The 72,089-nt window shown below is 34.7% G+C and overlaps 4 protein-coding genes across 10 annotated transcripts in view; 2 read left to right on the top strand and 2 right to left on the bottom strand.

Annotated features, from left to right (window-relative positions):
- The window catches only part of LOC132610004 (uncharacterized), an 8,019-nt gene extending 5,122 nt beyond the window's left edge, over positions 1 to 2,897 (top strand). Inside the window, exons 4-5 of one of the 3 annotated variants that reach the window (XM_060324244.1) lie at positions 1,672 to 1,724; positions 2,650 to 2,897. In XM_060324244.1, the coding sequence (XP_060180227.1) occupies positions 1,672 to 1,676 (5 nt within the window). In that variant the 3' untranslated portion in view covers positions 1,677 to 1,724; positions 2,650 to 2,897. Of the gene's footprint in view, positions 1 to 1,671 lie in introns of all 3 variants that reach the window. The other 2 variants (XM_060324242.1, XM_060324243.1) reach the window with 2 other exon arrangements.
- LOC132610003 (uncharacterized) lies at positions 2,707 to 8,058 on the top strand. Of its 3 annotated transcripts, XM_060324241.1 has the most exons (4): positions 2,707 to 2,736; positions 3,437 to 4,882; positions 6,833 to 6,885; positions 7,811 to 8,058. In XM_060324241.1, the coding sequence occupies exons 2-3, from the start codon at positions 3,439 to 3,441 to the stop codon at positions 6,835 to 6,837; spliced, it is 1,449 nt and encodes a 482-aa protein (XP_060180224.1). In that variant the 5' UTR covers positions 2,707 to 2,736; positions 3,437 to 3,438; the 3' UTR covers positions 6,838 to 6,885; positions 7,811 to 8,058. The 3 variants fall into 3 exon arrangements, with proteins under 3 accessions (XP_060180224.1, XP_060180221.1, XP_060180222.1); XM_060324238.1 differs by lacking the exon at positions 6,833 to 6,885; XM_060324239.1 differs by having other exon boundaries at positions 6,833 to 8,058.
- A 6,672-nt stretch (positions 8,059 to 14,730) lies between these two features.
- Positions 14,731 to 29,186, bottom strand: LOC132609448 (uncharacterized). 2 transcript variants are annotated; one of them, XM_060323426.1, is made up of 26 exons: positions 28,897 to 29,186; positions 28,370 to 28,573; positions 21,195 to 21,412; positions 20,846 to 20,951; positions 20,636 to 20,737; positions 20,447 to 20,506; positions 20,226 to 20,304; positions 19,962 to 20,109; positions 19,275 to 19,398; positions 18,973 to 19,153; positions 18,671 to 18,699; positions 18,344 to 18,492; positions 17,989 to 18,091; positions 17,777 to 17,872; positions 17,651 to 17,706; positions 17,444 to 17,567; positions 17,209 to 17,271; positions 17,054 to 17,113; positions 16,810 to 16,971; positions 16,613 to 16,686; positions 16,428 to 16,521; positions 16,197 to 16,333; positions 16,038 to 16,118; positions 15,798 to 15,903; positions 14,999 to 15,091; positions 14,731 to 14,918 (listed from the first exon to the last, which is right to left on the bottom strand). In XM_060323426.1, exons 2-25 carry the CDS (start codon positions 28,541 to 28,543, stop codon positions 15,020 to 15,022), a joined length of 2,598 nt encoding a protein of 865 aa, XP_060179409.1. In that variant the 5' UTR covers positions 28,544 to 28,573; positions 28,897 to 29,186; the 3' UTR covers positions 14,731 to 14,918; positions 14,999 to 15,019. The 2 variants fall into 2 exon arrangements, with proteins under 2 accessions (XP_060179409.1, XP_060179408.1); XM_060323425.1 differs by having other exon boundaries at positions 14,731 to 15,091.
- Positions 29,187 to 53,625: 24,439 nt separating this feature from the next.
- LOC132609450 (uncharacterized) lies at positions 53,626 to 65,385 on the bottom strand. 2 transcript variants are annotated; one of them, XM_060323427.1, is made up of 24 exons: positions 65,209 to 65,385; positions 61,912 to 62,129; positions 61,588 to 61,693; positions 61,403 to 61,504; positions 61,237 to 61,290; positions 61,011 to 61,089; positions 60,220 to 60,367; positions 58,345 to 58,468; positions 58,084 to 58,264; positions 57,861 to 57,889; positions 57,573 to 57,721; positions 57,089 to 57,191; positions 56,891 to 56,986; positions 56,766 to 56,821; positions 56,581 to 56,686; positions 56,397 to 56,459; positions 56,223 to 56,282; positions 55,979 to 56,140; positions 55,363 to 55,436; positions 55,180 to 55,273; positions 54,928 to 55,064; positions 54,752 to 54,832; positions 54,522 to 54,627; positions 53,626 to 53,941 (listed from the first exon to the last, which is right to left on the bottom strand). In XM_060323427.1, exons 1-24 carry the CDS (start codon positions 65,380 to 65,382, stop codon positions 53,873 to 53,875), a joined length of 2,571 nt encoding a protein of 856 aa, XP_060179410.1. In that variant the 5' UTR covers positions 65,383 to 65,385; the 3' UTR covers positions 53,626 to 53,872. The 2 variants fall into 2 exon arrangements, with proteins under 2 accessions (XP_060179410.1, XP_060179411.1); XM_060323428.1 differs by having other exon boundaries at positions 56,781 to 56,821.
- Positions 65,386 to 72,089: the final 6,704 nt, after the last annotated feature.

The raw sequence follows: 72,089 nt of genomic DNA, 5'->3' as shown, positions 1-72,089 counted from the left end.
TTCGAGGACGAATGTTCTAAAGGGGGGAAGAATGTTACATCCTATATTTTCATACATTGGGACGTTTTAAACTAAAAGTGACAAGTTAAAGACAAGACTATCTTAAGATACGAAGTAGAAATTTTAACTTCCGGTTTCGTTTCGAATCACAATTTGTCTACAATTTTCGTTTGGCATGGAAGTGTTAATGGAAAATTGGGATTAAACTAATCACACTTGGATTAATAAGTGGGATTGGGAAGACAAAACAAAAAAAAAAACAGCCCACTTTTAGGCCATGCTTGGCCGTGCATTTCAATGCCTTGGTCAAGGAATCTTGACCCAAAATTAGTGTGATCCACATGTCCAAGGCATGGAGGGGACAAAGAGACAAAAAAAATCTGTCCACTCCACACTTTCACAACTCATTACAACATTCCAAAGTGTAGAACACTTAGAGAGAGAAAGAGAGACTCACGGCTAGAGCTAGCCGAAAATGGTGAAGAAAAATTGATCCAAAAATTTCAGTTTCTCAAGCAATTTAACTCCATTGAAGGTATATTAACGTGTAGCATCCATTGATATAGCAAGAACAAGTGTTAAAAAAAAAATCCAAGAAGTGAAAGTGAAGGCTAGCCGATTGAAGTGTAGTTACAAGGTAAGAGTTGATAATTTTTTTTCATGTGTTGTATGACGATTTGAATGTATAGTTCATGCATGTTGTTGTTGGATTGTTGTTGTAGTTGAAGTAAAGAGTTAGCCGTGAGTGAGGTGAAGTCATGATTGATTTCATTTTGCATGTATTGTTGATGAATTGAATATGTATCAACATAGGCAAATGAACAAAGATTTGTAGAAGTTTGGTTGTGATGTTGTATGTTGGATATGGGACTGTTTTTTTTTTTCTTGAAATGAAAATGAGCCGTGAGTTGAAGGTTCTAATGAAGTCATGCTTTATCTTCTTGAACATGTATTGGAAATGGATTGAATGTATTGTAGTTGGATAAACGGATGAAAATCACGAAATTGTGGGAAGGGTGTTGTAGCCGTGTAAAAAGGGACTGTTTTAGGGGAGATTTAGGGACTGTTTTGTGTCACATTTGGATTGTTGTTGTTATGGACATTGTGGTGCATTGTATGCATGTTGAATATGTGAATTGAGGTGTTAAAGAAATGAATTATGATGAAGTGTATAGGCAGTCCAAAACTGTGGACAGTTTTGATGTTAGAAGTGAATTTGTGTGTGTTGAATGTTGATTCTTGTTGCAAACGTTTAGTGAAAGTAAAGTGCATTGATTCAAGCTGAAACTGAAATGATGGTGGGCTGTTATAAGAATGGAAATGATGCTAAAACAGTTCCAAAAATCATGAAAGTAATGTCATTAAACGTGTTGTTGTTGTTGCAAGTTAAAACTGGAAAATTGCTAAGTGAGAATGGAAATGCTATGTGTGTTGTTTAGCCATGTGTATGAAACAGTTTTGAATGGTGTATGGACTGCCCAAGTTCCCTAAGTCATGTTTAAACAAGTCTTGATTAATATATGAAAGAACGATTAGCAATGTTAGCTTGTAACGCTAGTTGGTTTGAATGCGAACGAAACGTCGTTTAATTGTTAGAAAGGAATTGTGAGTGTCACAATACGTATTGAATGCCCTTGTAGACTAATTGTAGTTCTTCACATCTTGATATAGGATAAGTGTTTTTGGGCAGCAAGTACAAGTTAGAATACAACTAAACGCAAAAGGTATGTAAAGCCTATTCCTTCTTCTTTTGGCATGTCCTAGACGTAAGTGTGAAACGATATGAACCTTGGGGTAGATTCTATTCTCTAGTTTCATGTATGACTTATGATTCTATATTTCATTAAGGTTATTGTCATGTGCCTACAATATGATTGACTAATGAATAATGCATGAAAGTTCCTATACTTAAAGAATTACACAACTAGAGACATACTTGACTTTCAAAAGCTATACCATGTTGAAGCGATATACGTACATGAAATCTGAAACGTTTCTTGTAATAGTTTGTATGAGACTTAAGATGAACTGAATATGAATATTATTTTTACACTTTAGAGCTGGTTAGTTGCTTATCCACTGAGTCTCAAAAAGATGAATTGCATATATGTGGTTGCTATTTATTCTGCTCGTGCTTACCGCTATATCCTTCACTGAGTCCCGGGCCAGGACACGTTCTCGTGCGCATATTTACTATATTAATCACCGAGTCCCTCACTAGAGGGCCGGGACACGTTATATATCTATGTATATGATGATATGATGACATGATGATATGGAGATGGTGGCCAGGAGGGCATATTCCCTATTACCGAGTCCCTTATTAAAGGGCCGGGACACGTCTATGTTTATGTTTATGATGCTATGATTTTAATTACCGAGTCCCTCATTAAAGGGCCGGGACACGTTATATATGTTATATACAGAATGATTTTGCAACTTTGATTACAAAACTCTATAACGATATTGATATGAGAATGATACAGATAAAATATGTCCAAAGGCAAGTTTTATGAATCTCTGATTGCTGCATTGGGTCCTACATACTTTGTCTCCTTATGAGTCTATTACTACATTTCATGCTTTACATGCTCAGTACATATTCCGTACTGACCCCCTTTCTTCGGGGGGCTGCGTTCATGCCCGCAGGTACAGACGCTCGTTTCGGAGATCCGCCAGCTTAGGACACTATTTCAGCTCTTTTGGACTGCTCCTTTGTTCCGGAGCTAGCTTGTGGTATAACTCCCTTATGTTGTATTCGTAGGTGTTTATTTGGGTATGGCGGGGCCCTGTCCCGCCACATAATACGGTCATTACTCTTAGAGGTCTGTGGACATCGGTGTGGGTCTGTTTGTAGTTGTTGATGCGTTTTATGTCTATGACTTATGTTTGGGGCGTACCCATTCGTAATGGCAGCCTTGTCGGCTCGCACATGTATATGTTGTTCTGTTGGCCCTGTGTGGCCTTTGTTGGAATTTACTGTGTACAGGGTTATTTTGGATAAGTCCGAAAAACAAAGGAAACTCTGCCGAAATTTTCTTTGAAAATCTTATAAATTTGAAACACCGCCTTGTCGGCTTCTGTTATATACCTGGATGTGTTTGATATAATCTAAGGCAGCGTTTGATATTTGTGTCAGTATAAGTCATCTGTTTGCCGCCCGGATTTGTGATTGTGTTCGGGTGCCCAATTCGGGCACTTGTCACGGCCCACGGGGTTGGGTCGTGACAGAAGTGGTATCAGAGCGGTCCTTCCTCGGAGTGTCTACAGACTGTGTCTAGTAGAGTCTTGTTTATCGGTGTGTTGTGCACCACATCTATAAACAGGAAGCTACAGGACATTTAGGGCGTTTCCTTTCTTGAAATCTTAGATCGTGCGATAGAGCTGTGCTATTAGGATGACTCTGTTCTGATCAGTTGTTGTGTTTTTCTTTCAGTGATGCCTCCGAAAAAGGCAACGGCTGCCCAGAAGAAAAAGGGCGTGGTAGGAGAGACCAGTCGGGCTCAGAAGGGTACTCGGACCCTTGCTCAGATGATGCGTGATATTGCGTCCCGGCCAGCAGACTCTGCTATGTCTTCATCATCAGAGGAGTCTGGAGCAGCATCACCATTAGCTCCAGAGGCTCCAGCTCCCGCGCCTCCAGCTCCTCAGCCAGGGGCGGAGGATAGGACATTGAGGGAGGCCGTACAGTTGTTGACTACTTTGGTAGCGGGACAGGTTCGCAGACGCGGGCAGAGAGATGATGATGATGATGACAGGCGTGATAGCCTAAGGGTTCGTGACTTTTTGACATGCCGTCCCCCAGAGTTTTACGGATCTAAGCCCGAGGAGGACCCCCACGACTTCATTCGGGGAGTGCGGCGCTCATTGGATTTGGTCAGGGCTTCAGAGACCGAGTCCGTTGAGTTAGCCTCACACAGATTACGAGATGTTGCTGCCAATTGGTATGAGTCTTGGGAGCTGTCCAGAGGTGAGGGGGCTTCCCCAGCTACTTGGGATGAGTTTGTGACTGCTTTTCTCCGCCACTTTCTGCCCCCGGAGTTACGGCGGGCACGGGTTGATAAATTTTTACAGTTGCGGCAGAACGGCCGGAGTGTTCGCGAGTATAACCTGGAGTTTGATTCTTTGGCTCGATATGCCCCTGCTATAGTAGCGGATATGGCTGACCGTATGCACCGGTATGTGATAGGATTGGACCGCTACTTGATTGACGGTTGCATGGCGATGGCGTCACAGACAGATATGGATATCGCCCGGTTACAGGCCCATGCCCAGGGTATGGAGGACCGATACAGGGCCGATTATGCTGGTAGAGATCAATCGGGCAGAGATCGTGATAGGAGACCGCCCAAGCGGGCCAGGTCAGCTGGGTATTCTGGTGAGTTTCGGGGCGGGCAGCCCCAACAACAGCATAATAGCTACCCTTCTCAGCCGGCACGGAGTGAACCTCCACGATTCACTGGTAGGAGGTTTGATAGCACAGGGTATTCAGAAGCTGGTCAAAGCTCCATGACTTCAGGTTTCCAGATGCACAAGGATTCAGGCCAGACGAGGCCATCTATACCACAGTGCCCTCAATGTGGCAGGCGCCATCTGGGGGAATGCCGCCGCATTACTGGTGCTTGTTTCTCTTGCGGCCGTCAAGGCCATACCATGAGGGAGTGTCGATTTGGGGGTGGTGCAGATGGTGCAGCTCAGCCTACGGGGTCAGTTGCTGGTTCTTCTTCTTCAGTTGCCATGCGTCCTATGGGACAAGGTATTCCGACACCAGCAGGCCGTGGCAGAGGCCGTGGAGGGGCTTCTAGTTCTGGCGGTCCTTCAAACCGCTTATATGCTTTAGCTAGCAGACAGGATCAGGAAGCGTCGCCGAATGTTGTTACAGGTATATTATCGATTTCCTCCCAAGATGTATATGCATTGATAGATCCAAGCTCCACACTGTCATATATTTTTCCCTTTGTTGTTAAAAAAAAAAAATAGGGATAAATTATGTCGAGTTTATAGTAAAAAGGAGTAGTAGTATGATTAAGATGAGAATACAGAGGAAAATGAATTGTGACGGATGCAAATGTATTGGTAAGACAGGCTGTGAGGTTGTGAAGGATAAGATTGACTAGGAAGGGTGAAAGGTTAAGTATGCTTAGGCAACACTAATGTAACATTCGAGGACGAATGTTCTAAAGGGGGGAAGAATGTTACATCCTATATTTTCATACATTGGGACGTTTTAAACTAAAAGTGACAAGTTAAAGACAAGACTATCTTAAGATACGAAGTAGAAATTTTAACTTCCGGTTTCGTTTCGAATCACAATTTGTCTACAATTTTCGTTTGGCATGGAAGTGTTAATGGAAAATTGGGATTAAACTAATCACACTTGGATTAATAAGTGGGATTGGGAAGACAAAACAAAAAAAAAAACAGCCCACTTTTAGGCCATGCTTGGCCGTGCATTTCAATGCCTTGGTCAAGGAATCTTGACCCAAAATTAGTGTGATCCACATGTCCAAGGCATGGAGGGGACAAAGAGACAAAAAAAATCTGTCCACTCCACACTTTCACAACTCATTACAACATTCCAAAGTGTAGAACACTTAGAGAGAGAAAGAGAGACTCACGGCTAGAGCTAGCCGAAAATGGTGAAGAAAAATTGATCCAAAAATTTCAGTTTCTCAAGCAATTTAACTCCATTGAAGGTATATTAACGTGTAGCATCCATTGATATAGCAAGAACAAGTGTTAAAAAAAAAATCCAAGAAGTGAAAGTGAAGGCTAGCCGATTGAAGTGTAGTTACAAGGTAAGAGTTGATAATTTTTTTTCATGTGTTGTATGACGATTTGAATGTATAGTTCATGCATGTTGTTGTTGGATTGTTGTTGTAGTTGAAGTAAAGAGTTAGCCGTGAGTGAGGTGAAGTCATGATTGATTTCATTTTGCATGTATTGTTGATGAATTGAATATGTATCAACATAGGCAAATGAACAAAGATTTGTAGAAGTTTGGTTGTGATGTTGTATGTTGGATATGGGACTGTTTTTTTTTTTCTTGAAATGAAAATGAGCCGTGAGTTGAAGGTTCTAATGAAGTCATGCTTTATCTTCTTGAACATGTATTGGAAATGGATTGAATGTATTGTAGTTGGATAAACGGATGAAAATCACGAAATTGTGGGAAGGGTGTTGTAGCCGTGTAAAAAGGGACTGTTTTAGGGGAGATTTAGGGACTGTTTTGTGTCACATTTGGATTGTTGTTGTTATGGACATTGTGGTGCATTGTATGCATGTTGAATATGTGAATTGAGGTGTTAAAGAAATGAATTATGATGAAGTGTATAGGCAGTCCAAAACTGTGGACAGTTTTGATGTTAGAAGTGAATTTGTGTGTGTTGAATGTTGATTCTTGTTGCAAACGTTTAGTGAAAGTAAAGTGCATTGATTCAAGCTGAAACTGAAATGATGGTGGGCTGTTATAAGAATGGAAATGATGCTAAAACAGTTCCAAAAATCATGAAAGTAATGTCATTAAACGTGTTGTTGTTGTTGCAAGTTAAAACTGGAAAATTGCTAAGTGAGAATGGAAATGCTATGTGTGTTGTTTAGCCATGTGTATGAAACAGTTTTGAATGGTGTATGGACTGCCCAAGTTCCCTAAGTCATGTTTAAACAAGTCTTGATTAATATATGAAAGAACGATTAGCAATGTTAGCTTGTAACGCTAGTTGGTTTGAATGCGAACGAAACGTCGTTTAATTGTTAGAAAGGAATTGTGAGTGTCACAATACGTATTGAATGCCCTTGTAGACTAATTGTAGTTCTTCACATCTTGATATAGGATAAGTGTTTTTGGGCAGCAAGTACAAGTTAGAATACAACTAAACGCAAAAGGTATGTAAAGCCTATTCCTTCTTCTTTTGGCATGTCCTAGACGTAAGTGTGAAACGATATGAACCTTGGGGTAGATTCTATTCTCTAGTTTCATGTATGACTTATGATTCTATATTTCATTAAGGTTATTGTCATGTGCCTACAATATGATTGACTAATGAATAATGCATGAAAGTTCCTATACTTAAAGAATTACACAACTAGAGACATACTTGACTTTCAAAAGCTATACCATGTTGAAGCGATATACGTACATGAAATCTGAAACGTTTCTTGTAATAGTTTGTATGAGACTTAAGATGAACTGAATATGAATATTATTTTTACACTTTAGAGCTGGTTAGTTGCTTATCCACTGAGTCTCAAAAAGATGAATTGCATATATGTGGTTGCTATTTATTCTGCTCGTGCTTACCGCTATATCCTTCACTGAGTCCCGGGCCAGGACACGTTCTCGTGCGCATATTTACTATATTAATCACCGAGTCCCTCACTAGAGGGCCGGGACACGTTATATATCTATGTATATGATGATATGATGACATGATGATATGGAGATGGTGGCCAGGAGGGCATATTCCCTATTACCGAGTCCCTTATTAAAGGGCCGGGACACGTCTATGTTTATGTTTATGATGCTATGATTTTAATTACCGAGTCCCTCATTAAAGGGCCGGGACACGTTATATATGTTATATACAGAATGATTTTGCAACTTTGATTACAAAACTCTATAACGATATTGATATGAGAATGATACAGATAAAATATGTCCAAAGGCAAGTTTTATGAATCTCTGATTGCTGCATTGGGTCCTACATACTTTGTCTCCTTATGAGTCTATTACTACATTTCATGCTTTACATGCTCAGTACATATTCCGTACTGACCCCCTTTCTTCGGGGGGCTGCGTTCATGCCCGCAGGTACAGACGCTCGTTTCGGAGATCCGCCAGCTTAGGACACTATTTCAGCTCTTTTGGACTGCTCCTTTGTTCCGGAGCTAGCTTGTGGTATAACTCCCTTATGTTGTATTCGTAGGTGTTTATTTGGGTATGGCGGGGCCCTGTCCCGCCACATAATACGGTCATTACTCTTAGAGGTCTGTGGACATCGGTGTGGGTCTGTTTGTAGTTGTTGATGCGTTTTATGTCTATGACTTATGTTTGGGGCGTACCCATTCGTAATGGCAGCCTTGTCGGCTCGCACATGTATATGTTGTTCTGTTGGCCCTGTGTGGCCTTTGTTGGAATTTACTGTGTACAGGGTTATTTTGGATAAGTCCGAAAAACAAAGGAAACTCTGCCGAAATTTTCTTTGAAAATCTTATAAATTTGAAACACCGCCTTGTCGGCTTCTGTTATATACCTGGATGTGTTTGATATAATCTAAGGCAGCGTTTGATATTTGTGTCAGTATAAGTCATCTGTTTGCCGCCCGGATTTGTGATTGTGTTCGGGTGCCCAATTCGGGCACTTGTCACGGCCCACGGGGTTGGGTCGTGACATTGGTATCCTAAGATGACACTTATTATGGGACAATTTTTTTTGGCTAAAGTGATACTTATTATGGGACGGAAGGAATATAACATTAGTACCGGATCTAACTTCTTTTTGTTTTAGTAGGATGCCGCGGGATCTAAGTTGGCCAACCGAAGTAGATTTGTCGTGAAAATGGCCAAAACTGTCAATTCTAGTAAGCACTTTTAGTAAGACCATGCATTAAAATAAGTAGGCTGTACTTAAATTGATCAAAACAGAAAATTAAAGCCCATCCTATGCGGTCCTTTAGGTGTGGAAGGGAGAAGAAAATTTTCATCTTGAGAAACGAAATGACCCATAGTCAAATTAATAGATGAAGGTACAGTGGTCCTAGAATTAGACCAATATGTTATTATCAGTTCTGCTATCTTAAATTTTGAGTAGAGTTCAAGAGCACAATAATGTGTACAAAGTGAACACATTAAACAAACAAGAGCACAATAATGTGTAAAAAAGTGAACTCATTAAACAAACAAGAGCACAAAAATGTGTACAAAGTGAACACATTAAACAAACAAAAGAAAAATGATTACTATTGCACATTTGGAAAGTTACCCAAGTTACCAGAATATAGTTGGAGAATAATTCAGTATACTCACCATTTGCACTTTTTATCACCTCGTGATGTTTTCAAAAATGGGAATGACTTGATGTTGATCTGAGTCAGGGCCACAGTCTGTATTTTCTTTACAATCAATTAATGAAGGCCTCAAGTTGTGGAAAATAGCTTCTCTTTTACTCTAACTTGTGTATATGTTTCACACTAATCTTACTTTGCTTTGACGTTTCAGTAATAAAAACAATAAAACAACCATAAATGTCGTGACATGTCGCGAAACGAGTGAGTCAAGTGATATAGGAGAGGAAAAGTACGAGGACTACGATGAGGAAACGATGCTGCCTGAGGGTCTCATAGAAGAGGTAGGACAACTTGAAAATGAGCAAAAGCCGAACTTGGATGAAACAGAAGCAATCAACCTAGGAGATGAAGAGAATCTCAAAGAAACTAGGATAAGTAATACCATGTACTTTTGTTCTTTCAGTGAATTGAGGGACTGATATTTTATACATCTGCTGGAGTTGTTCCCCGCCCCCCCCCCCCCCCCCCCCCCAAACCACATTTTTATTTCATTTGTAATTAAAGTTGGTTTGATTTGTTTGTTTAATTGTCCCCTCCCCCCTTACAATTTCATTTTCATTTGTAATTAATACTATATTTCAAAAGGTATGAAACTTCATGTTTTCTTGGTTTTTGCTATTTTCCCTTCATCACTGACTACTCTCATATAAAGGCATGACAATATTTTTTCTCTTTGGTTTATTATTGCTATTATTTTATATTTTTTAATGTTTCAGGTCTTATGTAGTGCAATTTCATCGCTTGCAACTGTGCCTTTAAGTGAATGGTACTACTTTAATTTAACAGTATTCTCATTTGTAAGGCATGTATACTCATATCCGCCTTCTTGGTTTTCAGTAGTTTACGTCCATACTTTATTTGAATTTTTTGCTTACTTCTATCAATCATGTAAATTGAATATTTGTTAATCTTCTTCATTTTCGTATTCTTAACAGTTCAACATTGTCTTATTGTGCACAATAGAATAGTACCTAAGTAATGTATAATTATGGCAGGCGAACCAAAAGTTCAAGAGTTTTTCCTGTTCTCCTGCGAGATTGAAAACGTTGAGACTCGACAAGATCAATCGCTTCGCTTTTCCAAATATTTCATGGGAATTTATTTGATTTTAGTATTTGCATTTTGAAGAGTTTTGATTAAAGCAAGAGAAACCTTGATCCTTCCTTGGGTGTTCCTTAAGTTTTTCTTTCACTTTCCCCCCCTTTTGCTTCTCGCTTAATATATGAATCACGGCGAGAAAAAAAGCTGCACTATTTTTGCTTCAAGAAATCCTTAGGGACAACTAGCTAGGAGTAATGTTTCAAGCCAAGTGAGACGACTTTGATTTTGAAAATTCTGCAATATCTGTCTGGGTGGACTCCTGTATATTGTACTTCTTCTGCCTTTAGACTATTTCCCAAGGTAGAGAAGTTGCAGATATGTGGTATGGAAGAGAACTTCAGAAGTAGTAACAAGAACAACCTCTTCCATGATTTTTCATCTGGATTTTACCTTGATCCACTACCTTTGTTCCTTCCTCGTGCTGATGCTTTTCAACAAAACATTAAGAGTTTAGCTTTTAGCAAAAAAAAAAAAAAAATGCGGTGGAAGGATTTTATCATTATCGGTTATAAGTTGCCTAAACTCGAGGCTCTTAAATTAGCATATGTTTCCAGCAAAGGCAATGACTGAAAGTATTTGAGAAGGATTCCCTCGCTTGAAGTTTTGCTACTGAAAGGCTTGGCCTTTCTTACTGGAGAGCCTATGGCGATCACTTTCCATTGGGAACTCCGCCAAGCGGATTCAATAGGACGTTGAAGATAATCACGCAAGTTCTTTGGAGGTCCGTATCAGTTAGGCCTGTTAGGTGTTTTTTCTTTTACTTGATTTACATTTTAGAATTGTTACTGTGTATTCGTGTCTGATTTATGAGCTTGATAACTATTTGTGACTACCATAAGGCATGAATTTAGCTCCTCAATTTACCTCCTTATATTTTTGTAATGTGTGTTTGCTTAATTGAGTCTTCAATCTATCTTGCCAAGGAAGAGGAAAAAGTATATCCCATGGCCCTACAGAAGTTGCACGAACTTATTAAAAGCTTCACAAAAACTGATGGAAAAGTTATGCTCTAATAGAAAGATATCATATCTACTAGGTTTAGGACATGCAAGAATGACAAACTAGCATAGATATTCAACAAGTTATTTTCTAGAATATATTTAGAACATCAAGCAATAGATATTTGTCAATGTTGTACTACAGTAGATGTACTCTTTTTATTTTAATATCATGAATTGTTTTATTAGTAGTTTTGGTTAAGTGGGCACTTTCAAGATCTGATAATGATAAAAAAACTCTCCTTCTTCCTGTTAGCAGATCATCCTTTTGACAAATTAAAGAGAGAAAAGAGACTTGGTCTTGTCTTTCTCTTTGTTTATTTGAGAAAAGAGTGCTTTTCCTATTTTTTATTTGAGAAATTGCTCAACTACCAAATTTGAGAGTTCTGCCATTTTATGAATTGGCCTTTGGGTGCAGATCTTGCAGAAAGAAGTTATTGCATAAAACACATACGAGAGCACTATACAACAATCAATGCAAATTACTGATGTATTTTGTTGTAGTTCTATTAAAAAGGTTGAATCCTCGAGAGCTATTATGGAGAAACCTTGCAATATAACAAGCGAAGGTGATCTTGGGGCATTGACAATATTGGAAGCTGAACTCCTAGACCTAGCATGCACTATTGAAGATATAGTTGACTCGAGATCAAATCAAGTTTTCCTGGCAGAAACCGCAGAGGAATGAATTAGTGCTTTGTGACTAAATTTCCTCTTGGAACAAGTAGTAGAATGCATTGATTCCACCATGAAGCATCGGATGGCAATAGGGGGCAGGTACAACAACATCCTAAATCTGAAAGCACAAAATTTGTCTCCTGCCTATGTATATGTACATGCTATAGAGCCCGAGAATATGATGATTGGCCATGAAAATGAATTCGAGATGATGTAGGATCAACTTGGTCGAGGAGAAAGGGAACGGGAGGCATCAGCAAGACAACTTTGGCTAATAAAACCTACAGCGATCCATTAATTTGGCCTCACTTTGACAGTCATGCAAAAGCTATTGTTTCACAAGAGTATTGTGCGAGAAATGTACTCTTAGGCCTTTTCTTCTATAAGTGATGAACCTTATGATGAGCTAGATGATGGCAACTAGCAGATCGACTGCAAAAGCTTCTAAAAGGCAATACATACTTGGTAGTCATAGTGACATATGGACTAAGGAGCTTGTGATATAAAACAATGTTTCCCAGTATGTAATAATGGAAGCCGAATTCTCTTGACTACTCTGAATATAGAAATGGCTTAATATGCTTGGGAAATAAATTTCATTAAACTGCTGCGGATTGCCGCTAGCAATTGTTGTGATCATGGTTATCAAAACTTTATTGTGATCATCTTTGAGCTTCTTTTGTTACCTAATTTTATTACTTAAGTTAAAGAGGAAGAAAAGAAAAGGGAGATTGACTTTTAAAAATATAAAGAGTATGAAAGAAAAAACATTTTAAAAAGGAAGAAAAAGAGGAAAAAGGTATTATTTCTAAAATTTGTATATTAAAGGATGATTTGTAACATAATGAGGTGAATCATAACCGCGCGAAGCGCGGGCAAGTTACCTAGTATTATACTACAAGTGAGAAGCTTTTATCTTCAAAGTTAGATTACAATTTTGTCCTTATATTAAATCAAAATGTAGTAAATAAAATAATTAAATAGTAATATCTAAATTACATGAAGGTTAATTACACGTTCAGGAGCATCAATAAATTACATCAATCAACATTACATGTCAGCCTTTTCATTGCTATACATAATTAGGAGAATTGGAAAGAATGCATTGAACATTTAAATTTAGATTAATTAATTATGATGAATTGCTAAACGTTTCAGTTTGAAATCAAGGAGTGGTATTCAACCGAAGAGTCCTATTTAATCTCATTATTATTCCGCAGTCTTTTCTTCTTCACTAATAATATTATAAATACTCACCTTAGTGGGGCTAAAAGAAAGGATCCGGGCTAAAAGAAAGGATCCCGCAACAAGACTTTCAAGCATTTTGTTCATGTAGGGCTTTCATCTTTTCTCTTTTTGTGTTTTTGGTGCATAAGTTTTGGGTTGTTGCGGAATTTTCATAGTCTTGGTTGATTCAGGTGGCTCAAAATTTGTGTTGCAATTATGGTTTTGGGTTGTTGTGGAATTTTCAAAGTCTTGGTTGAGTCAGGTGACTCAAAATTTGTGTTGCAAATATGGTAATGTAATTATTCTCCACTGTTATATGATATAAATTGTAATTTTAATTTTATTGTATTTGATTTTTGATGTGTATGCTTATATTTAATTTGTACCGATTTTTTTAATGAAATTCAGTTGATGATATTGCACGGATGGTCATGTGAGCAAGATTTTGCTCTCGATTATAAATCAGAATTGAGTTTCTAATATGTGGGAAAATATTTTGTTTTTCCTTTTAAAAATTTTGGCCAAATATTTGATTGATAGTATGAACTCCTCTAAGAAAGATTAACAAAAGAGCAAGAAAAAGCGATTTGAGTTGTTGAGATTATTTGTTTGCAATTTTCTTATTTAATGTTAATTTTATTCTATTTCACGTGATTGTCAAATATCCAAGAAAACTAAAATTGATAATTTATTTATTATCATTACTGTTGAACTTATTCGTTGGATTTAAATGCATATAATAGTATACTCTTCAATTGTGAGCTTAAATTTTCTCACTTTTTAATCATATCATTACTAAGTGTAGTGAAAACATGATTACTATCGAAATATCAAATTGAAACACAATTTAAAGAATAGGAACGTCTAAAAAATGTAAATGCCTCATCTTCCGCATGTTGTTTATGTTTCTTCAAATAGGTCATCCTGGAATAAATAGTCGTAGCTGATCACGAAATCATAGTAAAGTATATATGTATAAAATGTGTTTATACAATTGGAAATTCAGTTGGACCCACTTTTATTGATATAAGAAGCATGGTTATTAATTCAAATGGAACGAGTAAGATATGTGATGATTATTAATTCACTTGGGCTAAGATTCAATTAGTCAGTAGGGACAACAATTGACTTATGTTGTCCTTATAAGTCCAAAAATTAGTTTAGTTCTTGTATAGTGACACTAAATTTTTTGCATATCCTCAAGTTACTTAAAAACAAATTCCAATAAATAGGTAAAGTGCATATAGATTGGAAAAGTAAAATGCTGGGTAGGTTTACAAAGAGCAGACCCTCAAATTTAATTTTACCTTTTAGAAAATGTACTATACTGGTGTAATTCCGTTTAACTACACATGTTTTAGCATAAACTTCTCTTATAATTTGATATATAACTCTGGCTCAAATACCAGTTTTTACGGTATAATTGTGATTAATCTTTTTTTATACACATTTTGTCATAATTGATATGGGATATACGTGCAACGCACGTGCCCGAAAACTAGTTATTCTAAATGTATCAAATTATTTTTGACATCTATTTAGTGGTAAAAAATTAAGGCTGTTAGATTATAACAATTTATAAAAATATTATCTTAACTGTCAATAAATGTTTCTTATACAATATTTATTAAAATTTAATGAATATAGTTATTACATATCTCTAACGGTGGAAACTAACATGTGATTAAGTGAATAATCAAGATCCATGCAATATGGTCTGTATGCCATCTACACAAAAAGATGAAAGAATTTGAATAAACGTGTATAAAATTTCATTAGAAAAACTTAAGGCCTCTGGTAAAGATTTGGCATTAGGCCGCAGATTCCTTTGAGCCGCCCCTGCAAAAATCTATAAGAAAATCACTGCCGCTTTCAAATATAGACCCCGAGTAGGACCTAAACAATGAACTTTTCTCTTCGACAACATACAATCAAACTCAAATGAAATGGCTAATAAGTAGAAGGCACGCCATTGTAAGGATCACCAAATGCTGCGACATTGCCCGGCCTTGAGAATACAATCTACAAAAATTGGAGCACCCTTAAGTAGTTTTACTTGTCTAATTCTGGTAAACAATTTCAAGAATTCTAGTAAAGAATGAGAATAAACATTTTGTAAAGCCTGTGAGTTAGCTAAGTTTTTTCTTCTTCTGGGATGTGAAGTTTGACACTGTCAATCTCATTGTCAATCATAATCACTTGCTCTTAGATAAAGTAGTAGCATTATTTGGAAACCATCTTTAAAGTGAAGATCAAGGTCCATTTGGTATGAACTAAAATGTTTTAGTCCATTTCACAGTGCTTTGAGTGTCTTCAACCAACATCAAAGAAGGTAAAAGAACTTGTATCCTTGTGCCAGAGAAGTCATTTTCATTACAACTCCTTGCCATTCTATTGCTACTTATCCAACAAACATATAAACAATAATTTCACTCTTAGCTGCTTGCAAGTATCAGCTTAGCGGCATACACATACATGGGGGTGGAACTAGAGGGGCAGAAGGGGGTTCATTCACTGGAACATCATACTATATATACAAGCTCCTTTTTTTTTTTTTTTTTTTTTTTTTAGCATATATAGTAGATGATGAACCCCTTGGTGAAAATCTTGTGTTTGCCATTGAGAGCACACCATCTCTTCTCATCAGTTTTTTTATGTCCAATCAAACAAAAGAAAATGACATAAATAGTTATTTTGCCCTACGATTTTCAAAGGTAAAATAATGTACCTGATAATCTCCTAGCGTGCACGTTTTGAATCCTGCAGCGCAGTAGTCAAAGTAGTACTCCCATGTCCTAAAGAACTTGTCATCGAATCCCAATGCATGAATTTGGCTAGTCACGAAGTTAACAAAGCTCCACTATTAGAGTCTAGAAATGATCTATAACTTTTAGAACAAGCTACAAATTGATTCTCAAACAAGTTAGACACAATATAGAGGCCTATTGATTAATCTTCATCATGTTACCTTTGTTTTTCCAGGAAGTTTTTCCGCCAGCATCTGAGTGTTTGGTAGTAATGGATTCCTATATCTTCTAGGTGCTCAACACTGCATTTGTGTCATTTGTCAAATGGTCTTTAAAGAGATAGTATGCTAGAGCGAAATCACAAATGAACTCTTTGTTACCATAGTCTGGATGCAGCAGCCATAGCTGATGTTACTCGACTTAGTGAAGGCAAGCATCCGCCTGGGAATATATACTCTTTTATGAAGTCCGAGCTCTGCCTGTATTCGTCATACCTCTCGTCTGGTATTGAAATGAACTAAGGAAAGCTAACAGCTTGTGAAAAGCAGCACATCGAAACAAGGGCGACAGAAAAGTGAAGGGAATTGAAGAACAAAAGTTTAATTCATTACCTGCAGGACAAGAAGCCCATCTTCTGCCAGTGCAGATTCACAGCAAGTAAAGAATTCCTCCATAAACTCATGACCAACAGCTTCTAACATCTCACTGAAAATGATTATTGGTACAATTATCACACTGGCTTGACTTGTAATAAGTATTACGAAATGACCTAATTTAGCTGAAAGCAACAACTTACCATGATATAATCCTGTCATATCTGGACATATTTGGCAACTGGCGATAGTCACATAGGAGAAACGTTATATGATCCTGTGAATACATTTCAATTGAATTTAGTTAGTACTAATTAAAATTGTCCGAAATTGGCTTCAAGTGTTAGTAGTTCATAAAGGATGTTCTTCTGTGAATCTCAAGGATAAACGAGTTATATACCTGAAGGCCTGCTTGCTTAACACTTAACTGTGCATACTTCAGTTGCTGCTCGGAGAGAGTGATACCGGTATATTTACATCCTGTTCGCTTAACAATTTCAACAGCCAAACTTCCCCAACCACATCCAATCTCTAAAATGTGATGTTCCTTGCTAACTTTTGCCTAAATAGATTAGATTCGGCATCAGGTTAGGCTTAAAAATTATGTAGAAATGAAGGATTATTTACTTTGTTTGATGACTTACTTTTTCAATGAGAAGAGAAATCTTCCTCTCCTGTGCAACTTTCAAGTTTTCCTCTTCACTCTACAATTATAAAAGAAAAACAAATCACCAAAAGAATGAGATTAAAGAGCATGAAAATGTAATTTACATCAAATATTTGAAATTTGAGCTCTTACCTTAAAAATTGCACATGAATATGTCATTGTCTCATCCAGAAAGAGCGAGAAGAGTTCATTACTCTGGAGGAAAAATAAATAAATAAATATACTTATCAATCTACACTTGAAACCGTAAGCCTACTTAAGATGAGAAAGTTACAGGAAAACAACAGGAAGTGATTAACAGTACTGTAACGACAGGCAAAAATCCACACACACTGAGAATTTCAATGTTAGTATACAAGTTATTTACCAGGTCATAGTGACGAGAGATATTCCGACGAGCCTGAGTCAGCGTGTTTTGATTTGAAACATGTCGAATGAAATATTTTGCAGATGACACTGCAGCTGTAAAAAGCATAGGGGTCCACCAGCCTCTGGAGAGCAGATGTAAGGAAAAATGTTTAAACATATGAACAGAAGTTGCAATGTCCTGATTTCAGTTTCTATAAACTATTACCTTTTTTTACTAGACCTTGTGACAGATGCTTTCAAATCTCTGTTGTTAACAAAAATCTGTAAAAGAATTCAGGATGCCGAGTACCAACAAAAAGCTATTGACAAAGAAATAGAGTCATCTCCTCACCATGAAAAGATTAAGAAGACCTTCGTTCTTATCAACAAATGAGAAGTCCCCTTGAATAAAAGCATCAGCAAGGCCTAAGTCGCCTTGAGTTGCAACCTGCAAGTGATTCGTTTATGTCAAAGAACTTGATCATATCGGAGAATCCTTCGACTTTTTCTTTTTAATGACTTGATTATTTGTATGAGAGGAAAAAAAAAAAGAACTCCAATTACCTTCCAGTAAAATTGTGGCCTATGAACTCTAAGAGAAACTTTGAGAGAGCTTTTCTTCTCCGTTCCTTCGAAGGTGAACATTGTACCCCCTTCTTCTAAAAAGCTGAGCGTAGAAAATATATAGTTCAAAAACAATGTATGCGCGATTCATTTACGTTTTCAAGTACATAAGAGAATAGCAAGTAACAGGAAATTTTAAGCAAATGAGATTCGTTGAAACATACTTCCTCAATAAAATAGTTTTGGCATCTTAACATGTTATAAGATGAGGAAATTGGGTGGATAGAAAAAACTTGCTGTTAAATATAACCATTTTTCGATTAAAACTATACAACGTGAAACTATTATAACTCACATTATGCATCCTGTTGCAATGAAACTCTTGAGAAATCTAGTAACGAGGAGGCGTGCTCCTGTTTCTGGCCAGGTAGGTACCATGTGTTTGTGATTGTTCAGGACACTGAAGTTTCTCTTAAGCAAACCGTGTGCAGCAATAGCACCTGCCTGAGAAGGAGCAGAACTATAATATTATCCACACATTGTGTTTTGCTCACGGATTTCATTCTTCCTTTTGCAGAAAACTGAATATATATACTCCTATTATTTTCTTGTTCTCTTAGGAACATGTCTAATGTTTCAAGTTAAAATCTGTTGATCTTGTTATTAGCAGAAATAGTACTACCTTTAGTCCATCCTCATGGAAGCCATAGCCTGAAAATATTGCAATAAATAAAACATCAATAAGCTGTGAAAGCCAAAGTGGCTACAAAATTTGTACACTAATGGAAGCAAATATTCAGGATTCAGGATAATCTCGGGAAGCAGATTAAAAAGTATAAGCTGTATTGCGATGGGCCAATGACATCAGTGAGTGTGTGCTATCTTTTAAATTTGCGTAGAAGGAACTATTGAAGTGTAACATAAGTATAAGCACTATATCAAGTTACAAGGAACTCTGTAGTCTGTATGGAAAAGGATTTGTACCTTGATATGCTCCACAAAACCAGATTCCTCTCTTTCCTTGGATTTGATCCAGCTCAGATGAAGCTATTGATGCAGCAACTGAGGGTACTGGGTGGCCGGTGGTCCACTTAAGCAACGTATGCTCTGGTGTATGAGGAGGATTAAGAGTTACACAATAAGGTCTCTCTGTCTCACCTAGGTTCTGTTGTTTTTATACATTTCAAAGATCAGAGGAAAGTTAACAAGAGAAAAAGACTTCCTCATTGAAGAACATTAGAATAGTTCTGAAGCACTGAATCAAAGATCAGATTTACATGGCACACCTGGAGTATATTGAGCCAATATGTCACGCATGCTCTATTGTACATGGTTCCAAGAAAATTCCATGAGCTCCATGCAGCTGGGTTGCGAGGCAGGAAAGTTTGGTCACAATGAAGGAAAATATCACTGTCGCAAAGGAATAGGAAATGAGCGAGCATGTTGACATTATAAATCTTTGTAAAACTATGGCAAAAAATACCAACTACTTTCAAACCAAAGAAAATAAGATGCATTCTCTTCAGCATAATATTCTGCTCTTCACGCAATGTTCATGAGATAGAATTCGAGAAAATGATCAAAATGACCCTTAATGCATAGGAGTTGGACCCTTAACAGAAATAGTCCATAATGTATGCCGAAAGTGGACACTTTTGATCTTAATCCCCTAAAATTAATGGTACAAGTTAGAACAATCACAAATACCTTTTTTGATTATGTATCTACAACAAGAACTCAATCTGTAATCTTGAATAATCTCATTGTAATACTATTTCTTAACATGGACATATATTTATGTCCATTCTATGAGGAATAAACCATGTATACCATCAGTATCAGCCTAAAGGATGAACTTTTCGGAAAAGAAAGTAAAAAAGAATGACAAAATCAAGTTCAAATTTCTTAAAGAAGAGGCAACGAATGAGTAAATCAAGTTAAAAAGCTGTTTAAATTATAGGCGTTTAAAGTACCTATAAACATATTGGAATGCGCCCAGTATTCTTGTTTCATCGTATGTTGCCTCTTTGCCTAACATTCTCAGAGTATCTGGAGCATGTGCAGCCATTATGCATCCATCAAAAATTTCTTTGGAACCATCAGTGCAAGCTACAGTACAACCTGCAAGCACTCTTTCTTTTACAGTTAGAATCATGAGTATTTCCTAACTATGTGATGGTAAAAACATAGCTGATAAAAGTTTTTTTCTTAGGTAAAATGCTAAAACTAAACCAGACCTTCTTCATTTGTTGATACAGAATTGACTTCACAACCCGTTCTTAGTTGGCAGCCTCTCTTCTCCAACTCCTCCTTAACCTGCTTTTTATACCCATCAAATAAATCAGAATGATGGTAGAAGCTTAACAAATCATTCAAGAACCCAAATTGTTACTAGCTTGCAGTTTTTTTCCCGTGAAATCAGATAAATTTTGAAGTACTGTTAGAATTAAGATACCACCTTGTTTACATATGTATGTGATCTCCATCTAACAGTGAGCCATTGAGGGCGACCAACGAGCTGTAAAGAAAGAACAAAAGCATTCTTAAGAACAAGGACGACAAAATGATATATAGAAGTATCCAGATACAGTATTCTGTGGACCATATTTACACAAAATATGCTTACAGAACAGTATGAGAATTCTACCTGCAGAAGATGGTGGTTCCGACAGAATGAAAGGATGGAATAAGCAGAAAAGCCCATTACTCCGTCCGAGGGGCAGGACCAAATTGAAGCACATATTGGAACCTATGGAACATATGTGTGAATAGGTTGTAGCACGATTAATCTTTTGTATGAACAAAATTGCCTATACATGTGATGAAATCAAGAACTATGACATATCAGCAGTCTCACCAGATAAGCTTTCTGAAATAACTCTGAATAGCCATGTGATTCAATAAATTGTCTTAATGTTTCGTTCCGACCAATGTCAGGATTGTTGTCGAGTTCCTTAAGGTAACTGCATTGCAGTAGAAGAAGAATATTCATGAGAAAGTAAACTTCATTGAAAAAAACATCTCTTTCCTACAGAAAGTGTGGGAAAACAGAATGATTTATTCCATTTCCATCAAATGCATGATCTTCAAATTAACAAAGAAGACTTAGCAAATCAAAAATTTATCAAATTATAACAAATCAACATGAAAAGGAATTGATTGCTGATAAGAAGTCACATATGTAAGGATAAATAAGTTATTGGTACCTTATGACATCCTGCTTGAACCTGATAATTTCTCTAATCATTTGCCAAAAGTATGGATTCAAGATATTTTTTTTCTGTGCAAAGAGACCTGAGAGTCCATTTCGGCTACCCCATTCGCAACCATGGCCTTTGTCCAAGCTGACTGAAAATGACATATCGGAGATCTCCATATCAACTCCAAGACTCTCAAAAAATTCCATCATGTTTGGATAAGTTACCTGTCTTATACACCATTTCAACATCCATTAGAGCTCACCTAAAATGATATAGAGTTAAAGCAACTCTAGCTATGAACATTTCCAATTGAATGCAGACATTGAAGTATTCATAAATTCAAATTGAGTTTAATGCTGATTGAATACATTTTTAGCTTTCTTCGAATCCTTATACACATCAATATGCTTCATAACCAACCATAAAGAGAGATTTTTTGTCACTGAACAAAACTGAAATGGTGATACATTTTGGCAAAGATTCATCAATCAGCAAAGGCATGCTGGCTAGCTATTTAGACTAATCTTCAACCCCTCATTGGACCAAACTTCCTTTGCTTCTGTAGACAAATGAATCTTAGGCTTAACTCAACACCAAAAGTTACTTCATGAGGCGAGAATTGCCTAAGACCATATAAGGAGTCCAATTGCATAATTCCACAAGACGTGGGACTTCCAACACCCCTGAATGCTAAGGCCTGCTAACTAGAACGGGGACAACATAATACGGGTGCCTAACATCGGGTAAACCAAGAATCGAGATGGGTCTTGCTCTGATACCAAGTAAAAAAATTAATTTTGTGTCTAACATAACTCAAAAGCTAGCTCATGATATGAAGATAATCCATGACCATATAAAGCGTCCAGGTGCACCACTCCTTACCAACATGGGACTTCCAACACTTCCCCATTCTACTTCTCAAAATCCAACACCCCAACCTAACCCTTTATTACTCTTTCTTTTTCTAATTTTTTTTTTTTAAAAAAAAATTGAAGACTTTTTCAACTCTGCTTGTGTGAAGTTCACATCGCCTGTCACACATTTTGATAAGAGTTCAAGTTCTATATACTGACAGTATAACAAATATTTACACTATCAGGCTACTTATTAGGTAATTACATGCAAATTTATTGATAAGCATTAATTAGTATATGGTAAAAATGTAACTTACCTACTATGATAGGTTAAAAAATCCTTACACCGATCAATATATATAACTTAAAGCCTTTTGGTTAAAAATGAGAGTTGTGATAGGTTGTCGTCAGTGTAAAATTATTTAATTTATGAATGCATACGTTGAGACGCGTTATACTACTACTCAAGTTATTGGAATGAAAGGGTCGAAATGGAGCGAAATAGTGAGATTTATATAATCAACGCCAACTAACTTGGTATTATTTAAAATTTTGACTTCTCAAGGGTCAAATTAAGTGAATTTCGACTTAACACTCTGGAACTTTTATTTTGACGTTTTGATACGGAGAAAATTGCTACGTATACAGCTTTTATATAAGTTAGATGGATCTATTGTATTTTAAAAACTAAATTAATCTAGTCAAGTTTGGGTCTAAAGTTAATAGCCTGTTTGGCCGAGCTTATTTTTTCTCCAAAAGTACTTATTTTTTCAATAAGTACTTATTTGAAAAAAAGTGAGGTGTTTGGCTAAGCTTTTGGGAGAAAATATAAGTGCTTCTGGGGAGTAGCAGAAGCAGTTTTTCAAAAGCTAAAAAAATAGTTTTTGCCCAAAAACACTTTTTTGAAAAGCACTTTTGAGAAAAATACATATAGAATCATTTTTTAAAAGCTTGACCAAACACTAATTGCTGCTCAAAAGTGCTTTTTAAATTAATTGGCTAAACATAAACTGCTTTTCGCTAAAAGTATTTTTTGAAAAGTACTTTTTTTTAAAAGTACTTTTTAAAATAAGCTAATTTTAGAAGTTTGGTCAAACATGCTATAAGTCTACAAGTAATATGCCGCAAGACTACTATTGCAAAAGAATAATTCTGTTTTTTAAAAGAAAAAAAAAAACTGATTCCCTTATAACAAGTCCTTACCCTAACATCTTATAAAAAACTAGAACAAATCATTCGAAACCAATTACTAATTCACAAATAAAAAAAAATAGGCGAATAGAAACAACAATAAAATCAAAGCGTTTTCCCACCTAAAGTAGTAATGCTTTGATTTTATTGTTGTTCATAAGGTTAAATTTGATTGAAACAACAATAAAACCAAAGTGTTTTCCCACCTAAAAGTAGTAACTCTTTGGTTTTATTCTTGTTCTATGGAAAATATTTTTGGACACAACCCAATCCGTAAGATAAAATGAGAAGATTAAAGTAAATTATTTTTAAATATAAAAAATATCATTTTTAGAACAGGTAAATAAAGCAATATTGTCACATGAAATGATACAACACCAGTTTTTTTTTTTTTTAAATTATGTTTTACGCTTTTTTTATTTTATTTTAAATTTTTTAAAGGAAAATTTACAACCCATAACTACCTCTAAGACTTATTTATTAGTAATAGCTATCTTTTTTATTAATTATTTTTGGTAGCTTAATTATTTATCAAATTATCATCTATAACTTGTTTTTGTAACTGCAGTGTATTTCGTTAAAAATAAGGTACTTCTCTCTCACTTACCTACAATCTCTTTTTTTTTTCAAATATTTTTCTCTCACATCTTCAATTCACAACCGTATTTTACTCCCATTATTCTTCACCATAATTAGCACGATTTCTTCTTCTTCCTTATCAGTTACCCAAACTCTACAGGTAACTAATTTTCGTTATGTTATTTGTTGTATTTTTCTTCAACTGTTCATAAATTTCATTATTTTTACCTTCACTTTTCATTCAATTTTTTTTTATATCTTCAGTCATTGTTAGAGTATCTTCAACAAGCTCTAACTTTCCATTTTAATGGTGGATATTGATACTCCGAGCAAAAATACACCAGCGGCAATAAGAAAAGTGGTGGAGGATCTCCAGCCAATGGCCGAAGTTCAGCCAAAACAATTTGTTTGCTAAATCTCCATGGATAGGCCGAAATAAGAGGAAAATTCTTCTTATGTTTGCTAATTATGTGGTGTTGTTTATCTTATGAGTGATGAAGAATAGTATTGATTATAGCAATATGATATTATAGCATCATTTAGGAGCAAGAGAATAGGTTGTTATTGTAGAAACACCATTGATGAGAATTGTGGAGCTTCATGCCCACCAAGTGTTTAATAAAATGTTTAAGTATATTTCAGTGTATTTCTGTGTATCAACAAACAATATATCTAATTTTTCAGTATATTTCAGTGTATTATTTCGCTATATTTAAATGTATTTATCTTTTTTTTTTTTTTTTTTGGTGTAGAGCCTATTTTTACTCTACTTTGTTTTCACGATTTTTCTATTTCACTGTATTTCAATGTATTTCTGCATTTTATATTTCTAATTTATGAAATAGTTTCTGATATATTTCATTGTATTCCATTATATATACGAATACTACAACTTTATATTTCTTACACAATCAACCATATTTCATTGTATTCCAGCGTATATTTTTCTATATTTGGAAGCTTTCAGATCTTTAGTGGTTTTTGAATTCAAAAAGTTTTGATTGTGATAAAAGTTGAGAGAGATTCGTGAGCCGTTATGGAATGCGTGAATTATGGTTGATTTCATTTAATTTACCATTTAAAAAGAAAAAGAAGAATCTGTTCAAAAAATATAGCCTATTTTTAGTCAACTCGATTTTGTGTTTCCGTGTATTTCACTATATTTCAAAAAATCTGTTCCATAAATAACTCCTAATTTCACTGGAGCGTGTTTACTGTTAATTATATTTCTCCATATTTCAAAAAAATAGAAATACACGCGTTTTTTAAAGAAAAGTAGCTACACTTGGTAATTTTACATTTTATAGTTATATCTAGTTAGAAATCAATAAAAGATAGTTATTTATGTAAATTTCACTTTTTAAAATGAATGATACCAACCCACCAAAGTGGGATTGACAAGTAATAGACACCGTGACAAACGACAGTCCGACAAGTATCCAGTTGCAATATTTTTGTTTAATTATATCGTCATACTACTCATTGGGCCTAAATTCCCTTTTGGACCACATAACGATTGCTCTGTTTCTTCTCCTGCACCTTTCAATAAATTCAATATGATAAAATAGTTTTAAATTTTTAATTATAAAAATAGTAGTAGTATTTTTCAATTCTAATAAAGAAAAAATTGTTCTTTGAGAGTTATGAAAGTGATTGCGTTGTCATATGTTTCCAGACTATCTTGGTTTGAGAATCTTATATCGGTCTTTATTTGTTAGTTTAGGTAAATACGTCCAAAAATTAACTTTTAGTCTCAAGCCTAAATGACAATTATAGTACAAACATCTAACTAGGAATTAATTAAAATGGTTTTTTTTCTCTTAAAAATATTATTAGTATTAATATCACTTTGGAAACACATGCAGATAGTGACCTTGAGTTGCTATTCTTCTTTTGTTTCTCCTTTCTCTATTTTGACTTGCGACACTATTAGGCTCATTTTTAAATTGTCAAATTATGGCGAGTAAATGATTTTTTAATTTAAAATTTCAATTGAATGAGTGATTGTACGTAATAATAAACAATGACACCTTATACACAATTGAGAATCGATTCACACAATTGACTATCAAACACACTTTTCCAAGTATAAGCTAGTTGAAATCAGAAGGCCTTGCTAATAAGGAATCTAGTAATTGAAGATTAAATTTAGGTACTAGTAGCTCAAAATGAATTTAGAGTAGAGATTCGCTAATTGACGTCTTTGAATAGTTATAAATTTTTCTTCATTTTTTTATTTAATGTTATTTTGAGTTTATATACAATATATATTACATTAGTCGAATAACATTTTTAAAAGATATTAAAAAATACTCACGTTCACACGTATATATTTTCAGGGTGGAAAATCGAAAGAGTTGGTGGGAACCATGCAATGCTAATATTGGATTTTATATTTTGAAAATTTTACACTACATTACAGCCTAACAAAGTTCACTGTAAAAAATAACTTTAGCCCTTATTTTAAACTTATTTTATCTAGCGCGCAGTATAAATAATGTATGATTACTGTACAACTAATGTGTATATATTTTTATTAACACTTATAATTATATACTTGATATATAATTGAGTATCATATGATTTTTTTTTATTTTTTTTTAGTTGGCCAATGGACTAAAAATGTTAAGATTCCTTTTATATTTGCAGGGAGACAATGACAAATTAAAGTAATGTCATGGAAAGACAGGGCAACCCCTCTCAATTTTGAAATCTACGAATGATTCACAAGCGAACACGTTATAGGATTTGAGCCCGCAAGAAATAAAATTCGTATCATAGGACATGATTCTTCCATTATTTGTGAAATTTTACAAATTGTTGATTAGCTTCATCATTTTATCTGTAATTGTTATCTAAGTGCTTAGAAAAATATTCTTAATACAGTTTGGTAGTTTATAGGCTATTTCATTTATCGTTTTTATATTCTTACGTCGAATACTTAGATTCGTTCACATGAAATCAAATAAAATTTTGGAAGTTAGGTTGTCGAAATATTTTTTTCTACTTCAAGTTAATTGAAATTTGATTATTAGGTAATCTAGATAGTACTTTTCATCTTAATTAAGCTTACACTTTGCTGTAAAACCGCATTTCAACATGTTGAACCATAATATTGACTTCCTTTAACAACTTGTGAACCTATTGCCTGTGTCCCAAACTCATTCTATCGATTGTTTGGACAACAATGGGTTGAAGTTAAGAAAAAGAATTATACTAGTTGAAGTTGAAAAAAAGTATTTGACGGCATTTGTGTTTGGATTAATAACTTGGAAAATAAATTGAAATATTTTGTGAGTGAAAATTAATATTTTCACTTGAAATATACTCCTTGATTTCAAACTTAAAATTCTCTATTTTAAATTAAAGTTGAAATAGTGAACTAAATTATAAAATAAGCACTTATTTGATTTTTTTTTCAAATATTCCAAATATTATTTATGGACAAACGTCCACGTCCCACTACATAACAAGAGCTTCGTAATGTGAAAATTATGTGAACAATTGTCTATCATGATAAATGATGGATTGTTCTCCATTTTGTTTTAAAAAAAAAACATGGAACTTATATCTCTGACTAGTTTCTCTATTTAGATCTGCCTTATCTTCTGATCTTGTCTCCTTCGTACATTATAGAAAAAAGAATTCTAGAAAGCTCACCTTTTACACTAGATACCCATGTGAACAAAAAATATACTCCCTCTGTTACAAAAAGATTAACACTTTTCGGTTTTGGACAGTTAAATTTTTTAATTTTGACCGTGTGATTTAGTAGGCGTTTGGCTATGAATTTTGAAACCAGCGTTTGGACATGAATTTTCAGTCATGGTTTAAAACCATAGTTTCAAATATAAAATTTAACTCATAAATTTATGTTTTGTAAAAAAAACCATAAGTTGGTAGATATTTTTAATAATTATCCCCATCAATCATTTACCAATCTTATTAACTTTCACCAAATTTTATTTATGTCTACCAACCTTTTAATTTTGTAAAAAAAGACCCATAGTTTAATTTTATTTATTGAATCAAAATTTGATCAATTGATGTTGTATTTTTAGAAAGGTCTTCTAGTATTAATTTTGAGCCGATTGTTATTTAGCGTATTGATTTTGTTATGAACTATGACTTGCTCATTTGGTAAGATTGTATAAAAATTGAGAATTTTTTAATAATTTTCACAACTTATGGGGTTTTTATATCTATAAGAGAAAACACTCCTTAAATATCCAAATAGCATGGTTTCAAACCATGTCTAAACGGGCCCTTAATATAGAATCTTTTTTCGAAATAAAATTTGCATATTTAAAAACTATAAGTGACCATAATTAATAATTTAAAATATTTAAAAGATGTGTAAAAAAATTACGGTGAAAAAATAATTCGTTTGACTCTCAAAAAGTGAAAAGTGTTAATCTTTTTAGGAAGGAAGAAATAGATTTTATTATTTTTGAAGTAAATCAAAATTAGTTGGAAGAATACTAAACTCCAGCAGGCAAACAAAAATAAAATCATAGATTTTATATCTCCCTGCAAGTAAACCACAAATGTACGTACCCGATTGAAAACCATAAAGCCAAGGTCAAGATCGACGCCATTAATGGTGACAGTCCTAGCATGTCCACCAAGATAATGTTCCTTCTCATAAACCACAACTTTAACACCAGCTTTTGCCAATTCATATGCACAAACCAGTCCACTTATCCCTGCCCCCACTACTGCTACTTTCATTTTTTTGTCACTTTGGCTTCAATATTACAACTGCAATAACCATGATGAAAAGAGGAAAGGTTGAATAAGAGACAAAAGCTTAAAGATTCTTGTTACATTTCATTTTACATGACGATGTTTGATTAGGCATAACGTTTAAGAAAGAGAAGAAAATTGTATTCAAAGAAGCAAATCAGCACCAAGACTTATTATCTTCTAGTACTAGCAAAGTTAAGTCTTCCGCAAACTTTTGCACATCCCCATATAAAAGTTTAATTATAGTACACTTAGTATTAGTCATTATAATTGAAAAATGTAGAATGCATAGCCATACTATTAGTGAATATTATAGTGTCAAGTGATAATTGACTTACCTTAATGATATTGGAGGCTTTGAAGTGTTGAAGCAGAGAATAATTAAAACGCAGGGAGAAAGGAAATGAAGGGATATATAGTACTACTGGTATTCTCCTTTATTTGTGGAAAATATTTAGCAGACTTATGAGCCAATGTCACAGTACTGATGAGCTATTCTGTCTCAGTTGGTGCTAATTAAGCAGAACTGCAAAGCCAGCGAGGATTGGTTGGCTCAGTACAAAAAGACGCACCTAGTTGATGAAAAGGAAAACAGATTGGGAGTTATTCTGTCTTACTAGTTAAGCCTTCTCATATAGGAGTATATATTTAGATAAGGTCATGGGTCTTCTGTGTACTTTTCTTTTTTCCTTTTAAGTATAACATATGGTATCAAGAATTCATTGGCTAGATTTAAATCACCATTTTTCCACTGAAAAATATTCCGTGGCATTCAATGGAAAAAACCTAAATAGTATTGTTTTCACATCGAAAAAGTAGGAAGTTTCCCAGTGTTTTAGTGGGAACCTGTGTCCCACCATGCGTATTACCAGTGAACTAATTCGGTGGGAATGAGGTGAAAAATCATATTTTATAGCACAAATTTTTTACTATCGGTGAGAAAAAACTTTATTTCTAATAGTGTCTTTTCATCGGTTCAAGTCTTAGTAAATAAAACTGGTGGGAGACAACAAGTATTTTATAAAATTAATTGTGGTATGTACATTACGATTATAAATAAAAAGAAAATGTACTCCTTACTGGAATTTTCTTCATTCCGAGTCGAACCTAAGGGAAGAAAAAAAGTCCCTCCAAATAGTTGCCCCACTTGCCAGTGGCACACAGTAAATATGCCTTTGAATTTTAAAAAATAGTTCATTTATACCCTTCGTTATACTATTGAGTCAATTATGCTTTTGTCGTTATACTTTGAGTTTAAATATAACCTTCATTTATACTTTGAGTCCAAATATACCCTTCCTCCGTTTAAATTGTCCAAGGTGGACATGAGTTATGATGGCACTAACAGCTCGGTGAGGTGGACACCACATGGCATGCCACTACCACCCCAACCCATTTACACCTCTCTTCCCCTTCTTCTTCCACCGCTACCATCTCCTCCCTTCCACAACCTTTGCAACCATTAGCACCACCACTTTTTAAGATCTTTAAAAAAGGAAACCAAAAATTCCATGCTATTAACTGAAATTAATACTACTACTTAAAAAACTATGGGAGCTGACACTACTAATACTATTCCAAGATTTGTCAAGATCCATGCTATTCTAGGAACTCAATTTCAGCTAAAAAAACACACCTATTTGTCAAGACACTTTCTCTCCACCGACACCCCCTTCCCGGTCATATGCCCAATTCAATTCCTGTAATCTTAATTATCAACCAAATAATTATTACAATAATATTAATTACAAAGCCTTTTTAAAAAATGGCCCATCTTCTTCACATTATTCCCACCACTTTTCTTCACATTCTTGCAACTCTGTTTTCAGTAATTAATTTTTGATTTTGTAGTCTAAGAATGTGGTTTCGCTTGGTGGTATGGTGGTGCCAATGGCTGCAAAGGTTATGGAGTGGAGGAGATGGTAGTGGTGAAAGAAGAAGGGGAAGAGAGGGGTAAATGGGTTGGGGGTGATGAGGTGGCATGTCATGTGGTGTCCACCTCACCGAGTTGTTAATGCCACATCATATCTCATGTCTACCTTGGATAATTTTAACAGAGAAAGAATATATTTGAACTCAAAGTATAAAAGAAGAGTATATTTGGATTTAAAGTATAACGGCAAGGGTATAATTGGCCCAATAGTATAATGAAGGGTATGAATGACTAAAAAAAATACTACTCCCTCTCTCCCTTTATCTCAATTTGTGTGATGTAGTTTGTCTGGCCATGAAATTTAAGAAACAAACGAAGACTTTTGAATCTTGTGATCTAAAACAAGCTAAAGGTAAATAGTGTAAGAGGATGGATGTCCATGTTGGTGGCCATCCCTCTTTCTGTTATGTTTTCTAATTTTTCAAGTTAATTTCATCTACCATGCCTATAAAAGGCCTTGCAGATGAGATGTGTAAAGCTTACTTGAAGAAGGAAGAATAATAAGAAAAGTTGTTCCTCTTTCTCTACCTTTCTTGTTTATATTTTACTACACTACTTTTATTTTATAACTGCTGTTTTTTTGTATAATAGTCTCCTTAATTAAATATATATTTAGAATTGTAAACCGGTAAAAATTTACTCGCACCTGACAACTACTTGTTTATTTCTCCTTTCCAGAATTAGTTAACTTAAGATTAGAAGATGCTTGTCAGGAAATATGTTAAGGTACACCTATCTTGATTCAGTTTTTATGAAGACGACTAAGATAGAAGAACGTGTTTATGAAGAAGAAGACGACGAGCCCGTTTGGATTGACTTATAAGTTGCTTATAAGCTGTTTTCAGCTTTTTTAGTGTTTGGCTGGCCAGCTTAAAGTCATTTTGTGCTTAAAATAAGCTCAAAAAAAATAATTTGGTCCATTTGACTTAGCTTATCTAAAACAGCTTATAAGTTGAAAACAGCTTATAAGCCAAAAAAATAAGTTAGATTACCCAACTTATTTTTTTTAGCTTATAAGCTGCAAACATCTTATAGGCATAAGCCCATCCAAACAGGCTCTAAGATAGAAGAATGTGTTTATGAAGAAGCGTAAAAGTGGAATAATTGCATTGAAGAAAGACACAAATTAAATAATTGCATTTGGAATAATTTTTCTTTTAATCGCACATGAATACCAAAAATGCATCCGCACACTTGGAAGTTTCATATTGTTGAGTGAATTTTCAGGACTATATCAAAGTCGTCCTTTGATATTTTTAGTATAATGTAAATTAATCTTGAAGAAGAACAAAATCTGTACTTAAGCAACTTTTAAATTGTGAATACTGTCCGTTTGGAAACGTTTATTCTAAAATTTAAATTATTTTAACAGTTTTTTGAAAAAGTAAGTGCATTTGTTCTACCTAGCATAACTAACCACCACAAACACAAATATAAATTATATATATATATAGTATACTAACATCTTAACTTTGCTAAATTTGTAAGCTTCAGAATTTGTACGGACAACTTGAGTTTTAAAATTAGCAACACATGCATTTTGAAAAGTCATTAATTTCGAGTTTGTCCAACTTGACCGAATAATAGAGGAAGATGACACCTAAAAAAAGGAGGTGAAAAGAAAACACAACTTTTGAACCACATATTTGTCTGTCTTTTTGCAAGGGACTTTAAGAGCAACGTGGCTTAATGAAAACCTATCATGACACTTGATAAATTAGAGCTCCAAGTACCGAATCACGAACAAGGAAAAGTCCAATTTTGTCTGCTTTATCCTTTTTTGTCTTTTTGTTTTTTTCACCTTGTGTCTGCTATGGCACCGATTAAATTCGAATTTGCTTGGAAAAGATTCATATTAAAAGTAAAGTGTTTTTTATAAAGATAATTTCATAAAACTCGAGATTTCTGATTAAGTTACCATTTGATCATAGATTCCCAAAAAATAAAAATAAAAATTTGATTTGAGTGAAGTTTTTCAAGTTTTAAAAATATGTTTGATCATAGTTTTTCAAAACATATTTTACTTTTTGTTTTGAAAAACATGAAACATTACTTGTATCATAAGTTCTAAAAACTATCAAGAATACTCAATCATACAAAACATACATACTTTCTAATCTCAAATTATGTAGGACATGATATTTTAATAACAACTGCTAATAGGGCACTTACTAGCTACTACATTGCAAATTACAATACAAATATTCATTTTTATCTTCGCAACGGATTTCTATAATTGGCAAAACAATTTTCCCTAGGGTTTCTTCTTCTACTGTTTGGGCCACTTTAGCTCGCTCACTTTATAAAAGAGACTGTGTTAATTATGGAAATATAGTAGATACGATTTTAATAGAGGAACATAATAGATTTAATTAGTTGGGTCATAAATAGAGGGGGCTTTTTATAAAGTACAAAAGTTTGAGGTTGTTTTTAAAAGTTTTGAAAATGCCAAAACATAGATCTTTGTCCAAAAATAGGTTTGAGCGATAATTTGGGATTTGAAGATTTGTCAAAATTTTATGGCTAAACAAAAATTTGAAAACAAATCTTCAAAATATGCTCCCAAAATCTATGGCAAACGGGCTAAGTGTAATAGTTATGTGTTCAACTGAACCAATAACTTTTAGCCTAAACCTAGATTTTCAATGTGTTTGTAAATTACGTATATATACATATTAAGGAGAAATATTTACGAAACGTGACGATAATTTTCTATTTACAAAACATAACATTACAAACCCTATAACAAACATACTTTTTTTAAAAAAATATATATATATTTTTAAATTTTTTTTCGCTCAAAAATTTATGTATGAAAGTTGTATGAAATGTGTATATCTCGTTCAAGGCTTAAAAAGTTCGCTCAAAATTTAGTGTATGAAAACTGTATGAATACTGTATGAAATGTATATATCTCGTTCAAGGCTTAAAAAATCACCTCAAAATTTTATATATGAAATTTGTATCTCGCTCAAGACTTAGAATTTCGCTTACATTTTCGTGTATAAAGTTCATGTTAGATTTCTCTAAAATTAATACAACTACAACAACATTGTATACAACTTTGATACAACATTCAAGACTTAAAATAATCGCTTAATTTTTGTGTATGAAACGTGTATATCTTGCTCAAGGCTTAAAAAAATCGCTCAAATTTTGTGTATGAAAAACGTATGAAATGTGTATATCACGATCAAGGCTTAAACATTACGTTCAAAATTTTATGTATGAGAATGGTATGAAATGTGTATATCTCGCTCAAGACTTAAAATTTCATTCACATTTTGTATATGAAAAACTATATAAAAAATATCTATACACTTGCTTATTTTCTATTGGTTTCTATCACAATGATGGGAGATTCTTTTTGTGTACTGTACAGGTGTGTTCCAAATTCTAATCTAAGGGCTGAGGTTTATCCAACACATCAAGTTGGATTATTTTGATCACCAGCTCGTGTGAAGTCATGTGCACTGGACTTGGGCTGATAACTCTTCTGTGAACAACTTGGGCCATTTCCATCATCTGCATCAGCTGGCCCAACTTTCGTATTTGCACCAGTTGGCCCAATTGTTCTATCTGCACGCATAATCTGAATTGTAGGGTCAAAATCAATTTTGTCCTCTTTGTTTACACTTAGCATTTTCCCCCTCATCTTCTTCACTTTCTCATTCGAATCAGAGGAAGAGGAACAAGAATCCTTGCTAAATTCAACATATCTTAGGAGATTGTGACCCAAAAATTTAATTGACGGTGTGAGATTTTATGCCTAGACTGAACAATTGGACCACGGAGTAACATAGGATGAGTGAAATTAGATAGCGCAACATCAAAAATAGATTTGATTTTAATAGCAAGTAAACAATGAAGAGTTTTCCATGCGCATATATAATTTTTCAAGAAAATATTAGACTTTATATTTGTTCTTTGTCCTGTTTGATTACAATGTCTTTGAATATATTTATTAAAGAATAAATTATAATATATACTCCAAAACTGGGGCGGATCCACAATGTCTGGTGGGGGTTCCTAGGAACCCACTAGCGTTGCCCCGACCCTATATTTATATTGTGAAATCCATTGAAAAATATATTCCACTAGGAACCCACAACATGTTTCGTTGTTGGTTCAACGGTAAAGAAGGTGTTGGCTAAAGCTCTGCTCCTGTAAAGGGTTCGAAACCGTTGGGCGCTTTTAACTGAAGCCCCAAATCTGAGGCGCTTCATTATTCTTCCTCATTTTTTTTTTTTTTTGGTTTCCTCTTATATTTTAATACAATCTCTCATAATTTTTTCTAACTATTTCACGACCCTTCGAAATGGTTAGAAATAAATTATGAGAAATATATACATAAGGTACTGTTTCTTTTTTTGGTTATTGTTGCATATCTATTTGAGATTGCCGGGAAATGGAAACCCATAAAATTTTCAATCTTGGATGAGATAATTACACTCAGTATCAATTGGGGTACCAATGCTATCAAATTTAGCCCATATTTGAGTTCCTTGCCCACAGTAGCCCATCTTCAGTTTAAACAAAAATTACTTGTCAAAAAATGACCCAACCTTCTCTCTCTTCTCCCTTCTCTCTACCTCCAGTGCTGCCACCCACCACTGCACATCGCCGTCGGCGCCGAAGAAGTCCTTCTCTCTCGCTCTCTCTCCTCCCCAAACCCTAGATCTAGCTCGCGGCGGTGGCCATTACACATCGCAGCCGCCGCCATGGAAATCCTTCTCTCTCGCTCTCTCTCCTCCCCAAAACCCTAGATCTAGTTCGCGGCGGTGGCTAAAAATGCCGGCGAAACCCTAGATCTAGTTCGCCTCTCTCTCTCCCGCCTCCTACTGCTACCGAAACCCTAGATCTATTCCGCTGACGTTGTGTTTGGTCCAAGTTGTTTGGCCGGAGATGGAGCAGTGGCGACAGCGTTGTGGTTGTTGTATATAGATGTATAATATTGTATATGAGCGTACAATATTGTATATGGGTGTATAATACTATGGGTGTATAATATTGTATAACATTGTATAGGATTGTATATGGGTGTATATAGATATATGTTATAATATTGTATATGGGTGTATATGGATATATGCTATAATATTGTATATCATTGTATATGGATATATGTTATAATATTGTATATGGGTGTCTATGGATATATGTTATAATATTGTATATGGGTGTGTATACGTGTATATGTATATAAGTGTGGGTTAAAGCTTTGTAATGTAAGTTTTGGCCTATTTTTTGTTTTTTGCAATGTAAGTGAGCAAATTGTATATTTATGAAATTTCCCCATCTTGGATCCACCTCTGCTCCAATAGTTAATGTTGTGTCTTAAATATGTAAAATAGCAGTTAGCAACAAAGAAAATATATAAAAGAAGTGCTTGTTTAACCAAGATGGCCTCTTTATCATTTCCTTTCCAAAAAGAAAGAAATAAAAAGAAAATAAGATACTGAATGCTCTGAGTCTATTCAACAGACGTCCTGTTTTTTATCTCGTCTTTTTCTTTCTTTTTGCCAGAGAGATAACATTAGAAGGTACAACTGTTGAGGCAAGGAATTTCAATTGAGTCCCTTTTGCCAAAAATTAAACTGCATAAATACGACGAATCCAATTATTTTTGCATATACATTATTGAAATCCGTTAACATAAGGGGAGATTTCAATATATCGACAAATGGGATTAAAAAAACCATGTAGGCTTGGTGGAAAATATAAGATATCATAAGTTAACCTGAACACAATTGTTATTGGAAAAAAAAAATGCTAACCGCTTGCTAATGGCGTTCTTTAGGCTGGTCAGACTGCAAAATTTATTAGCTTCACGATAATTAAATTCACAATCAAAATTATCAGTATCTGCTTTTCTTATTTCAAATATAGTAAATTCCTTGAATAACTAAGTGTTTACTGAAAAGAGTTAGACTGAATACAGTATGAGAGAATCACAGAAGTATGAGCCAATGACACATATGGCTTGATTATGTTTTTCTTGCTATTTTGAGGAACTAATTTATTTGCCAAATGGAAGTTCCAATGCTCCAAATAAAGAAACTCTAATAAGCTGAAGGCACACCATTGTAAGGATCATCAAAAACTGCAACATTGCCTGACCTTGAGAATACAATCTACAAGAATATAAGCACCCTTTGAGATGTTTTAATTCCTTCTCAAATTTGGCAAGACAATTTCAAGATTTCTCTTAAAAAATGGAATAAATGCATGCATTTACGGTTGAACACATAATTTGATAAATAAAAATGTGTAAACTGCTTATTGCTATGAAAGCAGACAGATCGAAATTTCCTACACAAGTTGTACAATTGCATGTTTATTTTTAATTTCTAATTTCTAACTTGCAATTTGCTTGTAGTATATTTAACAATTTTATAGAATAATAATAATAATAAAAAAAAAAATTACCATCCTATTATCCATATACTCAAAAGAGGCAAGTCAAGTCTAGAAGGTTTTCATTGGATGCCGCTGGAACAGTACTGGCAACCCAAACGTGTGGTCCTCTACAACATTTACACTACTAAAAAAACAGGAATTTTCGATCAAAAATTTCGACCACACGAGATCAAAAAAGCCTTTATTTCGATCAATTTTTCGACCACACACGTAGGTCGCTAACAGGTCGGTCGAAATTGTTTTTCGACCACACGTGGTCGAAATCACATTCTACTGAAATTAAGGAAAAAACTATTTTCAACCACATGTGGTCGAAAAAATTATTTTTATATTAAATTAAATTTAAATTTTTTGATTACATATGGTCGAAAACATTATTTATATGTATAAAAAGAAATTTACTTTCACAATTTCGACCACATGTGGTCGAAATTGTAAATTGGGCCCAGATTTTCGACTACATGTGGTCGAAATCTGGCAATAATATTGCTAAATTTCGACCACATGTGGTCGAAATTGTGAAATATCTGGGCTGATTTTCGACCATCTGTGGTCGAAAATCTGGAATATTTTTTCCAGTATTTGCCTGCTTTTGGCAGCTCACCTGCCAATTTCCAAATAACCAGATTCATCAACCTAAACAGCCATCCAATTCATCAACAATGAAATACAACAACCCTAAACAATGTTCAAACACTTGAATACTTAAACATTGTCCATTCAAACACTTATAAACAATCAAATTCAAACACTTAAACATCATAACTACATTCACACACTTAAACATCATAAATTACATTCAAACACTTAAACATCTTAAACTTAAAAGTACTTCTAATTCGAATTAAAACTACATTCAAACCCTTAAACATAATATACATATCCATAATATACAAAGGAAAGAAGCACATGAATGATAAGGGGAATGGTCAACAGTTAATCTTAACACAAGGTGTTAATGCAGGAAAACAACTGGTAACAGCAGCTGTACCAGGTAGGAAAAGAAATGTTGATAATCCTGTGAATGATACTATATCAGAGGTGCCGGTGGTTGCTGCAGTTGTTCAGAAACAGCTGAATGTGATCAATTCACCCAATTCTTTTTCAAGAGGTGGATAAAACACCTGTTACAACACCAACAAAATCAGCAAATATAAATCAGCAAAGGGTCCAAGTGCTAATGTTCACATACAGCAGCAACTGAAAACAGGTTCCAAGGACAGATCTAAAGCATTTTAAGCACATCTTAAGATCTCCTTGACTGGTCATGATCCGTGTACTATACCCATATTAATTGGAGTATAGTCTTAATATACTTGAAAAATGATTTGAAAGTGAGTAATTAATGTTAAGGGTAAAACAAGAAAAAAAAATTGTATTTCTCTTAATATGCTAAAGTGGATAAGTATAAGTGAATTTTTTTTTAATATAGTGGACAAGTAAAAGTGAACGGAAGGATAATCATTATTTCTCTATTCTTTAAGAACTCAATGAGACACCTGACCGTTAAATTACACTATAGGTCACTCAAAGGACATTTATATATATGCTTCCTTTTACCTTTTAAAACAAGTAAAAATGACCTAATGATATAAAACTTACTTACAAGGTCGGACGGTGTATGTAAGTTAAACTCATTAACTTTATTCAACTCCTACCAAATTAGGAAAAAGTAAAATTAGTAGATTTCTCAACTTGTCTTTCCTTCATGTGGAGTTTTTTTTTTTTTTTTTGGCGCGGGGGGTGGGGGGTGGGGGGTGGGGTGGGGTTGTGGTTTGGAGAACAAAAGAGAAAACGAAAATTGTATTCAAAGAAGCAAATAAGTTTCAAGACTTAATATTTAGTTGTATTGGCAGAACTTTTCCACACAATAGGTATGTTTTTAATCACTGTTATTTTCATGTGTAAAACTTAGGCTTCAAACTTACAAATTAACTGCAATAACAATTATGCAAAGAAGAAGGTTGAAGAGAAGGAAGTTTAAAAGATACTTACTTGTTAGGCTTCATTTTATATGACAATGTTTGATTAGGCACAAAAAAAAAAAAAAAAATTACTTAATTAGTTTAGTATATAGCAAAAGTATATTAGCATAATAAACAGTTTAAAGTTTTACAAATTAAAGAAAGGTCTATTTTTTTTTCTTAAACGGATTAAAAAAAGAAGGAATGTGATCTAAAACATAACAAAAGGAAATAGTAATCAAGCTGAAATTGATCTTGGGCTAACTCAATCTCAAAAATTAGTTCAAGAAGTGAAAATTACCTAAAACAATATATGAAAACAACGTCTTCCACCAATATAATATTGTGAAACACTTAAAAGTAAGTAATTTTTATTTTTACTACTTTTCAAGAACTGAATGAGACAATAGAACATAAAAAAGAGAAATGGAGTTGAAGAGACTGAAATACAGGAAGAAAGGAAATAATAGAGTTGTGGAAAATCCCAGTGTTGTTATTTAAAGGGAAAGCTGGCGACAAATGTTTGGACACTATAAATACAAGAGTTTAAAACTAGTGGGAACAGGGCAGACGCCGTAAATAATTAGAGGCAAAACTAACATTTAAATTTAATAGGTTTAATTTTTTAGAGTTAAGTTCATAATTGGGAGATTGAGACGAGTAGGTAATCTGATTATCAGTTTATGGAAATTAAATTCGTTAAAATATTTATTAACTCTGTTGACATTTGTCTAGCAAATAGCAACATGCATCTAGATTTGATTGAAATACTGAAGAGCTACTTATAGGGAGGGAGTTAGCCTAGTAACTAGTAAGGCTTAATTAGGACGGCTAGTTGTATGAAGTTACGTATGTACTACCTCAGAGTCTAATGAACCGTCTGTTTGATCAAATTACCAAATATAAATTAGATTCCTTATCATATTAATATTATTTTACTCCTCTCGGACTCGGAACGTTGATTTATATACGTCTTGCATGTAAATCGAAAATGTATATCATGCTTAATTCTGTTATTCTCTTGTACTCTATTGTGTGGACTTTTTCCACTTACCAATTAAAAGTTATTCAAGGAATTTACTATTGTTGAAATAGGAAAAGGAGGAGCCCGACACTTTTGTAACCCAAAAAAAAAAAATTTGAAACCCAACTAACCCATTAAAAAAAAAAAACCAAACTAGGCTTCACGCCTGTGCGTGAAACCCTTCCCTAAAAACCACCGACCCACCACATGCATTATCTTCTCTTTCATTTCCTCCATCTTCACCCTTTCAACACATACATTTTTGCACTTCCAAAAACATGTCTCAAAGTTTTGAAACTTCAATGTTTGCTATACAACCCGATATTTGCGAATGCAGTTATTACTATAAACTAAAAACATCAAAGACCCAAGATAATCCGGGTCGCCGTTTTTGGTGTTGTAAAGTGCCCGAAGTAAGTGTTTTTACATTTTTTAGTGTTTTTTTTTCCACGTTATCCATATATTTTACTTTGAAAAACTGATTTTCTTGTAATGCTTATAGGATATGGGCGGTTGCAAATACTTTCGGTGGGAAGATAGCATTCACGTGGATAAAACGGTGGCGGCAAAGTTTAAAAATCCAGTTTTGGATAGAGATACCGCGACTTCACGTATCTCTAGAAATACCGCTAAGTTGGACTCGAAATTTAAGCTTCTGGAAGATGAAGAAAAAATTGAAGGTTTGGAGGTGTTGCTCACCGATTTCGAAAAAAAAATGAAATTTGCTGAAAGCTAAACTTAGAGAAGCTCAACACGAGAAAATAGCTTTGAAAGAAAAACTTAAATTATGGAAGATTATTTGTGCTATCCTGTTGTTGTTCATTATTTATATGTATTTTGTTTATTAAGTTTAATATATCTATGGATTATGTTTTTTTACTAGTTGTACCTTTTCCCCTATAATGTAATCCGCACCCTTTATGTACTAATTTATTTGTGTTTATTTGTGAAATTGTCAATTAATAATAGACTTTAACAATAAACATTGAAGAATTAAAAACATGTCAAACTAATTCAAATTTATGACTTCATCATAAAATAAAAATACAAATTAACAACCTTAGTCTGAAACTTAAATGACCCATAATCTAAGACAGTGAGCCTAAATAAACCCTAATCGTCATCAGAATAGAAGTCCTCAATATCGTCCTCAGAACGATATTGACGGTCTCTTAACACACATCTTTTTTCAGGAGATGTTAGTTCTTTACCGGTTGATGATGCTTGTTCTTCAGCCAACTTTAGCATGTAAAATCTACAACGTCTTGCCAGCATTCTGTTGTTTTCTTTTCTAATACTTTGTACGGCCATCTCGCAAGTTGCTGGACCTACTCGAGGCATGGTTAGTGAGTACCTTGTTGGGATTGGAGCGTTGAGATTTTCCAAGTCACGAACAAGACGTTCTGATTCGGCAATCCGATGTGACCATTCTCGGCGTAAACCGCAATAATATTCTCGCGGATCTGAATATTTCACACTGCATAAATCATCATTACGCTCTACAAGAAGGTGCGGATTTAGCTCGTCTAGTTTGAAATCACTAGTATCACTCAAAAAACGGCTATGATTTGAACTCTCATCATCACTGCTATTTGGTTCTTTTGGAAGGAGTAAAGACCAAGCTTAGTTTCTACTACTCGACATTGAATATGGTGTAGTCTAATAACAAAAGAAAGGGCTACTTATATAGTTGCAAACCCCTAAGTACCCTCGGGGGGAGGGGGTCACTACCTACTTACCTTATTATAAGAAAAATATTAATCTTCATCGGACATTTCACAGTCCGAATCCCACTTGGATCTAAATCTTGTGCTACCATGCATACCATATTCTACCCTATGGTAACATATTTGCATTCGATTGTTCCCTTCGCGAAAACGATTAAGAGAAAAATTATACTCTTGTGGAGTTCCGCGAGGCATTGACATAGCACATTTTTTTGGGCGTTTAAGCCCTATTGAAGCTAACTTTTGCTCCAGTGCTTCAGCCTCCCTAACACGCCAATTCTACTTATCTCTCATTGTTTTACTGTATTCTTGATTGAATCTTTTGTTAGGGTTATTTGAGTAATGAAAATCATCATCATGTAATTCCCATGTCCTACCCATTGCTTCAAATATTTTTGCTGGGGTAATGTAGTAGAATCAAGATTTCCAAATTGGTTGTAGAATGTCATAATAACTCGTTTTAAAGTGAATACTAGTTGTTTGTCAATTATGTTATATATAGTACTGCATTTTTTGACCGTTTATTTGAATTAAATTCATATTACGCAATGTTCTTGTGCGCAATAGGACATGATTTGACAACACATCATGCATGCCAATTTCAGCTATGACACGTAAAAGACCGATTTGACAACACAATGCTGCATTTTTGACCGTTTATTTGAATTAAATTCATAATTTGACAACACATTATGCATGTCAATTTTAGCTTTTTTTATGACACCTAAATGACCGATTTGACAATACAATGCTGCATTTTTTACCGTTTATTTGAATTAAATTCATATTATGCAATGTTCTTGTGCGCAATAGGACATGATTTGACAACACATCATGCATGTTAATTTCAGTTTTTTTATGACACCTAAAGGACCGATTTGACAACACAATGCTGCATTTTTGACCGTTTATTTGAATTAAATTCATATTACGCAATGTTCTTGTACGCAATAGGGGTGAATATGAATCTATTTAAGAAGAATGTTGGACGAGGTAAAAACTCATCCATTTCATAAGTTTAAGTCTCTTAAGTCATTCAAAAAAACCTGTCTTAAGTCATACAAAAATGGCTCAAGATATTCCACCAGTTAAGGTTTCAATACATTGGGATGGTATTATCCTTGATGACAATAGTACAGTTCGTTACAATAAAAGACCAAACGTTCATGTTAAATGTCCACTTGAAATATCTTATGAATCACTAGTCACTTACATATATGAAAAAATGAAGGTTAGTACAGATGAGTATGAAATCTCTATAACAGGCAGATATCCACAATCAATTTCCAATGGTATAGTGCTTTATGGTAGGCATTATATCAATGATGATGATTCTTTAAGGGATTATTTGAATGCGCTGGAAGAATTAAAACATTTAGTCGCCCTTAATGTTCTGGAGATGTATGTTGAAAAGATACCCAGAGAGGTCCCACAAGAATAGCCCAGTCAAGCTAACACGTATGGAGATTTTAGTTCTTACGGGGGTATTTTGAGTGGCCAGGTGCCGCTGGAAAATCTTACCCAACAATTAAATCAAACTTGGTAAATATGCATTCTTATATTATTATTTTGTGCAGTAGCACGTGTTTATTGTATGTATTGGTAAATAACCATTTTTAAATCTTTGTAGGGGTTATAAGTCATCTCATTTTAGTGGAGCAACTCATTATTATCAGAACTCTCAGTTCAGTGGAGCTGATTATTACAATAATTCTCAGTTCAGTGGAGCTGATTATTATAATAACTCCCAGTTCGGTGCAACTGATTATTATCAAAACTCGCCAGTGGTACCAAATATGGATGAAAGGCAGTCCTCTCAGTTTGGTTTATATATATATATATATATATATGTGTGTGTGTGTGTGTGTGTGTGTGTGAATTTGGAATTTAACATATGCTTTTTATCGTGTAGGAGGAGGCCTTTCTTAGATGACGCTGATTGTCCAAGTTATGTGGATACATCAGAGAGTGATGGCGATGAACCAGCTAATAATGCAGAGGTAACCGATGATGAATATAGTGAATGGGATGAAGAAGATACGCATTGTAGTCCCCAAAAGCAACCAGAACCAACTCACCAACACGTACCACCTCCGATGGCTGAAAACCCAATTCCTGACAGCTCAATACAATGGCATTCTGACTATATTCCATATCTTGACAGTCTCCAAGGTCGTGAGGATGCATTTGTCTTCATAAGAGATGATTATCAAAGTCACCAAAAAACGTGAAAATCCCATGACTGATGAATGCGTCATTGCAAAGGGAATGCAGTCAGTTCACATCAAAAAAGATGTTGCAACGGGCTGTCAGAATATATTGTATAAAGGATATGAGGGAGTTTAAGGTTGATGAATCAAACAAATCGGTATGGAGGCTGATTTGTAAGCGACCTACTCAAGGCTGTCGGTGGTTGCTTCGGGGAATTGCTAGGCCGGATGGTCTGTGGGAAATCACAAAATTCCACCCGAAGCACACTTGTGATATGGGACAAAGTCGAGCAGATCATTTTAATCTAGATATAAACATGATTGCTCATGTGTTACTTAAACACATTGAGGAAACTCCAAGGTAATTTATCTGACCGTTTACATTATATATCTTATAGTAATTAAAATATCATTGTTAAATGTCGTTTGTTTAAACTTATGCAGGATGCTTATCCAAACTTGTATTAGCATGGTCCACTCAAAATATGGTAAAATCATAAGCAAGAGAAAGGGATTTCTCGGGAGTAGACGTGCTTTTGAAATAATCTTTGGAACTTGGGAATCCTCTTTTCAGGCGTTGCCGGGGTATATGGCAGCTCTATAACATGCTAATCCTGGCACTGTTGTACAGTGGCGGCTTTTAGAGGGCAGAATTTTCGACTTCGTCTTTTGGGCATTCAAACCAAGTATTAATGGTTTTGCTCACTGCCGGAATGTGATATCGATAGATGGGACCCATGTATATGACCGATATGATATTAAGCTCCTAATTGCAGTAGGTATGGATGCCAATGGGTCAATATTCCCTCTTGCTTTCGCAATTTCCGCTAGCGAGAGCAACGAGACATGGGGGATGTTCTTGACTCATCTACAACTAATCTACAAACTCATGTTATCAAGAGTCGTCAGGGCATATGTGTCCTATCGGATCGTCATAAAGGCATATTGCACAATATGCGTACTCTGGAAGGGTGGCAGCCTCCACATGCTTATCATCGATATTGCTTAAGGCACTTAAAGGCTAATTTGAAAACAAAGTTTGGAAATGGCACTGTAAACAAATTGATGTGGGGGGCTGTGATGCAGCATCAACAAAGAAAATGGGCTGCAAAAATGGAGCTGCTAAAGGAAGTGAATGAAGAGGCATATGTTTGGTTGATGAAATTAGAAGTTGAAAAATGGACGCTTTATGCTGATGGAGGAAGGAGATGGGGCATGCTCACAATGAACAACTCAGAGTCTTTCAATGGACTCTTCAAATCTACTCGAGGACTACCTGTCACCGCAATGGTAAGACTAACTTTCAGGCAGGTCGTAGAGCGATTTGCGGATAGGACAAGACAGGCAAGAGCTATATTAGCCGACGAGAGAACATGGATGCCAAAGCCCTATAAAAAGATGGAGCACTATAGAAGAAAGGTAGAGGGTCACTAAATGACCGAGTATGACGTCGTTCAACGAGTGTATGAAGTTAGAACAGGTTATTGGGACGGAAAAAGAGGAAACAAACATATCGTTACTGAGCGTACACAATCATACACTTGTGGTAAGTGGCAAACGTACCACATGCCATGTTCTCATGCAGTCAAATGCTTTGAGAGAATGGCCAGAAATGTAACTGATTATGTGGCGGAGGAATATAAGGTCGTAAAATACCTTAAAGCATATTCTGGCTAATTCCGTCCCCTTGGTGATCAAGCTTATTGGCCAGCCGCGCCGTTTTCTATGATTGCGAACAAGAACCATATCCGTAAATTGGGAAAAAATAAGTTAACCCGTTATCACAATCAAATGGATGTTAGCGAAAAGACTTACTTTCGCAAGTGCTAGACATGTAAGCAATTTGGGCATGATAAGCGTTCATGTGGGCAAAACTCCCGTGGTGGCAGCACATCTGGAAGTAGAAGAGTGTCTAGAACTTGATATATTTTTTTTAAGTCTATTGTAATTTAATGATGTATTTCGTTGCTAATGGAATGAAATATTTTTCAATTATTATGAACCTCTCGTCTTGAACCAAAAAAGTACTTTCATAGCTTTGAGAGTAAAACAAAAGAGATTAATGAAAACCCTATAAAATATGACACTTAAACTTAAATATAATAAGTTTCAAACGTATTTCGGAGCACTTTACAACCCCTAAAACGACGATCCAAATGTATATGTATACTTGATGTAATGAGCTGATATTATTGTACACTAAAAAAATATTAAGTTCTATATAAAATATTTATATTCCGATGTTTTGAAACGTGACTAATCTTCAGTCAAAGTACACAAAAAATCTTAATTTTGAGTTTGATTTCCAAAGCATAAAGGTTGGGGCGGGGGTTTAGGGACGGGTTTCACGCACAGATTCTGTGCGTGAAAGGGCCAAAATGTAAATGTACACTTTCGCCCTTGCAAGCACAGAATCTGTGCGTGAAGCCTAGTTTGGTTTTTTTTTTTTTTTTTTTTTTTTTAATTGGGTTAGTTTGGTTCCAAAATTATTATTTTTTGTTACAAAAGTGCCGAACCCGAAAAGGAGGGATTTGGGCTGGTAGAAATTTGATACTATTCAATTACTATGAAGCTTAAGGAAAGAAACTCAGATATCGTTCGATCTGATCAAACATATATATAGTAACACCTTACATCAACAACGTGTATATATATTGATTGAGAGCTATAAAATTCAATTAATATATCAAAACCAATGGCAAATCTTGACTTTGTCTTACTAATGATTAAAACAAAAATACAAAAATCCAAATTTGACACATTGACAGATACAACAAAAACACAACGTCGTCTTGGTCCCAAGCAAGTCGGAGTAGATTATATGAATCCTCACTACATATAAATCTCTAATAAGAATTCTAGAAAACATAGGAACTGACTAACATACTAATAACATAACTAAACAAATTCGCTACTAATGACAGAAAAACCAATTAAGAAAAACATATTATGTCATTTTGATTTGTTTAATCTTATAATTGAATTTTTTTTCATTATTTCCGGTTGAGATTTTTGGCTAAAATTAATACCCATGTGAAGAACTGTTGTCAAAAATACTTTTAACTGTATCATTGTTTTTTATGACTTTTTTTTTGTCATAATTGTTAATTACCAGCTGAGGAAATAACGCCTACCTTCAAGTGGTTAGGCAGAAATATGCTCCTTTTTTATAGTTTAGATAAAATAGGTGAATTATTTCATATGCAAATTAGGGAAATATATAAAATACGATGAGTGAGATCACGGAAAAATGAATAAGTAATGCAGATAATGGCCACATTCCCAAGTAAAATTTTGTTCTTTTTGTCCCCAAAAGAGCATACAAAGTTAGGCAACCACCTATATCTATATATAGAGTGATGCTTCATATTACATGGAGAAACATTTTATGTAACATTTGAATTTGATTGGCACACATTTCAACGAGCAATATGATTTTGTATGCTATATATCTAAATATAATTAATTAAAGTGTAGACGTGTACTCATAGATGTCATATAAGATACTCAATTGGTATAGTTTCTTGTGTTTCTTTAATGATTTGGTTTCAGGGTTATGCAACTTCTAAAAATAGAGGGTTTTTCCCGACATTTAGTAGGAAATTTGTATTATAAAATATGATTTTTCCATCTTATTCCATAAATCCAGCTCACTGGGAAAACACATGATGTGAAATAGGTTCCCACTGAAATGCTGAAAAATTTCCAACATTTTCGTGGGAAAATAGAGATTTTTTAGTAGTGTGCTATCTAAGAATCTTTCAATGGTCCGAGATGAGTAAAACAATATTACTGGTGATAAGGAATTTTATATTTGATCATCTCGAGTAAATATTTTAATTTTTTCATCTCACTATAATATCACTTTTTATTTTTTCTCGCTGAACATTTTACTTCTTGCAATCAGAGAATTGCTCTCTTGCTTCTATTTATGTGTTAACATGAAAGAATTATCTCTATATCTGCCAATAACTGCCATGAGCGTCAAAAACGAAACAGAGAAAAAGAAATAATTGCCAAATATTAATCTCCATGCACACACTTGATTAATTTTTTTTAGCCATAATTGTTAACTCAATTAGGGGACGGTGGACTAAAAATATTATAATTGTATATTTATTTTTTTTGCAACTCAACTTAGGGATGGATTACTTTTTCTTTTTGTAATAATTGTACTACTCCTTTCAAGTGATTAGGCAGAACTGTCTGTCCCTCCTTATTCTTATTTTAGATAAAATAGGTGAATTATTCATACGCAAATTAGGAATATAAATAAGAATGAGATAACGAAAATATGGATAACTAAGGGACATAATGGCATATAGCTATTATCACATTCCCAAGTAAAAAATTATTCTCCTTTTCTGTGCCTATATTGATTTCTAGTATCCATCACCATTAATCAAAAGTCTCACGTTCGAGCCTAAAAAATAAGAATCCTTGGTATGAAGTACTTTCCTTTCTAATGGGTCAAATGTAGTGCAAATCTGGCATTAATCGACCCAAAGGTTACCAAATACCATATGGTTATAAAAAAGGTATAAAAATGTGTTATGTTATTTAAAGTAATTCCTTCCAATTAAAAACATCATATATAAGAACATAATGTAGTTCCTTCTATGGATCAATCAGATGTATAAACCAACACGAAAAATATGCATGAGAGTTACTAATAAAGCTAATGTACGGAGTTATATTTAGCAATTTGGCTAATGACACAGTTATAAATATTTGCCTGTTAAATTTGAAAATTGTCTCCCTCCGTTTTAATTTATTTGTTTGGTTTTGACTTGACACGAAATTTGAGAAAGTAAAGAAGATTTTTGAATGTTGTGTTCTTAATTTAAAGATATGTATAACGTACTAAAATGTTTTATAATCTTGTGGTCTTAAACATAACATGTGGAAAAAAAATTGGTCGAATGGAAAATTTTATATCAACCAAATGTAATATTTACAAATATTTACAAATCACTAGCTCATTTTGGACTCTAGAGCTAGATCTCAAAGGTTAAGACAAGTACTACATAGTACATACAGTGTTGTATTTTATGTCTGAGTTTCATTTCTAAAAGTCAAAATTATTTTTGTCAAAATTAAAAAGAAAATGCTAACATTAAATTTAAAATGATTAATTGATTCCTTGCTTTTATTTATTTACAGTAGTATTTAATTTTCCATCCTTGCTATTTATAATTTATGTATTTTCCTTATTCCCCTCCCCCATCCGTTTAGAATTGCCATCTTCAGAAGCACATCAATCCACCATATGGTCCACAGGATTTAAAACATAGATAAATGAACACAACCTTTTCCTATAATTCAATAAATTTGACAGTTGAAGCCGGAATAATTTAATTCCAGCAACAAATATAAATAGAATTGGAATGTTTACAACTTAATAGTTAGCTAGCTACCTTTAAGAACGCTTGTTGAAATATAATTGCGTGTAAAGCCATTAAAAATAGTCAATTATATTCTCCATTAAAATAAGTGTGAACGAATTTTCTGCCCTTTGTTCTCCATTTCCTTCTCGAATCCGCAATATTGTCATGAAGTTTCAATAGGTTTCAGAAGTGGGAGAAATAATCCGTATTGTCATGAAGTTTCAATAGGTTTCAGAAGTGGGAGAAATAATCCGGCTTTGATAGAGTAATCTCTATCCTTAAGGAATTTAAGCCTCAGAATTCCTCCAGAATTTTATAAAGCTTATGAAATTCAAGTTTCAGCAATTAACTTGAATTTCCCACTAGAACATTTATTTTGTAATGAGTATTTTGAGAAGAAGAGAAGAATAGTGTGGTTTGTGTGTTGAATTCGTTTTGGAGGAGATACCACATATTTATAATACGCTTTTCGTAACAGACATATCCTTTAGGAATAGGCACTTAATAACAGTCATAAACCAAAAATGTTTTAATTAATTCCAGACTTAACCACAATGTTTTAATCTTTGAAAAATTTTCTTCTCTTTGAAAAAGTAACTTTCTTCTCTCAGGAAAATAAAATTTCCTTTTCTCTCTAAAATTCATTCTCTCATGTACTCCCATCGGCACTAACTATTCAACATCTGCATAAATTCAAACTTCAGAAACTATCTTAAAGTTTTTCTTTTATAAGTTTGAACTCTAAAATATTAGGCTGAAATTCAAATTTTTACAAGTGAAATTTTAGCACACTAATGCTGTTGAAGAGGCATTTTGGACGGGAGAGTTGGATGTCGCTTGACAAGAAAAGGACGAGAAGCCCTGAGACAACCATGCATGACCCAAAAATAAAAATAAAAAAAATGCATGACTTCTTTCTAGGGCTGTTCACGGTTTTGGTTAAAACCAAAATCAAACCGAAAATTTAACCAAATCGAATAAAAAAACCGATATTTGGTTTGGTTTGGTTTTAAATTTTAAAAACCGATAATATTTGGTTTGATTATGGTTATATTAAAAAATAACCGAATAAATAACCGAACCAAACCGATAACTTATATACATAAATTTTATAATTATTTATATGTATAATATTAGTTTTTCATAAATAATTATAAATATTTTATATCTTTTAATCATTAATTTGATTTTTGGTCTACTTATTTCACATGATTGTTTAAGGCCCGTGTTTTTAAGAATATGTCCAAACCCATGTCTTTAAGTCTTTTAACTCTTTAAGTGTTAAGTGTAAACCTACTAACAGAAGCTCGCGTTAGCGTCTAATGTCTTTAACTTAAATTTTTAGCCTGTCAGCCATTTGATTTTAGGTTGTTTCTTCTTTTTTTTCCCGAATTTATACCTTTCTTTTTTCTTGTCTGAATGAGTCCTAAACTTCTAATATTTTTCATATGAAAAGAACAGAGATTGTAGATTTGGAGGTTCCTATAGAAGATACTTCAGTAACATCAGCATTTGCTGCAACTCAAGCACATGGTAATGCCCTAATACTTCTTCCGTGGGTAATCCTCCTAAAAGGCAGAAAAGAACAACTCTTTGTAGTCGAGACCCTAGCCCTGGGGATAATGATAGAAAAACATCTGAAGTTTGGGATCATTACACAAAGTGTTTTTAATAAAATGGGAGAATTGAGGACAAAATGCAAGTATTGCCCAATGTTTGGGATCATTACACAAAATTTTTTTATTTCATATATTTTCATTTTAATTTTAGGTAGTCTTTATGTTTAATTAATATGTATGTTTGTAACAACAACTAAAAGCTCCTATGCTCTACTTTATTTCGAGGTATGTGTATTAAGATGACAAAAATGGTGCAGCCACTACTTAGTTAGTTTTTAGCTCTATATGTAATAGTTTAACAACTTTGGGTAACTTAAGTATGACACTATCACTAATAGTGAAAATATTTCTATGATGTATGTTCCACCTTAAACGATAAATAAAAATTATCGTTTGAACAAAAAAAAGACATGTCTTTTTCAACTTTTTAATGTTTTACTGATAAGTCTCATGGCTGCTAATCATAAATTGAAAAATCCAACCAAACCGAACCAAACCGACAATAACCAAACCGGTGGTTATTATTTTATTTGGTTTGGTTATGATTTTAGACATTTAAAAACCGACTAAATTGGTTTGGTTGTGGTTTTAATCAATAACCGACCCAAACCGAACCATGAACACCCCTACTTCTTTCCACATGGAAACACTCCATGAGTTCCTTTTTTACTTTAGTAATACACTGGCAGCCATGGACGGAGCTAGGGTACTGCAAGGAGGTTCATTCAGATCCCTTTTTATGTATATATTGTAAATATTGAAAATAATGTATATATAGTAGATGTTGAATTCACTTGATTTCTTCATATGCTTACTTTTTTATCTTTTTAATTCACTTAGTGAAAATTCTAACTTTGTCACTGATAGTGATAGCTAGTGACTAGGTCAACTTTATTTTCCTTCATCGGGTGTCTAATTGGAATAACTTATTTACAACTTATCTAGTTTTTTTAACCTGATATATATATATATATATATATAACAAATTTAGTGACATAAACTGTAAGAGGAAGAACACAATGAGCCTGTTTGGATGGGCTTATGCCTATAAGCTGCAAACAGCTTATAAGCTAAAAAAAATAAGTTGGGTAGTCTAACTTATTTTTTTTGGCTTATAAGCTGTTTTCAGCTTATAAGCTGCTTTAGAAAAGCTAAGTTAAATGGACCCAATTATTTTTTTGAGCTTATTTTAAGCACAAAATGACTTTAAGCTGACCAACCAAACATTCAAAGAAGCTGAAAACAGCTTATAAGCAACTTATAAGTCAATCCAAACGGGCTCAATATAACTGGAAGTGCCCAAACATCTTTGAGGACACCATTTTGAGTTGTCAAAAATGAGCACTAGGATAGTATTCTAAAGTTTTTACTTTGTAAAAAATGAAACTTCACGACAATATCCAATAATTCGAGTTTCTACAAATAAAACCCTAGTAATGTTATCTTAAAGTTCGAGAAGGAGAAGGTATGTCATTTCATATAAATTAGGCTATCAAATTTTTATTTTAGCGCCTCAACTAAGACCTGTTCCTAATAAACACTCCAACTTCATTTAAAGTGTACCTGTTGAACACTATTTGCTAACATGGCATAATACTATGTGTTTTGCACACCTTTTCCGAGCGTGGGAGCTCTTTCTTCTCTCTTTTCTTTCCTGCGTGGGAGGTCATAAGACCCCTCTCCTCCTTTAAATGCAACCGGCGATAGGAAAAATGCACCGGTGATCTCTTTCTTAATCTTTTCGGCTAGCACCTTCTCCTCATTCTTATTATTTTACATAGCAGAAATTCAGTGGCTCTGTAAGTCCTTAGTCCAATTGGATATTTCCAATTGAACACTGAAAAACTTACCACTCATTTCTCCCATTTTTCTGAAAAAAGTTCATAGATGAAACCATGTTTGAGCATTAGCATTCTAAGTTTCTTTTTTTTATTTTATTTATTCATTAGTATTCTAAGTTATTCATTGCAAATTAGAAGGCATAAAGAAAACCCAGAAGTGGACATTAGTCCTCAAAGCTACACATAAAGAAAAATTAAATCTCTTCATTATTTGGTAAATTTGTTGGGGAAAAGAAGATGATGGGAAAGGGAAGATCAGGGAGGCGAGGGGTAGCTATGGTGGGGGTGGATTGTTTAGAGGTGAGGAGCTAAAATGGAAAGTTGTTTTCTTTTTCTCTACTCATATTTTTTGGTCGACTATACTAAAAATCCACGTGCCTTTTTGTCATTAGTTACATCACCGCGTTTGAAGTGCACGCACCATGTTATTTTTAGCAACTAGTCCTGAGGTGTTCAATAGATACACTTTAAATGAAGTTGGCGTGTTTAATAGGAACAAGTTCTAGTTGAGGTGCTAAAATGAAAATTTCACAGTTTATTAAGTAATATACTTAGGGATTTTTACACAGTAAATAGCACGGTTAGCCACTTTTTACCTTGGAATTTCAAATTCTACATGTGAAATGCATGTCCCAAAATTTCAATTTCACCTATGAATTTTGAAACTCCATGACAATCACTATTTCTCATTATAAGGGCGAAAAGGAGCTCCTCTGTGAAATTTACCGGATTTTACCCTATATAGCACCTCAAATAAGGTCAACAAAAAATAGCCTCATTCTTTTCTAAATTACCCGGTTTCGACATCTAAAGGCTTGAAATCTTTTTTAGCTGGTTAGCTTTACCTCCTCTCTTCCACTCCAAAACCATATCTTTGTTTCTTCCCTTAAGCTTCATAATAATTGAATAGAATCAAATTTCAACCAGCCTATATCTCTCCTCTTCCTTTCTCAACAATAGTAAATTCCTTAAATAACTTGAAAAAAGTTCATACAATACAATACAAGAGAATCACAGAATTAAGCATGACCCTTGACACATATGTCTTGATTAGGTTTTTCATGCTTTTTGAGGAACTAATTTATTGGCAAAAGTAATAACAACAACAACATGCCCAGTGTAATCCCACAAGTGTGGTCTGGGCAAAACAAAGTTCCAGTATAACATTCCAAAATTCAAACAAAGGAACTTAAGCTGAAGGCACACCATTGTAAGGATCAGCAAATGTTGCAACATTGCCCGGCCTTGAAAATACAATCTACAAAGTAGAAGCACCACTTGAGATGTTTTACTCCAACTGCTTAACTTTTTAAGTAAAGTAGTTCACATAATTCAACATGGTACAAATATTTTGAGTTTCAACGCTACACTTCACAAAGGAAGGAAAAAAAACTTTTCGAAGAACATGAAGCGGCATGTTAGAAAAATACACAAGTGAATAAAACTAATACACAAGTGAATAAAACTTTGTACCATCTATAATAACTGAATTAGACTTTTAGATGAGGTCGTTGACATAATTCAACATTGCTTTTATGTTTTACCTAACCTTTTTTTCTTTACAACTACCTTGATCTACTCCTCCTGTATTACCACTTGGCCCAACAATCATATTGACATTATTTTCATTCTCTGCTACCTACAAGTATCACTAAGCACCATCCACGTACCCCCACCTCCTGCTTTCCACAAAGATTGTATGTCATCTATATTTATTTTTTGAATATTAGTAAGACTATGTCATCAACATTTATGTCCAAATTAACAAACAAAGGAAATTTAATGACTTAAGAAGTGGTTTTGCCCTATAAGATATGTTCAAAAAATTATCACCATACCTGATAATCTCCAAATGTGCGCGTTTTGAATCCAGCAGCACAATAGTCAAAGTAGTACTCCCATGTCCTGATGAACTTGTCATCGAATCCCAAAGCACGAATTTGGCTAGTGACATAGTTATCAATTGTCAAGTATCAGCATTTAGAACTGATCAAGCTATAAATGATTCATGAAAGGAAACGGCTTTAACTCAGTGGAGAAGGCTGAGGACTTATTTTGGTTTTGTTACCTTTTGTTTTTCAGGAAGTTTTTTCGCCAACATCTCAGCGTCTGATGGTAATGAATTCCTATCTCTTCCAGGTGCACTACACTGCATTATATCATTTATCAAATTCTTTCAGAGAAATTCTTTTGGAAGATTGACATGCACGCTAGTGCAAAATCACAAAATATACTCTTTGTTACCATAATCTGGATGCAGCAGCCATGCCTGATATTATTCGACTTAGTGCAGGCAAGCATCCACCTGGGAATATATACTCTCTCATGAAGTCTGTGCTCTTCCTGTGACTATCATACCTCTCGTCTGGTATTGAAAAGAACTAAGGAAAGCCAATGCTTGTGAGTAACAGCACAAAAGAAACAAAGTCGACAGAACAGTGAAGGTCTAAAAGTGAACAAAGTAGACTGTGTTGAGGGTTCACTTTAATTCATTACCTGCAAAACTAGAAGCCCATCTTCTGCCAATGCAGATTCACAACAAGTAAAGAATTCCTCTATGTAATCATGACCGACATGTTCTATCATCCCACTGAAAATGATAATTAGTGCAATTGTAAAACTGGTTCGACATGTAGTGAGTAATACAATATATCAAGATGTAGATGGGTAAAAGCTCACACTGATATAATCCTGTCATATTTGTCCTTATTTGGCATTTGACGATAGTCACATAGGAGAAAGGTAATTCGATCCTGTGAAAATATTTCATTGAACTGAATATTAATAGATGATCCTTAAAATTGATCAGATTTGGCTTGCAAGTGCTAAGCAGATCATGTTTTCATGTTAATTTTATAAAGACAAATGTGGGAATTCCATAACGAAGCGTTGGTTAATTTTGCATCATAGCTTCTCTGGCCTGGCTTGTTCAGGAGCTCTTACAGTGCAGAAAGCAAGAACATGGATAAAGGTTTAGTTCATGAAGTGGAATTTCATTTTCATTTTCATTTTCCTCAGCTTATAGCAATCATATTCATGCAATGAGAAATATTGTAAGGCGATTATATTGTCTTAGTGGGTAAGTTTCATTCTTTGTTGTGTCCGTCCATAGAGGAAAATTTGCTGAGTATAATATTTCCGTCTCAGATTTTTCCAAACTTCAGTTTTGAACTGGTCAATGCACATCTTCACTTCTCCAGTTACAGAAGAAATGTCAGTCATCTAGACAAATGACAATGAAATTCCAAACTCAAAAATTTTGAGCTTCCAAAGACATTGTAATTAAGTACTATACCTGAAGGCCTTCTTGCTCAACTCTCAACTGTGCATACTGCAGTTGCTGCTCGGAGAGAGTTATACCAGTATATTTGCATCCTGTTTGCTTAACAACTTCCACAGCAAAACTTCCCCAACCACATCCAATCTCTAAAATGTGATGTTTCTTGCTAATTTTTGCCTAGATAGAACAGACACAGAATCAAATAATGCCTGAAATTTATGTAGTAACGTTGACGATTTTTACTTATTTGATGAATTGCCTTTCTAATGAGAACATAAATCTTCCTCAGCTGTGCATCTTTTAGGTCTTCGTCCTCACTCTGGCAAAATTATGAAAGAAAGCTAGATAACCATGGAATGAGATTAAAGAACAAGAAATGTAGCTTAACATACAAAGAAAAAAGTGGGAAGCATTTAAAAGTTTGAGAGCTAACCTTGAAAATTGCACATGAGTATGTCAATGTCTCATCCAGAAATAGTGAGAAGAGTTCATTACTCTGGGAAAAAGAAAGTACGGGAAGAAGGAAGTGATATGTGCAGGACTGAGTATTTCAATTTCACTAGTGATCTTTGACATCCCCGACATTGGGTGATATAATAAGCAAATTGATTAATTACCAGGTCATAATGACGAGAGATATTGCGACGAGCCTGAGTCAGGGTGTTTTGATTTGAAACATATCCAACGAAATACATTGGTTCTAGCAATGGTGTCCACCAGCCTCTAGAACAACGCAAAGTGATGAAGAACTTTAACATATAAACAGAAGTTTATGTTTCTTGATTTCGGGTCAGTATGATACCGTTTACTGCCGGACCTTTTAACAGATGCTTTCAAATCTCTATTGGCAACATATATCTGCAAAAGAATTCAGGAAGCTAAGTACCAACAAAAAGCTATTCACAAAGATATCGAGTCATTCCTCACCATGAAAAGATTAAGAAGACCTTCATTCTTATCAACTAAAGAGATATCCCCATGAATAAAAGCATCAGCAATGCCTAGGTCAGCTCGAGTTGCAACCTGTAAGAGATGTCACAGAATTTATCTATATTAGGGAACTCCTAAAAAAAATTGGGATTATTTTTTGATCACTTGTAGGGGCAATAGAAAATTTCGATTTACTTTCCAGTAAAACTGTGTACTATGAACTCTAAGAGAAACTTTGAGACAGCATTTCCTCTCTGTTCCTTGGAAGGTGTAAATTGTGCCTCCTTCTTCTAACAAGCTGTTTATCGAAACATATAAAGTTACTATCCACATATATTTCATTATCGGGAAAAGAAAACTCAAAAATCTCCGAGTAATATTCCAACATTTTTAGCATGAATAATTAAGACAATTCTGAAGCTATGTATAATTGAAGGAAAAACATAAAAAAAAAAGCACATTCACACATGATTTGTTTTGCATCATGATTTTGACTAGTATATGAGTTTTAAGCCAAAGAGATTGGAATAGAAGTGCACAGTATCAATAAAATAGTCGTTCTGCGTCTTGCTACCATTCAACTAGCAAGATCACAAATGGAATAAACAAGTTGTTAGTCACTCACATTATGTATCCTGTTTGGGACTAAGTAATACAAGGTGAAACTACCATCACTCACATTATGCATCCTGTTTGAATGAAACTTTTGAGAAATCTAGTAACGAGGAGGCGTGCTCCAGTTTCAGGCCAGGTTGGTACCATGTGCTTAGGGTTGTCCAGAATACGACAATTCCTTCTAAGCATGCCATCTGCAGCAGTCACACCCGCCTGACGAGGAGTAAATATAAACAATCATCTATATGAGATAGAAGGGACAACAAAAGCTAGAACCCAACTTGTTTTCAGGGTAAGGTGACACTTCCAAGTCAAAATCTGTTGAGTTTGTTATTAGCAGATGTAGTACTACCTTTAGTCCATCCTCATGGAAGCCATAGCCTGAAAGTATTGCAACAAATATACATCAAATAGCAGTGAATAAACAAAGACACTAGGCTATTGTGCTGGCATCAAGTTGAAATGGAAAGAAAGCAAAAAAGTAAATGAAGCTCTCTCTGCAAAGACAGCTTTGCAGCTAGTTTAGTCCCCTCAATATCTATTGCCCAGGACTCTGGATAAAAAGAGATTCATACCTTGATATGCCCCACAAAACCATATTCCTCTCTTCCCTTGGATTTGATGTAGCTCACATGAAGCTTTTGATGCAGCAACTGAGGGGGCTGGGTGACTTGTTGTCCACTTAAGCAACGTATGCTCTGGTGTGTGAGGAGGATCAAGGGTTACGAGATAAGGCAGCTTTGAGTCGCCAAGATTCTGTAAATTTAGAGAGCTCATAAATTAAGAACATTTTACTTTTTATGGAAGGTGTTAGATCACTGCATTGCATATCACACCTGGATTATATTGAGCCAATATGTCGCACATCCTCTATCATTTGTGATTCGAAGAAAGTTACAAGCACTCCATGTTTCTGGGTTGCGAGGCAGGAATGTCTTGTCGCAATGAAGGAAAATATCACTGTCGTAGAGGAAAAGAAAATGATTTTGCATTTCTACTAATATAGAAGCATGAGTTGGGGGTGGTTTCGTCGTCCACCTCCAACTCATGTTAAAAAAATAAAAATAAAAATAAAAATAAAAAGTGGATCCCATATTAAAAAAAAAAGCGAACCCCAGATTAAAAAAATACGTGCACCTCATATTAAAAAATCAAACAATATTCATGTAATTCAAAGTATCCTCATTAAGTCAATAATGGTGGATTCATTGTCACATGCGTATCAACCCACTAGTGGGAGCAAATGAAATTATTGTACAGCAAAAAATGTGAACCCCATATTATTGCTTTTCTTCAAAAGGTTAAGTAGCCAAACCATACAATTTCCTTTCTTTTCTTCTATTAGCCTGAGATTTAATCTAGATATTTAACTGTTGTATTTGCTATTCCGCCATGTCATTTATTTATTATGTTTACTAAAATAAATATACTTAAAATATTTATATATTAAAATAAGATAGAATTTAATTACTTTTGCATTTTTATTCTTACTCTAATAAATGCGAAAGAGATTAATGTCGTAAAAGAAAAAATAATATTAAATGGAGATCAAATAATAAATAAGGTACATTAGTCAAATTATAATTCTAATTGACGTTTCCTTAAAAATAAACGTGCAAAAGACAACATAACAAGTAAAACGAGCTAAATCAAGAATATTCACCAAAAATTAAAAAATAGTAGTTCTTCGTTTAAATAAAAAATCAAATTTCTACTTTGTTTCATTTTAAACATGTAAAATTAATTTAATAATTTGAATTAGAATTATCCAAATCAAAATTTGATAAAAAAATAATAAGTATTGTTTAGGTCCAATCTACATACATTAACAATAGAATATTTTACACCTTTAAATTAATCGAATTAAAATTCAAAGTATCAACTGATGCTTAAATATTGCTATTGTTTTGTCTCAAAAAGAGGAAAATAGTTTTCTTTTAAACAAGTCCTCTCTTTTAAAAAGTATTAATAAATTTTTGCAAACTTTATATTCGAAGCAAACACTAATATAATAAAGTTTTGGATACGGAGCACAAACTACAATGTTACATTAATTGTGTTTTGAACATAGTGTGTGTGTGTGTGTGTATATATATATATATATATATATATATATATATATATATATATATATATATATATATATATATATGCATAAAAACAGTGCAAACATATGTATGTTTATTAGCAATATAAAATATATATATTATCACTACCCAAACACAGTTACATACACATAGATACAGTATAATCCAAAGTGTTAGGCCCGCATACGCCATCTAGTGTTACATAGAAAATCTTATTAAGACTACGGTCCAATCCACCAAACTTCTTTCCAACCAGGCAGCAAGATAAGTAGTGCCCATGGTCGTGGGTTGAACTTTAGAGGCGGAATTATTTACTATATTAATCTTGGCCTCCAGTACCATTTTCGTATTCGCTCAGAAATCTAGGAGGTTGTAGCTGTTAATTGACTAAAACTAGCCACCATCAAAACGTGCATTTTAACTGAACTTCACTAAATCACAAAATAAAGCTCCTCTGGTAAAAGAAAATACAAAAATATATAACATGGCTATACATTTATTACCTTTTCTTAGAGGACAGAACACATTAGTGATGTCAGTCTATGGATGAAATTCCAGTAAAGATAAAAGTAAAACTAAAGAGAAAAGAAAGGCTAGGTATTCAAATAAAGGAGACGAAAGTACCTATGGACATAATGGAAAGCACCCAGTATTCTTGTTTCATCGTAGGTTGCCTCTTTTCCTAACATCTTCAGTGTATCTGGAGCATGAGTAGCCATTATGCATCCATCAAATACTTCTTTGGCACCATTGTTGCAAGCTATGGTACAACCTGCAAGGGCTCTTTCATTTACAGTTAGAATCATGAGTAGTTTGTAGCTATGTGATGGTAAAACAATGCAGCTGATTGAAGCTCTTTCCTTTGATAAGAACCAAATTAACTTTATCTAGACCACTATCACTTCAGCAAATATCATAAAATGAATATAAGCTAAGAAACCCATGTTCTTATACAAATCAACAAGCTAGAAGCCAAGATAACTTAGTCAACATAATGGTTATTATCCACTAATGTCTCAAGTTAGCCTTCACCTCCCACCCCACAACAACCCCATGTTTTATACTTTTAATAAAATAGGAAAGATATGGTAGTAAAATAGAGGGATATTTTGATAAGGGAAATAGAGAGAATATGAATGTTGTATATTAGGAATCCTATCAAAGAAACAACATAGTGAAGACAGAAGGACCATTGGATATGTACCTAAGGTGTTGCCTAGTGGTCAATGAGGTACCGGTGGTGCAAATATTATGACCATTTTATGAATGCTGGTCAATTTTGGTTTTGCCTTTGCAAAGGACCATTTTAACCGCATAAAGTGATGGTTTTCAACAGATATAGGCCCATCTACTATTATGATGAAGTGTACAGCACAGCGAACTCATGCAAGAAGCCAAAAAAAACCAAGATAGACCTTCTTCATTTGTCGATACAAAATTTACTTCACAACCAGTTCTTATTTGGCAGCCTCTCGGCTCCAGCTCCTCCTTGACCTGCATTTGATGCCCCCATTAAATCAGTTTCAAGGATGATACATGCTTAACTCAACAAATAACGTAAGAAGGTGAAAAATGGTAATTGCTTGAAGTCCAAACAGGGAAATAGTAAAAACTTTGCAGTATCTATGAATAAAAAATCACCTTGTTTATATGCGATGGCCATTTTACATTGAGCAATTGAGAGAGACCAAAGAGCTGTAAAGAAAGAATTAAAAGCACCATCAGGCACAAGGGCAGTAAAATGAGATGGGTAAAGCATTAAAATTCAGTATCTTGCATGCAACATTAGATAAAAAGGGCAAAAAACCTGCAGAAGATGGTGGTCGTGGCAGAATGAAAGAATGTAATAAGCAGGAAAGCCCAATACTCCTGCTAAGGGACAGGTCCAGATTGAAGCGCATATTGGAATCTGTGGAACATAGTGTGTATTGCTTGAACAAAAAGGCCAATAGAAGTATCAAAATCAATAACAACGACAAACAGCAGTGTCACCAGATAAGTCTTCTGAAATAGCTCCGAATAGCCATGTGACTTAATAAATTGTCCTAATGTTTCATTGCGATCAATGTCAGGATTATTGTCAAGTGCTTCAAGGTAACTGCAATGCAGGAAAAAATTCAAGATGAAATAAACTTCATTAAAGATAAGGAAAGTGTACAAAACAGAACAATTTAATCTATTTCCATCAAATGCACGATATTCAAATGAACAGAGAAGACTTTGTGCTCTAAATTTCTAATGAGACCAGTATATCAACAAATTGCTCAAACAATAACAAATACTGATAATACATCACATATATAAAGATATTAGTACCTTTTGACATCCTGCTTGAATCTGATAATTTCTCTAATCATTTGACAAAAATATGGATTCAACAAATTCTTCCTCTGTGCAAACAAACTAGAGAATCCATTTCGGGTACCCCATTCGTAACCACGGCCTTGGTCTAAGCTCACTGAGAATGACATATCAGAGACCTCCATATCAAATCCAAGGCTCTCAAAAAATTCCATCATGTTTGGATAAGTTACCTGTCAAATACACCATTTCCAATTGAATGCCCAAAAGAAGGATATAAAGGGCGGAAATTGTTATGAGACAAATAGAATTAAAGCAATGATACGAAAAAGAAGAACACACAATTTTACGTGGAAACCCTCAAGGGGAAGAAAACCACGGTCGTCACCAACTCTTATTTCTCAATGAAAGATGTTTTTACAGGATTTATAATTATGCTGAAAAGCTATGTATATATAGGCTACGAAAGTCCCTAAACCCAGTCGAAATTGAATGTCCTCCAAGCTATTCTCCTAGTAGGAAATGGACCACTTTTCGGAAATTCACCGCAACACTCGCAGTGGCCTTCGGCCCCTTGCTTTGTGCTATAAAGCATGATTTTCCCACCTCATTCCCACCGAACCAATATTAGGATTTGCCCTGAATTTCCTACCATATTTGGACTCTACACCATAATTATGTTTTATTTCAAAAAGGTTTTCTTGGTGTAAAATCTTTTCTTGGTAGAAAAGGGCATCCACAATATAGTCGTTTAAAGAGTCTTGTTTAGGGGGAGATTTTTCTCTTAATAAATTTTATGCTTATTTATAATAGTTTTTCAATATGTAGGTCAATTGACCAAACTCATATCATATTATGAAATCCTTTTTTGTAGTTTTTCTTTGTCATCTGATTTATCGTGTTTAAGGTTTGCAATTATTAGCTTCCACATGACGCCCTATTATTTCGATCCCAACCAGTGGTATCAGAGCTAATGGTTCAACGAGGTTGAAGACATGTTCTAGGCAGCCAGTTCAAATCAAACTGCAACTGATTTCGCGATAATGAAGATTTCGTCCGGAGTACTACATGTGGAGATAAATTTCAACCATATTTTCAAGAGCCCTGCTGCTACATCTTTAAAAGTAAAGATAAAATATTTTTTAAACCATGTTTAACCCAATATTTTTAACCATGGCAAGCGGCAATGATGAAAGATTATGTGAAGAAGAAAGATGAAGATTATTTTGCCAGAAAATTCAGGCCAAGGGGAGATTTATTAGGGTTTACCCTGAATTTCCTACTGTATTTGGATTCTACACCATATTTGTGTTTTATTTCAAAAATGTTTTTTTGGTGTAAAATATTTTCTTGGTAGAAAGAGGCATCCACAATGTAGTCGTTTAAAGAGTCTTGTTAGGGGGAGATTTTTCTCTCAATAATATGTAGGTGAATTGACCAAACTCATATCATATTATTAAAATCTTTTTTATAGTTTTTCTTTGTCATCTGATTTATCGTGTTTAAGGTTTGCAATTATTAGCTTCCGCATGACGCCCTGTTATTTCGATCGCAACAACTAGCTCACTGGGAAAACGCATGGTGAGAAACAAAATCTCATTGAAACGCTGGGAAGCTTCCTAATTTTGTCGTGTGAAACACTACTATTTAGGTTTTCCCACCCACATTCAGTGGGAAATAGCTACTGAATATTATTCAGTGGGAAAATAGAGATTTTTTAGTAGTGTAGAAACTCAAAGTGATGGGATTTGCCTCAAAAACATTGCAGAAAGTGAAGTAAGACATGTCTATCTAGTTCTCTACTAACAAGAAATCATAATCGATTTTAGCATTGATCATATACCTTCATAGATTTCTTCTTTAGCACATCAATATGCATCAGACTGTAATGTACAGGCCAAAGTGCCATCATATAGTCAAGGTCCAACTTTTGGGCCTCGGCTCGGTTTTATTCAGTTAAGCTTTAACTCAAAAAGCATCTCGACAGTTGAATTCTGAACCCGCCTGTTATGTGTCCATGTTTTGCCATAACAATTTTGTCACAACAAGTTCCATAACAAATGCCATCAAGTTGCATACCTTGTTGCCTATCAAGTTGCAGATGTCAATCAATTTTGATTGGCGATTTATGGAAGCTATACTTATTAGAGTAATACGTAATAGAGTGGGTGTCAGAAAACACTCGTGCAACCCCTTTCTTTGGAGTGATGTTGTGAGTGATCTTTGTACTCACGTTAAATCTTTGCCTCTTATTATACTTGTTATTTTTTTAATTGACTGCTTGGTCTGATTAGGCACTATCATGGACGCCTAATCCTAACACCGCCCTTTATGGGTCTTCACTTTCCCCTCCCGTTCCATAGAGCATAGATTTATAAGTGGAACCTCACTAAAAAATTTAACATAAATTATATTTGTAACCCATAATTTTTAACATACAATAAGTTAAGTGCTAACAACCCATAATCTCTACTAACAATAAATCAAACTTGAGATTTAACACTGATCATATACCTTTTTAGCTTTGTTTTAAATCTCCTCCCATTTTTTCTATCTTTTTTCTTGTTTTTGATCTATATTGTTCTTAGGGTTAGATTTCATGTTGTTTTAGATTTTAATGGCAGAAGAGAAGGAGGAGGGAGAGAGCCAGCGGCAGTTCCATTTTTTCCGGCCAGCCAGGTTGGTCTTTTGAAAGGCCAAGGGTGAAAAACAAGGTGGTGTGTGGACGAGATGATGGCTGGAGAAAGAACGGGAAGGAGAACTGTGGGTGGCGGCGATGGTGGCAACAAATTTGGATGGTGGTGGCGTCGGCGGTCGTAAACGGTTGAACTCTGCCAGTCGCTGGTGGTCAGCTCCGGCTAGGAAGAGAAAAATATGAGTGCAGGAGAAGGGGGGGGGGGAGGGTGGGGTTCATTTTTGTATTAATTTTTTTAAGTTAAAATCCACGTATCATTATTTTATTGGTCATTTTGGCTTGTGAATTACACGCACCTGTATTGTTTGGCTGCATATTAACTTTGTGTCTAAATGACATAGTAAAAGAGGTCTTTGAGGGTTTAAATTGTACAAGTCTCGATTAAAGGATCTAAATGAAAATATGAAATATACGGACAAGTTGGAGGGTCTGTCGATGACTTCAGCTAACTTAGAAAACATTAAAGCATGAATCGTGGAGGTCATGCTCAGGCGCTTAATATATGAATACTTTGACGTTTATCAAACGCATAAATGAATTTAACGAATACTTATAATTAAACTGGTTTGCTCATCTTATAAGTCTACTCAAAACACTCTCGAACTAACCGTACTTACTCGATTGAAGACCATAAAACCAAGGTCAAGATCGATTCCATCAACGGTGACAGTCTTAGCATGTCCACCAAGATAATGTTCCTTCTCGTAAAGCACAACTTTGACACCAGCTTTTGCCAATTCATATGCACAAACCAGCCCACTTATCCCTGCTCCCACCACTGCTACTTTCATGTTTAAAACTGCATGCAATAACAATCAAGATTAGAAGAGGCAAAAGGACAGAAGATATTAGTCAGTAATTTTTTACTTCCCTACTTTTCAAGAACTGAATGAAACCTTGGAGCTGAGAGAGGTGGGCAGGGGTGGACTACTGTTTAAGTTACGGGTAAGTTACATGTTTGGTAGAACCGCGTAACTTTGGCCCAAACATTGTATTTATGTTAAAAATTCACTTAACATGTATAGATAATTTATTCAAAACCCAATAAGTAAAAAAGAATTGTGATCGACAATCATAAACTAACAAATTTTGAATTCGTGGAGAGGGAGCAACCTTTTGATACCAACTTGTTCAAAAGTTAAAAAAAAAAAAAACGATCGATCGACTTAAGAAAGTAAATCAATATCTCATTTTAAAAACACGTGGCGTTATATACTTTCACAAAACCTTTTTACATTCAATATAAAACTTCAATATATATACACTACAGAGAAGATTAGCATGACTCATACGCAAGAATGACACGCACAAATCTTTAGACAATGTGCATAGCCATATTGGAGTTGTTAGTGTTGAATATGGAGTGTTATAACGTACCTCAAGTATATTGTTGGAGTTTTAGAAGTGATAAGAGTAACTTAAGCAAGTAAACAATACTCGATCGACTTTGATTTATACCACTATATATATATATATATATATATATATATATATATATATCACTCATTAGATGTGATGGAAAACCCTTAGCAGATGGAAATTTGTATAATAGTGGGTCCATCTCCTAATAATAGGAACGTGCTAAATCATATCTGTGGACTATAGCACATGGAAATTTTTATAATAGTGGGTCCATCTCCTAATAATAGGAATGTGCTAAATAATATGGATGAGATCACCCAATGAGCGGCTAAGCATATATGTGGACTAAAGCCAATATTGATGGGAGGCCTTAAGCCTTAGATTTTGTTTAGAACTACTACTAATTATTGGTGTATCTGAAATTTATTTTTTCTAACGTTAGAGATGTAAATTTATTTTAACATTTTATAATCAATTTCTCCAATAATCTTCTTTGGGGTTGTATTATAGTTTTAACTTTTTAAACTTTTGAATAACCGGATTCATATTTCTGGTTGACATATTTAAATTATAATAAATGATTAAAATTTAATATATAATTATGAAATGAAAATATCAAAAATAAAAAATATGAGATAAAAGTAACACTTGAAAATAGAATGATCCAAGAAATTTATGACTTGATTGCTAAATATCTTTTGGTATATACTTCAGTAACTTTTCGCAATGCTTGAAACGTGAGTAAAAAATATAAAAGAGTACGCTATATTTTATCAATATAGTACTCTTAAATTATGATTTTTCAGAAAATAATATAACTTATCATATTTGAACTCGAAGAAGGCAAGAAAGAGAATATAGAAGTGCATAAATATTATGTCAGAGATAGACTCCTGCTTGACAAAAAGAGAGTGAATAATGTAAAAATATAATTTACTACTCTACATGCTTCTGTCAGGGGAAAAATGTTAGAAATGAAATAAAATAATTTCACTTATGTGATTATTTATTCACACGAAAAAGGTTTGGAAGAGTGATTCCTTTTTACCAATTTTTACACATAAAAAGTTTGGAAAAGTGATTCATATTTAACAAAATTTTACTCTACTTGTCACTTCAAATAGTCACACATCGAAAATTTATTTTTCCTTTTATATATAAAAAGATTTACTTTTCTACTTAAAAGTACTCATTATTCTTCATAAAAATTAATCTATTTAGCTTATTATTGGTAAAAAATGCCACACAACCCCCCCCCCCCCCCCCCCCCTCCTAAAAAAAATTGGAGGCCTAAAGCACAAGCTTTTGGTTCTTCACCCTAAAGTCGGTCTTGCAATCCCACAATCATAGCAACATATTATCTTGTTCATAATCATTGATAAGATCGATTTTTTCTCTCTTAGCAAGGTCTTGTCAATTTTTTTTTGAAACTTAATCATTGACAAAACCTTTTCACCACCAAAAGATGTGGTGCAGCGGATAAGGTTGTTCTTCCCTTAACTAGATGTCTCGAGTTCGAGCCCTGGATATGAAAAATCCTTGGTAGGGAGCGCTTCTTCTCGAATGGGGCCCTACGCGGCGCGAATCCCAATATAGTCGGGCTTCAATGCGGATAACGAACACCGGGTGGGGAAAAAAAAACTTTCCAGTAAAGCTAGCTTAAACGAAAAACATACTAAGAAACTTAATCATTGATAAGATTAATTCTGGAATATTTTTTCCACCTTATAATCCTGAAAGTGGGGAATAGTTCTTTGTCCAATCGGTAATTTTGATGAAATAAATCGGAGAGATAATCGGGAAATTTTTAAAATGATCAGGAAGCAAATATATGGAATATTAATTATCTATATAAATCATGGTTAAGACTTTTCTTTAGTCAATTAAATCTTAACCATTAATTTTAATTTATGTCATATGTACCGAATCCAAGCAAGAACTTGCGGAAAATGAGGAGAAGCCAGATCCAATCAATTGCATTCCCAGAACCTATGTTTGAGCAATTTCTCTATTCTCTATTTTCTTCTTGGAGCTACGGCTCATATATTGTCATAAATATAGACAATTCTTTCATTTAAACACTTAGACCCAATACGTAAGGTGATTTGGGTTTCAATTTTCCCTAGTTGGATTGTAACTGATGCTGCTTGATAAGTCGTGGATTTTAGGGCTTTTTACATTCACTACTTATACTTTTTGAGTAGTCTTTTCAAGTGTTTGGTCGTGTGTTTTCAGATTTTGTGAGTCGATGACAAAAGAGGGACAAAATGGAACAAAAAGAGTAAAAGAGCATAAAGTTGCGGCAAATATGCGGCACCGCAAGTTGGACTTGCGGCTGCATCTTTTGCCCAGAGAAATGACAGTGAGTTGAACAAAGATCCTCAACTTGCGATGAGAATGCGGTACTGCAACACGTGTTGCACTCTTTTCCTTAGTTCAATTTTGTCCCGAAGTGGGTTTTCCGACAAGGTTTTTAACGAGGCAACAAGTACAACGTGTTACCTTATGAAAACAAGGCAAAATACCCGAAAGCGGAAGGCCTACCCTTCGTTGGGGACTCAATAGTGTTTTCCCGATCATACTTCTCGGATAAACACTAGGGGACTATCATACCCACATCAAGGCTAAAATGAGTTCAGCTCACCGAAGCAAATGAAGAAACGAAGAAACAAAGCCTACTCCGGAATGGTCTTCGAAATTTATGCTTCTTATTTCTGTGTAAACCCGAACCTTCTGTGTTAGGTTTCAGTGTAAGGACCAAACGATCAAAACGAATCGTGTCCGGCTAATATTTGCTATGGCCAATACTCAATGAGTGAGGTAGCTCCGAACCTTGATTATTCCTTACGAAACAAACGTTTAAGGAAAATATCGTAACATACATTCGAAAAAAAGAATGAAGAAAACAACAGGCAAAAGGGAAATATGCATTTCATATATAAATCGAGGCGTTACACAAGTCAAAAACAAAAACAAAATGAAGGCTCGTGCAGGCCCTAGTCTACCCGGTATGGTTGGAAGCGTAGTTCTCAGAAACCGTTTGCTCGGAGTCTTCAGAGTCGGCATCAAGGGCTTTCTTGGCCCTGTCCTCGACTTCTTTGGCTTCGAGTATCCGGGCCTGGATGTCCCCCAACCCTCTTTCAACTTGTTCGAGGGTAGCCTGCCGGGATTTCCAGTGTTCATACTCGATCAAAATCGTAGAACGAGCCTCGGCAGCCTCCATATCTTTAAGAGACTCTTCTAGATCGGCCTCAGCTTTTTTCAATCTAGCCTCTAGCTCAGACTTCATTTCAAGAAGAGCGATTCAAACTTGATTGACCGATTCAAAATCGGTCTGAAGTAGATCATTGGCCATAGTAGCCTCCTCGAGCTTGCTCTTGAGCTCATCACTGACCCGAGCTCGAGTCTCGGCTTTCTCCTCTGCCACCCTCAGTTTCTCCTTGTCGGTGGCTCTCTCGGATTCAAGCTGGTGAAGTCTTTCTGCCACCTTCTCGGCATCAGCTTGGACCGAGTCAAGTTCACCCCGAAGTTGGGCAATAGTTTCCTCGAATTCACCAAGCCTCGTAGCAAAGTTGGCAGTGTCTCGACCAAGGTCGATGTTATCCGCTTCCAGGAGCCGATTCTTTTCAATCACATCGGCCAACTCGGCCTTTAAACGAAGGTTCTCAGCCTTTGCCACTTCAAGCTCAGATTGAAGGTTGAGAGGAACAATGGCCCGACTCAGTTGGTCTTTTTTCTCCCGTAGGAAGAGTTTGAACTTATCCGTCTCCCGGCCCTGAGCATCCAGCTGGGCCTTTAAGTCATCAACCTCGTGTTGGGCCCGAATAAAGTCTTCATTAATGAGCACAACACTCTGCAGAAGAAGAAGCAAACTAAGTTAGGAAATTGATTAACAAGAGTAGAGAATCGCACATTAATATTATGAAAAAGTGAGCATGAAGCTTACCCGGTTGCCTGCATGCATGCCCTCGTTTATAAGGCACTGCCAAGGAAGGCCGACCATTTTTTCCTTGTCCAAATATGAAATGAGAGGCCTTAGATAACTTGCAATCCCCACGGGACGGGATAAAAAACTACAGTCCTCGGGGACGGTGACCACGGCCGGCCTCGTCCTCCTCGGTTCTACACTTGGGACTGGGAAAATACCTACAAGGTTGGACCTCGCACCTGTTTCAGTGGACCGACTAGCCGCCCTCGTGGCCCGAGGAATGGGAAGATGGCCAAACCCAGCAGCTTTCCAGTTGCATGAGGGATATCTGAGAACATGTCATCGAGGTTATCGGACCTCGAAGCAGGAGCAGAAGGAGAGACCGGAATAGCTCCAGCAACCCCAGTAGTTGCAGGTACCTCGGATATGGTAGCTTGGTCAGTGCTGGACAATGGACCGGTAGCCATTATAACCTCATTGTCCGGGACTGATTCTGCCCTTCGATCAGCCTCGGTGTCTGAGGTCGGGCCAGATCTTCTAGGTCTCTTCACCAAAGGTGCTGCTTTGGGTGAGGCATCACCTGAAATGTCAATAAATTCAATGGACCTTAGAGGAATCGGAAAAGGAACATCGTATTCTCCACATGTGTTCGGGGTTGGAATGGCAGTTTCTTCCTCAGCAGTAGTTGAGGGCAGAATAGTAATTTTTCCTCGGGAATAGAGGCGAGAAAGGGACCCACACCAACTATTCAAAGAATAATATCGGGCTCAGATTCGTCCCTCAGGGTCCGAACATCACTCCTCGACCTTTTCTTTTGCTTCTGCCCCTTGTTTGAGGGTTTTCTTTTCCTCTTTTCGGCTGCGGCAATAAGCCGGGATGATCCCGCCGTATCAATGTCAGAACCCGGTGTGGCAGGCTCAGCCGTTGGTGCAGATTGTGGCTCCACAGAACCCTTGGGCAAGCCTGAATATCAAAAGAGTTATAAAAAGAAAAAGCAACATGGGAGGATGCGGTTGTCACACCCCATTTTTAACCCCGGAGAGTTAAAGTTAGAAGTACGACGTATTGAAGATTCCTGTTTTTTGTTTGTGTTAAGGAGTCGCCACCTAATTATTTATGGTGAATTAGGACACCTAAAGTTTATTAAAGTTATGTTTAAAGTTAACTCTGTTTAAGGTCTGCGAAACTTAAGATTCTAGGTAAGGGTTCAATTAGTCTAAAGGGAAGGTATTAGGCACCCTTTAAGACCCATTAACAATGGTTAACCGACCGGACTTAAAATTAATTAGGCTAAATGTAGATATAGTATTATAGAAAAAGGAAAGCAGTTTCTTAAGTATGGCTAAAGTTATAGATAGATATGTAAGAATGTTATTTAAAATAGAACTTGTAAAAAAAAATAATAATAATTTGTATATAAAAAAAAGGGGTATTTCTAATGTTGTTTTGAAATACGACTTATAAACGTTGTTAAGATTTTAAACGAAAGTAAAATAGTATTGTTTAGAATGATACTTGTGGAAGACATAATAATTATGCATAAAAGAGGAAAATGTTGAATGATATTTAAAGATATTGTTGAGGCTTTAAATAGAAATGGTAATGTTGTTCAAAATAAGATTTATAAAAGAGTAAGATGATTTTCTTATGAATAATAGTCTTTAAAGAGATAAACGCGACGAATGTGATCTTTTAAGTAAAAACGATATTCATATGAATATGGTGGAATGGAAATGCCTAGACTTATGTTCTTAAATATGATGAAAAGATTCATGAGTTCTTTCTATTTCTATCATTCATTACTTAGCTAATTTTAACTAAAATATGTATAATTGGGTAAATCTTGAAAACGTTTGTAAATATAATCGAATTCATATTATGTGTTAGTGACGTTCTAAGATTCCTAAGATGGTAAGAATGAAAAATGATACCCTTAACCCAAAATATGTAGGCATACTATTTGAAACGTAATTACTCAAAATATTATAAATACTATAAATAATTTAGAAAATGGAAGTGAATGTAATTTGTGAAACTAGCTACCCATTACTAAACTAAGTCCTACTAGCTTTACTATGGTTCATTTAATCTAGTGAGACAAAATAAAATGTTAGTCATACAAGGCAAATAAAATACACGACTATAAAAATGATGAAGGGAGTGAAGAGTGAATGGGTTAGGCCCATTTTTTCTTGGACTGCTGCTACA

Source organism: Lycium barbarum, chromosome 9, assembly GCF_019175385.1.
Source record: "Lycium barbarum isolate Lr01 chromosome 9, ASM1917538v2, whole genome shotgun sequence".
NCBI lineage: Eukaryota > Viridiplantae > Streptophyta > Magnoliopsida > Solanales > Solanaceae > Lycium > Lycium barbarum.
The sequence above is the reverse complement of the archived record's forward strand: the minus strand, read 5'-3'. Positions and strand labels throughout refer to the sequence as shown.

Coding starts and splice junctions, on each gene's coding strand:
- LOC132609450 (XM_060323427.1), bottom strand. CDS start 65,382: ATGAAAGTAGCAGTGGTGGGAGCAGGGATAAGTGGGCTGGTTTGTGCA. Junction 57,192..57,572: donor ATTCAAACAGGATGCATAAT/GTGAGTGATGGT, acceptor TTCGATAAACAG/CTTGTTAGAAGAAGGAGGCA. Junction 56,283..56,396: donor ACTCATGTGCAATTTTCAAG/GTTAGCTCTCAA, acceptor TAATTTTGCCAG/AGTGAGGACGAAGACCTAAA.
- LOC132609448 (XM_060323425.1), bottom strand. CDS start 28,543: ATGAAAGTAGCAGTAGTGGGGGCAGGGATAAGTGGACTGGTTTGTGCA. Junction 18,092..18,343: donor ATTGCAACAGGATGCATAAT/GTGAGTTATAAT, acceptor TTCTACGCTCAG/CTTTTTAGAAGAAGGGGGTA. Junction 17,568..17,650: donor ACAAGGTCTAGTAAAAAAAG/GTAATAGTTTAT, acceptor TCTGCTCTCCAG/AGGCTGGTGGACCCCTATGC.
- LOC132610003 (XM_060324238.1), top strand. CDS start 3,439: ATGCCTCCGAAAAAGGCAACGGCTGCCCAGAAGAAAAAGGGCGTGGTA. Junction 4,883..7,810: donor GTCGCCGAATGTTGTTACAG/GTATATTATCGA, acceptor TCATGCCCGCAG/GTACAGACGCTCGTTTCGGA.